Source organism: Phaseolus vulgaris, chromosome 7 (assembly GCF_000499845.2).
Source record: "Phaseolus vulgaris cultivar G19833 chromosome 7, P. vulgaris v2.0, whole genome shotgun sequence".
Classification (NCBI taxonomy): domain Eukaryota; kingdom Viridiplantae; phylum Streptophyta; class Magnoliopsida; order Fabales; family Fabaceae; genus Phaseolus; species Phaseolus vulgaris.
The window spans coordinates 16937424-17009512 of NC_023753.2; the positions used below are offsets into that span (position 1 = coordinate 16937424).

Sequence of the window (72089 nt, forward strand, 5' to 3'; positions counted from 1 at the left end):
CTTGTACTCCGTTGAACAAGTAATCGTTTCTGTGTTTGCTGAGATTGGTTGTGTGTTCTTGAGGGGATCAAGATCAGCAATCTTAGTGTTTGTGTGTTGACCAAGGAGAGTGTGTTTCTTGAGGTGTTCAAGGTCATTCTCTTGGTTGTTGTGTAAGTGATCAAGGTGTGATTGCTTAGTGGATTTCCTCAGCGTTTCTGAGAAGACTGGATGTAGCTCTGGATTTGGAGTGAACCAGTATAAACAACTGTGTACAATTTCTCTATCCTTATCTCTTTAAATTCAGTTTTGTTAATTGATAACTGGTATAAACAACCGATTGTTTCGGTAAAACAACCGATTGTTTTTCCAGTATTGTGCTTTTGCTTTATGTTTTGAAAAACTGAATTCTTAATCAAGGTTTTCTTGAAGTATTTTTCATTCTAAGCTTAAAAGTTTACGAAAATCTTTCTTAAACAATTCACCCCCCTCTCGTTTAAGGCCATATATTCTAACAATTAGATCAGAAGGAGGCCAAGCGAAGCTACGAGAATAGCCTCAAAACAAGGCGAGGGGTATCTATAGTCACTAATGGACCACCGTACATTGAGGGAAGTCCCTTGCCCAAGGTTAGTTGCTCCAAACCCGACGAGGTCGTAGTAGAAATCACCCGCAGGACCAAATTTGATCCGTTTGGCAACTCTGGGAAAAGAGAGATTGGAGAGAGAGTCTCCAACCTAAGCAACATTCCCAGCCAAACGGTGCAAACCCCGGTTGAGAAGACCGTAGAGTCCAGAACCGGGATAACCAGTGATGATCGACTAGGCGATCGGTTCGGCCCTCAAACAGAGACAGGGTCAGTTTCAAGGTCTTACACACAGGGGAAACAGAGTATGCTAAGTGCCTGGAGAGAAACACCAGGCACCAAGGAATGCAGCCCCGTTACTTTCACACCCGGTCTCTCCCATGTGGACCAATTCCCTCAGGAGAACAAAGATCTTTGGGACGAAGCATGCAGGCTTAAGGCGCTGAAGCAAGGCTCGGTTCCTTGCACATGGAATGCAGCTGACTTCAAGTCTTCTTTCAGTTAAGTAAGAATATTGTACATGTTTTTAGAGGACACTCTTTTTCCTTACAAGGGTTTTTTAATGAGGTCCCAGATAATTACGATTGAAATATTTTCTCGAGTTATGTACAATTCAGTTAAGAACTTGTTTTGCTTGTGTTAGAAGTCTCGTGGGCAGAGAGATAGGTTCGTAAAAGAACACCTGCCCTCTCGAGTGAGAGCGCCAAGGTTGAAACGAAATAGTTCGCCAGATAAATCCTCCTCGCGTTAGAAGTCTCATGGGCGGAGAGGTAGGTTCGTAGAGAACACCTCCCCTCTCGAGTGAAAGGCTAAGGTTAAATGTAATAGTTATCAAATAAATCCTCCTCGCCCTCGAGCGAAGCTGAGGTCAGCTAAGCATTTGTTTTCCTCGTGTTAGAAGTCTCGTGGGAGGAGAGGTAGGTTCGTAGAGAACACCTCCCCTCTCGAGTGAAAGCGCTAAGGTTAAACGTAATAGTTATCAGTTAAATCCTCCTCACCCTTGAGCGAAGCTGAGGTCAGTTAAGAATTAATTTCCCTTACGCTAGAAGCCTTGCGAGCAGAAAGGTAGGTTCGTGAGAGAACACCTCCCCTCGTGAGTGAAAGTGCCGAGGTAAAACGAAATAATTCGTCAGATAAATCCTCCGCGCCTTTGAGCGAAGCCGAGGACAGTTAAGAGTTTGTTTCCCTTGCGAAGAATGCCAAGGCGGAACAATCCAGTTCATAGTAAAAACCTCCCCTCACGACAAGGGGGGCATACAACAGAACGATAGAGGAAATGTCTTGGCGCCAGGCACCATGACAGAACAGTTACGATAGTAAAAAAAGCAGTTCGTAGTGTAGAAATAAAAACATATATGAGTTCGGGAAAGTAAAGGTTGCAGATAGATAAAAGAGTTTGTACAACAACCAAATACAAATCAAGGAAGGACCCTGGGGATGATCTTCCCATTTTCAACAAGGTTCGATGCGGTGAAAGGCGTAATATCCACCCCTGGGTGCACACAAGCAACTTGAGCAAGAGTGTCTCTAAATCCCTCATCGTAAGCGTCGAGAACGTCTCCGGTCAGTTCCGCCTCAGCTTATTCAAACCTTTTGGCTTGCTGATGAAATTCGGCCTTCGCTCGACCCAGCTGCGCCTCAAAACTAGTGGACCTTTGTTCAAGCCCCGTAATCTTGGCCTTAGACTCCTCATCGGCCTCTTCCAGCTCAAAGACCCGAATCCGCAGGGACAAAACTCTTGTCTCCAGTGCAGTAACCTCTTGGCGCTTGGCGTGAAGTAGTTTCGAGAGATGAACCAACTCCTCTCTCAGAGTAGCCTCACGGGCAGCAAACGAGCGAGCTAGTGAGGAGTCCCCCGATTCAGCCCTGGACAGTAAAACGTGGAACTGAGCGAGTAGGGCCCCAAAGTTGAAATCCAGCCTTTCCCTCGATACAGCCTCGTCTTAGTCTGCAGTCACCCCTTGTTGGAAGCCCTTAACGTCGTGCTGAAGGACGGGAGGCAACTCAGAGACAGGAGGGGTAGAAGTGCCAGCTCCACCAAGGTCAGGGAGAAGGGAAAGGCCAGTCGTACGATTACGGGGCGAAGCAGGCGACCGGTAGAGAAAGAATGTGAAACCATCACCGACATGGGCTTAGGCTTTTTGCAGGTTGGCCCCTCAGAAGAATCCTCGTCCGATTCAATCACCATTGCTTTGCCCTTGCAAGGGAGTGGGGTGGGTGACGATTGGACGGTGGCAAGAGGAGCCCCAGGGATGGGAAGTGTGGCCGAAGGCGCGGCAGTAGCAACGGCGCGGGCGCGCGGCGGTAACAACGGCGCGGGCGCGTGGCGGTAGCAACGGCGCGGGCGCGCTGGCGAGAAGCTTCCACGTCCCTAGAAATCCCATGAAGACGGGTGAAAATATCAGTTAACCTAGCCCGTTTTTCCTCGCTCAAAACCATACAAGTGTACAAATCAGAAAAAGTACAGAGATCAAACATGCGAATATACGAAAGAGAATTAACACCTCCCAGAGTTTAAGGTTTCTTGAGTTAAAGGAAACCCAGAAATAGAAGGCGATTGATGCAGAGATTGAGTAACACAGGCAGTTATCCAAAACTAGAATCAGTAAATAGGTGTGAATGGGAATCAGAGTTCATACCTACGGTCGATAGCGAGAGAATGCAAAATGCGTAAAGGAAGTGTGAGAATGCTTGAGGAAGAAGGTGAAACGATCAAAGGGTTTCAGAGAATGATGTAACAAGCGATTGAACGCGCGCATTTTCAAGAATTTAAAAGCAAACAAAGAAACATAAGCGACGTTAAACCCTAGCCGTTGATCAAAAACATGTGCGCACGGATAAGATAGGCCCAGAAAGACGTCATTTTGGCGCCGTATTTACGTCCTGTCGCACAGAGCCACGTAGGCCATCCGGGGCAAGGACTTAACCTCTTCGTTGAACGAGTTGCAGCTCGAGGCTGCGGGACTTGTGTACCGACCAGTCCCCGGGCGTTGACTAACCACTGGTAATGTTGGTGCCACGTATGCGGGACCCACGAGCAGCGCGAACCAATACCTCGTTAAGCATGTGCGCCAAGGAGCCAAGAGTGGTTAGGCATCGGTCATCAGGATGTACCGACTTGTCACTAGACAGTGTGGAGAGGTCGGACATCGGAAACCCAAACAATAGAGATGAGCCATGAGAAGTGGATCCTAGATCACACACCAATCATCGTAAAGGAGAAGCCTAGAGCACGAGTTCCCATGCATGTAGAATGGACGACGCGTTCAGGCGTGACACAAAGTATAAGAGCCACTGGAAGGATATGGCCTGCAAGGGTCACGTTCAGGGGCGAGCTGCATGCATGGTACGTGAACAACTAGGGCACTCCCAAAGGCGGGTGACCCCAAAGATCAGGTGCACGAGGAGACATCCAGGTGGTCATCCCGTCAGAGGTTGCACTCTAGTTAGGGACCCCATGCGCTAGGTTATCTTGAGAGTAAGGTAACAACAGTGTCGTGGCTCGCCCATTAGAAAGGCCCATTTCAGGTAAACAGGAAACCCTAGTTTCAGTCTATAAATAGTAAGTTAACAAACTTGACGAGAGAGAATTCTCTTGCGCCGTAAACACACACACAATGGCAAGATTATACAGTTTTCGGTGTTTCCTAGCCCTAGTACTGACTTGAGCGTCGGAGCGCAAAAGACCGCTAGGGAGCCCTTTGTCTTTGTGTTTTAGGTGTTCATCACAAGAAAGGCACACGCGAGCGCAAGGACTTTGGACGTAAGAGTGATGTAGGCGTACGAAGGCGTTTCGAGTCAACCAGCAGGAACAATCCCTTTCTTTCCAAAAAAAATATTGATAGTGAAGAGCATGATCAAAATCCTCCTTAAAAATCTTTTCTTGACAAAGAAGCCCATCAATATCAACAAACCAGTAGTCTCTAATTTTTGTTGAATACCAAGGAGGAGACCCTGCTTAAGAAGAACTGCATTGTGAATATTACCAAAAGATTTTTTTATTCCAGTTTCGGAGCTCAATTTTCAACATTTTTAACTTATGTTGCAAAATAAACATTGGACAACCAACAACCTTATTAGCCCAAGAATCATGAATATGCTTCAGACATGAAGTGTTCTGAAGCCACATAGAAAAGAAACGAAAATTGCTAATCTTCCTCAAAGAATTACTAGCAAGAATAGAGGAATGATCAGAACAAATTTTAACAAGAATCTCATTCATCCAGGCACACTCCATTACATAAAGCCCTATCTAGTCTTCTATAAATTCTATGCAACCCTTTCCTTCCATTACACAAAGTATAACAAGATCCAGTAAACGGAATACAAAAAAGATCATTAGTATTAATCCAATCAAGGAACTCATTACAAGAAACCTGATTAGAAGTCACCCCCCTTTACAATCATCCGCCAAGAGCACAACATTAAAATCTCCCAGAATACACCAAGGTCCTGTGAAAGAACTAAGATCCCTTCACAAAAGTCGTCTAGCCAAGTATGTGTTAACACCATAAACACCTGCAAAGCTAAAACATTTATCATGCAGAAGACAAGTTACAAAAATAAACTGATCATTGACCAAGAAATTTTGGACTAGATTATGAACCAACAAACACTAAAGCTTAGCAAGTTTATTAACAATAGGAGACGTAGCCACCAAATGCATATTAACAGATTTGAAAAGGACGTCGAAAGCATTAGTCTACGACATTATAGGTTCAACAAGAAAAAACAGGAAAGGTTTATGTAGTTTAAGTAAACTAATCAACATCTTTGCAGTTTTGTGGTTTCCCAGTCCTCTAACATTCCAGAAAAATGAAAAGACCTTCATTGCGAAGTTGTAGAGAGAGTTATCGTAGCAATTTTTGTGGAATTACCAGTCCCCTTAGGTGGTCTCCTTGACTTTCTTTTAGTACAAACTTTTTCCTTCCCAATATCACTGACATCCTCCTCCATCTTATTAGGGTCATCCCAAAATTTTGAAACAACATTTGTAGTTTCCAAACCATCAAGAGAGGAAAAGTGACTTTGCAAGACCTACGATAGTGCTTTAACATCCCCAAGAGGTTTAGCCTTCCTATGGGAGGTATGAGGCGGCGAAGAAGGTACAGTCACAATAGCAGAGACTTCCACATGATGACCATCAATTAGATTCTTAGTTGGTACGTTAGAACTTGCAAGAGATTTACCCTTCTGAGGACAGGTAGAACATACAACCACATGACCAGAGACCTCCACATGATGATCATCAATAGGAGTCATAACAATATAAGGATCACCTCCCACATATGTAGTTTCCAAACCCCTGAGAGAGGAAAAATTATTTTGCAAGACCAACAATGGGGATGGTACAATCACAATTGTAGAGTCCACATGATGACCATCAATTGTAGTATTGATTGGTGTTGTAGAATCTGCAGGTGATTTATCCCTCTGAGGCATGGGACGCAATAGAGATGGTACCGCCCCAGGAGCCCAGACCTCCACATGATGATCCTTAAAAGGCGCATGAGACTTTGAGCCCTTGGCTTGCATAGCAGCAGGTAGCATCCCCTGTTCTGGTGATACAACCCAAGTAGCTACGAAGATGACCAAGGAAGCAAAAGAAAAACCACATGGTGAACAGTCATTGCACTCTGATAGTCGTTGCACTCCAGTTAAGGGAAGTTTTATGTGCCAGATACACTAAGATTATGTAAATAGCGGCGCAAGGACGTTCCCCAATGAATCCTAGACAAGGGTAACAACACAAAGGTAAACCCTAGTTTCAACCTATATAAAGGGTGCCAAGAACCCTAGCAAGGTACACAGTTTCTAAGACTGAAACTACTTTATACACTTGGTGTTTCTTTGCCCTTATACTGACTTAGGCGTCAAAGTGCAAACGACCATCAAGGCGCCCCTTTGTCTTTATAGGTGAGAGATTCTTTGATCAAGAAAGTACGATTCTCAGGCGGAGATAGAAGGGCCAAAGGCTGCCGTTCGATTCAACCAGCGAAGCGAGTCAACCAACAGGAACATTTGGCGCCCACCGTGAGACCCGTTAAAACAAGGTCTGCTACTGGAGAGAAAGTATCAAGGTAGTCAATGCCTTCTATTTGTGTGTATCCTTTTGCCACTAACCTTGCTTTATACCTTTCAACTGTCCCATCAGCCTTATATTTTATTTTGAATACCCATTTGTAACCTATGGTAGCTTTGTCCTTAGGCAGAAGAGCAGTCTCCCAAGTTTGATTTGACTCTAAAGCAAATATCTCACATTGTATAGCTTTTCTCCAACAGTCATATTTCACAGCTTCAAAATAAGTGTTTGGCTCAACATGTGAAGAAAGAGACATAACAAAAGACTTGTAAGAAGGTGACAATTTGTTATAAGACAAAACAAAATTCAAAGGATATTTAACTCTTGAAGATGTATTGGAAACATTAAGATTACAATGATAATTCTTTAAATACTCAGGTGGTCTTTTTATTCTTATACTCATTCAGACAGATAGATCTGATTCAAAATTTTGTTCTATTTCATGATCTTCGTTGAGGTTTTGGTCTATATGGGAACAAACGTCTTCTAAAACCTCAATGTGTGACTCATAGTTATTACCATAAGGTGCATTATCACAAGGTGCAAGAATGGCTTGTGATGACTGACTCAAGACAGGTTGATCTTCAATAAACAAAATTTGATCATAAATGTCAGGATTGTTAGTGTCATTGCTAGTATCTTGAACCCTTTGATATGGAAAAACATGTTCATAAAAGACAACGTCCCTAGACACAAAAATTTCTCTTGATTGAATATTCAATAAAATATATCTTTTTGTCCCTTTTTTAAAACCAATAAAAACACATTTTAATGCCCTTGGATCAAATTTTCTTGTATTTGTTGACAAAGTGCCAACATAATATAAAGAACCAAACACCTTTAATCCATTAAAATTTGCATAAGTTTTGTAAAGCATTTCATGAGGAGAAGAATAGTTTAAAACAGGTGTGGTAAGCATGTTTATAATATGCGCAACATATATCACAAAATATGACCAATAAATTTTGGGTAAATGAGATTGTATCATAAGAGCTCTTGCTACATCTAATAAATGATCATGTTTCCTTTCAACTATATTATTTTGTTGTGGAGTATTGACACATGATGTTTTATGTACTATTTCTTTATTGACAAAAAAAATTAGTCATGAAAAATTCAGTCCCATTATCACTTATTATTTTTATTGCTGTCTCAAATTGTGTTTGAACAAAAACAACAAAATTTTCCAAAGCCTTGACAACTTCAGATTTGTGTTTAAAAAGAAAAATCCATGTGTACCTCGAATAGTCATCAACTACGGTCAAGAAATATTTATGGCCATGAATTGATGGTATTGAGTATGGTCCCCAAATATCTACATGAATTAAATCAAAACATTTTTTTTTATTTAGATGTACTAATAGGAAATGAAAGTCTTTATTGCTTTGCAAAATGATAAACATCACAAACAAAAGATTTGTTATATTTAACAAAAGGAAATTTATTCTTGATAACATCAATACATTTATTTGAAATATGACCTAATCGAAAATGCCAAAGGGTTTCTAGATCACTAGCACTAACATTAATAATATTGATGGTGTGTGTAGATTTGATGGGTTGGATTTGAAGTTTCTGGTAAGTAGGATCCTGAGTATATAAAGTCTATCTTGCATCTTAGTGGATCCAATCATCTCCATCGATATCTTGTCTTGAATGTGACAACCATTAGAGTCAAAGGTAAGAACACAAGATAGTTTATCAATCAATTTTGCTACTGAAAGAAGATCAAAATTGAAGCAAGGGATGTACAAAACATTGTCTATGACATGATTTTGATTGAGAAAAACATTTCCAGAATAATTGACAATGACTTGATTTTCATTTGGTAATTTGACATAAATAGGATTAATTTGATGATATGAAGTGAAATAAGTTAAGGATGAACAAATGTGATCGGTAGCATCACTATCAATAATCCAAGAACCGAAGGAAGAAATAAAATTATTACCAATTTGATTGGAAGGAATAATAGAGACTTGATTAGAAACATTGCCACTGGATTTGGTCTGTTGTAAAAGAGCTAACAATGTTTGATACTGCTCAGGAGTAAAACTAGTTTGTTGAGACTCCACTTCTGACTTTGAACCTTCATGATTCTGCTCATTATTATTAAAATTTGTATTATGAAAAACAACATTAGTATGACTCTAATCATGATTCTGATTTTTAAACTTGAAATGAGGTTGAAAGCCATGCTTTTTATAGCATGTATCAATGGTACGTCTTGTCTTTCCACAATGATTGCAAATTTTGGGAGTATATCCTCTTCCAAAGCTTCATCTTCCGTATCCAGCACCTCTGCCATAGGTTGTAGCATTGTTTTTATAACCTCCTTTGCTAGTAGCAATCATTACCTTGGATTGATAACCAAAAACTTGTCTTCTCACAGTCGAATAATTATCATTTAGCCCCCTTAAAAATTTGATAATTTGGTCTTGTGCTTTATATTTAGAAACATTCACAAGAGCATTGCAGGTGCATTTAGAGGCACATGAACAAGTAGATAGCGGACGGAAAAGATCAAGCTCATCCCAAATAATTTTTAATTGAGTGAAATAGTTTGTAACAGTCAACTCACCTTGTTTAAAAGAAGAAATCATCTCCTAGATATCAGAAATACGAATCATGTCTCCTTGTGAGAACCTTTCCTTTAAATCATTCAATATTTCAAAGGCATTGTCCATACAGATGATGCTTTGTGCGATGGATTGAGAAACATCCTTGAGAATCTAGGAAACAACCAGCATATTGGCTCTCTGCCATGTTGGAAACAATGAATTGGTACTATTGGGAGCTTCTATAGTTCCATCAATGAAACCTATTTTGTTCTTTGAAATTAGGCTCATTTGAAACGAACAAGACCAACGATGATAATTTGGTCCCTCAAGAGTAATAGGGACAATAAGAAAGGAAGGGTTATCTGATTAACTAACATGGTAAGGTGAACTAAGTTCTTGTGAGGGATCAACAACTTCACCCATGGATAAATGTAACAACCATAGCTCTGAGCTCTGATACATATTATAAAATAGAACAGATATGAACAAAAGAATAAAAGGAAGACAAAGGATATGAGAATGAATATCTCTTCAATTGTGTATTGAATCATAACAAATAGTCTGAATATATATATATATATATATATATATATATATATATATATATATATATATATATATATAAGTTGTACACTCATTCTAGGTTTAACAAAATAAAGAAATAATCAATCAATAAATACTAGAATAATAAGACAAAGATAGAATAAAGGTTATTCACATCTATAAAGAGAAATAACTAATAATTATAAAATACACAATTAATATTAGTATCATTTTATAACTCTGGTATCCATATCATTTAATAAAGAACTCAAGACTTAAAAAAAAGAACTTACTTTGTAAAAGTTTTAATTGGATAAATTTAATATATTTTCTAATATTATGAATAATATTAGAGTTTTAGAGAAATTATAGACAACCATCTTAGAGTTTTAGAGAAATTAAAAGATAGACAATTTTAGAATTTTTTCGGATAAAAAAAAAATAGTTTTTAGTTTTATAAGATATACAGTTTTCTAACTTAAAATAATACAATCTTCATTCTCAAATTATTTCAATTTTTTTTTATTTATACTTATTAAAAATCGATCCTTAAAAAGCATTATTATAGTTAAATTGAAGTTTTAATAATACATATCAATGTACAACAAGTTTTACACGGAGAAGAAAAAAAAGCAAATGACAACTATTTTAAGTTATTTTTTAAAATTCCAAATTAAATTTATTTTATCTGATATTTTACTGATTCTTAGTCAGTTGCTTAGATGATTTTGCACTGGTGGACCTGTGATTTAACTCACTTTCGTAACATAAAAAACAAAATAACTTTTTGCAAGTGAAAGAACTAAACTAAATACAACCTAAATGATAAAATAATAAGTTAGTAATTTAATGTATAGTTTTTTTTATCTTATTTATTGTTTTTCAATATATTATATTAAACCGATAAAAAATGATAATAAATAGAACAATCCAGGCAACAAATAATAGTTCTAAGACATTTTATCATGTCCTAGGATACACCCATATATTTTTTAATATTAAAAAAAGGCAGAAATAGTTTAATATTTTCATATTTTGTATACACGAGAAACATAATTAAATAAAAAAAACCAAATATGCGAATTTGGTAACGTGCATGTTTAAGACAGCAATATAAAGAAAGAGTAGCGCATATAATATTATATTTGTTGAAATCATTGGAACGAATCGATTAAAAATAAAATATGAAATATGGGAATTTGGATTTAATAATTAGCAGTAAAAAATGGAAAGAAAGAATAGGGTGGATCGTTGGAACAGACGTGATGTGTCTCAGCTGGAATTTGTTTGGTCCGTCCCTGAAATCCAACTTCCTTCTTAAATTTCTCTCTCATCCAATCCAGCTTCCAAGTCAAACACAAATCGCAATTAACATCGCACACCAAATTCTCTCACAAATTCACACATGGTAGAATTTCTCACACTGTTCACATCGTCCACCACGCGCAACTGATTCCAATTCAATGGATTCATCATCAACGCTCCGCCAAAGCGACGGCGATTCCTTCGACCACGAAACTTCATCACGATATTTGCACTCCTCCTCTTCCGACGACGACGTTTCGCCTTCCAACTCCATCCAATCCACCAACCGCCGCCTCGACTACATGCTCCAGTTTCTTGACCGCAAGCTCTCCGCCGAACACCGTCACTCCTCCGGCTCACGCGCTTCACCGCTGCCGGAGTTCGTCGCCAAGGGAGGCGGTGCCAGCATCTTCCGCCTCCCTGCGCGCGGGGCGGTGCATCCGGCGCGGCCGCCGAGCCTCGAACTACGGCCGCACCCGCTGCGGGAGACGCAGATTGGGCGTTTCCTGAGGAGCATTGTTTCCACTGAGTCGCAGCTGTGGGCGGCTTCCGAGTGCGGCGTGAGGTTCTGGAACTTCAAAGATCTGTACGCGTCGTGGTGCGGCGTTGGAGAAGAAGGCGAAGTTGCGAGGAGCGGAGACGAGGAGAGTGCGCCGTTTCGGGAATCGGTGTGGAGTTCGCCGACGCTGTGTTTGGTTGCGGATGAGGGGAACAGGTTGGTGTGGAGTGGACACAGGGATGGGAAGATTAGGTGTTGGAAGATGGATGATGAGAATTTGGAGGATAACAATAACTGCTGCGATTGGAGCAATCGGTTTAAGGAAAATTTGTCTTGGCAGGCTCACCGTGGCCCTGTTCTTTCCCTCACCTTCACCTCTTATGGTAATCCTTCGTTCTTCACTGTTAATTATACTGTTCAATCAATCTATTTGGTTGGATTAGGATAATATTTAGCTGATCTCCGGTACCCTATATGTTTTTTGTTGTTGCTTTTACAAGCTAATGCTTTAAAATATAATTAAAAAAATATATTTAAACATATATCTATTTCCTCAAGTATAGGGAAATGAATAATTTGAAATGGAAATAATCGTATATTAGAGGTATTTTATGATAAGAACTGCTGGTATTTTGTTTGTATTGCGAAGTGCAATCTCTAATGATATTCATGATGGAGATTTCTTTGATCAAATTATAAGACTAAAAAAAGCAATTTAAAATTTGGGGACAAAAATAATCCTAGGCCAAATTTGAAGAATTAAAAACATAAGTCTTAAAAATAATTTTAAAGAATCGAAACTAAAAATAATAGTTCAAATTTAATGTTAAGAGTTTGATAGACATGTATTTTCAGTTAGCCTGCGATGCAATTAGAAATCTTCTTTACATGAATTTTAAACTATTGTAATATTAATCAAATTTATCAAGTACAGTAAATTATGATTGAGCGGCAATGTAAATGCGTAGAAGACTTTTGTAGTGTTAGTCTATGGAATGTGCGCTTTAAAGTTAAAGTTGTTTAGTAACTCCTTCACTTTATTTAGTTGTTTACCTCTGAAAGAAGATAATGTTACCTACTATATTTTTCAATTTGTCCTTATTTTCACTTAATTTTTAAATACTTTACAAACTTCTCATCAATGAAAAAGAAATAATAACAGAGGTCATGTTATGAAGTGAAAAACAATTTTAACATAAATTAAGATATTAATTTCATCCCTTAATCTGTCTGTTATTCTCTTAAATGGACAGATAAAAGGAAATAGAGGGAGTGATTTTTAATCTTAAAATTTCCTGTGTAGTGTATTTTTGGATCTTCAGATTTAAAATAAAGGAGTAAAGGGAAAAGTAGAAGTCTAAAGCTTCTAAAACTAGTTATTTACTTATTTTTATTTATTTATTTAAAAGTTCATGAAGTTTTCTTTATTGAGAAAAACTACCTTTTTAAAAGTTTCTTTTAAGTGAAAGTTAAGTCCAAAATAGTTAGAGTCAAACAACAACTAAGATTTTGATTATAAGCTGTTTTGTTTGAGCATTTGGAAGAACTTTTGCCAAACTTCTTTGGACGTGTTTTATGGTGTAAGCACTTGAAAATAAAAGGTATTTGGTGAAGTTTACAAAACTAGTTTTTTTAGTTTTTTATTCTATTTCAGTAATTTTGCATTGAAGTTCTTCGAGTACTAATGGTATAAGCTCTCACGTGATAAGCTCTTTCTGAATAAGTGCTTAATTAAATTGTTTACTCAAAAATGTACTATAATACTAATCCAAGATTCCAAATTCTCCGTGGAACCTGATGTTTGTTGGTTGATTCACGTGCTTGTTGTGAATGTTATTCATTATTCTCTCTTTTTTCTTCTTCATTTTGTTATTCCAGGGGATCTGTGGTCGGGTTCAGAAGGAGGAGCTATAAAAATATGGCCTTGGGAGGCTGTTGAAAAATCTATTCATCTGACGAAGGAGGAAAGGCACAGCGCTGTTATATTTGTGGAGAGGTCCTATATTGACTTAAGGAGCCAACTATCTACAAATGGCTTCAGTAACATGCTGACTTCAGATGTAAAGTACTTAGTATCTGATAATTCGAGAGCAAAGGTGTGGAGTGCCGGTTATTTTTCATTTGCTTTGTGGTGAGATTTTCTCCTGAACTCTCGTGGTGCTTGTTTGTATTGAACATTAGTATGGGTAAATTCTTTTATGTTTAAGCATTCAAGTGTATTTGATTATTTTAGGATTTTTTCTATCTCTTGGTCACAACTTACTTTGGTAATAATAAGACATTGGTTCTATGATATAAATCCTTATAAAATAAGCAATATGTAAGAACTAGTCAGGTTATATATTTGCATGTTTATGGTAACTCATCCTGAATCCTGTATATCCTGTTTTGTTCCGACATGTTGTCTCTTGATGGTACTCTATGTGATCGGATGTATAAAGAAATCATAACTAGACTAAGACTTCCCACATGTTTGGTTTTGTGGCACGCTAACATAACATGCATCATTCGAAGCAACTTTTAGTTGCTTTTACATGAAAGTTAATGTGAATCATAGAGGAAATGGGATCCGTGATGTTACCAAACATGCACTTCATTGTCACATAATCCTTACTCTTTTCACTTTGCATTAGCTGTGCTTCTCTATCACTACGTATTAATATCTTTCAATTTAATGTAAGCTAGTGCTTGTTAATTTATAGGGATGCTCGCACTAGGGAGCTAATGAAAGTTTTCAATTCAGATGGACAAATTGAAAATCGGTTGGATTTGTCCTCAATTCAAGATTTTTCAGTGGAGCTTGTTTCAAGGAAAGACAAAACGCAAAGTTCCATTGGGTTCTTTCAGCGTTCACGTAATGCCATAATGGGGGCAGCTGATGCCGTTCGTCGAGTTGCAGCAAAGGGAGGCTTTGGGGATGATAATCGGAGAACTGAAGCACTAGTGATAACAATAGATGGAATGATTTGGACAGGGTGTACTAGTGGCTTACTGGTGCAATGGGATGGAAATGGTAATCGCATACAAGATTTTCTTTACCATTCTTCTGCCGTTCAGTGTTTTTGTACTTTTGGCATGCAAATTTGGGTAGGTTATGTGTCTGGAACTATCCAGGTATTGGACCTCAAGGGTAATCTGATTGGGGGATGGGTGGCTCATGGCAGTCCAATTGTAAATATGGCAGTTGGTGCTGGTTATATATTTGCATTGGCTAACCACGGTGGGGTACGGGGATGGAACATCACCTCCCCTGGGCCTGTTGATAGCATATTGCGTTCAGAATTAGGTGGCAAAGAATTTTTATATACTAAAATAGAAAATATAAAAATATTGAGTGGCACTTGGAATGTTGGGCAAGGAAAAGCATCTCAAGATTCCCTTAGTTCATGGCTAGGTTCAGTGGCCTCAGATGTTAGTCTTGTTGTTGTTGGGTTGCAAGAGGTTGAAATGGGTGCTGGATTTCTTGCAATGTCTGCTGCTAAAGAAACTGTAAGTCATCATTTTCTGTAACATTACTAGAAAATCAGTACTATAAAATATTATTATTTGAAAAATAGTAGTGTAAGCAAAGTAGTTGCTGTGTGATTTATGTTTAGTTGTTTTTTCTTTTTCTTTAGGCTTGACTTAAATACATTTGAATTTGCTAAAACACTTGTTATTAGGTTGGCATTTAAAGCCGATAACTTACATTTATGTATGCTGTTACTGCTTTGGCTAATTGACATGAATGGAATGTAATGCAATGGATTGCTTTGGAAACTATTTGAGCAAGTGAAATGACTGTAATTTAATGAGTTGCAAGTTTGAAATACGTTGATATTTCCTTTTTTAGTTTTTTGTATGGTTAGGAATGCAATAGTGATTTGTGTCATGCCTTTAATTGGTACTGCAGAATGAAGAACAAATGAAATGAAAGAATAATTTAATGACTGTAATACCACTGTTCTGTAAAAAAAATCGTTAAAGCTTTATAGTTTATAAAATTGTAGCTACTGCCATAATTGCAGTTTGAGAAAGACTTAACTTTATTTCATTACCTTTTCTTTAAACATTTTATGCCAATTGGCTTACCTCCATCATACAATCTTCATATTTTCAAGTTTGAGCACATCAATGGGTCCAACATGTCCTTTGAGACAACTCAAGTACAAGATTAAAAACATATTCATTATAAAAACTGGCCAAAAGAAACAGAGCTGTGGGAGGGAGGGCATTGGGTGTGAAAAAAATTAGTTGTACTTTCTTCCATAATTGCAGTTTGAGAAAGACTGACCTTTAAACATTTTATATCAATTGGCTTACCTTCGTTTACAATCTTCATATTTTCAAGTTTGAGCACACCAATAAGTCCAACATGTCCTTTGAGACATCTCAAGTACAAGATCAACATGTTCATTATAAAAACTGGCCAAGAGAAATAGAGCAATGGGAGGGAGGGAATCTGGTGTGAAAAAGAGTTGTAGCTACTGCCATAATTGCAGTTTGAGAAAGACTGACTTTTGTTTCATTACCTTTTCTTTAAAAAATTTATGTCAATGGGCTTACCTTTGTCACACAATCTTCATAATTTCAAGTTTGAGGACATCAATGAGTCCAACATGTCCTTTGAGACAACTCAAGTACAATATCAACGTGTTCATTATAAAAACTGGCCAACAGCTAGCCTAGAGAAACAGAACAATGGGAGGGAGGGAATCGGGTGTAGAAAAAAAGTTTCTGTAACATGCAGTGGTTTAGAAGGGAGGCAGAAAGCAACTCCCAGGGCATGGTATTATACTATAGTAGTAATTTGGAAATTATGATCAGGTGCTTTAGAAATTAAGAATATTTTTTATAATTCTTATTCTAGGGGGAAATTAATAGTCTATACTTGTTTATGTAGATTGCTGAGTCAACACTTGGTCAGAGTGTTAGCCAACTGTCATTCTGTTATGACAGTTGGAGTTAGTGGAGCTTAGATATAGCTTAAAGCCCAATCTGTTCTTCTGTATAAATAACTGAGCTCAATAGCTCTCTTTGTGTTATCAATTCATTTTTACAGTTTAATAAAATTACACATTCCTTTTTTCTCAGTCTCCTTGAATTCTTTAAAATAAGAATGAAGTGCTTGTGGGCCATTTATCTTCTGCTTAAAATTTCGTGAAACTATGCAATGATATCACTGCAGCCAAAATCTCCTTGGCCATGAACATCATTCATTGCTGCAAATGATTCTTCCCAATTAATAATCCTGTATCCATTCATCCAATTGTCTTTCTGTGCTACTTCATTCTATAGTTCATCCAGTTGATCTTGAATCCTTGATATTGCATAAGTGAATATAAAGTAGCTGGGGGATTTCTTGGATTGATCTATTGTAATAGAGCTCCACATCAAAATGACTAAGAATGTCTCAGTGCTGAGTCTTTGTTCCTATTAGCATATGGGTACTGAAAATCATTAAAAATTATGTTGATCAATGGATATTTTCTGGATGTGTGGATTATTCAAGTGTCATTGTCAGCATTCTGTTGTGACAATCGTCATGTATTTAAACACTTAAATATATTGTATAATTAATGGTTTTGCCTAATTTTTCTTCTTCATAACTCTCCTCTGCCCTCAATCTCTCACAAACATATAGGTAGGATTGGAGGGGAGTTCTGTTGGGCAGTGGTGGCTGGACATGATAGACAAAACATTAGATGAAGGTTCGACATTTGAACGTATTGGATCCAGACAACTTGCTGGCTTGGTCATTGCTGTGTGGTGAGTATCTTTTGAGTAAGAATACATGTGAGTTGTTGAAGCTTGAATATGCCAGAAATAATGACTGTTGTTTGTTTTGTTAGTCAATAGGATATGCGTTCAATTTTAGCAATTTGAATTTGTAATGGTCTGTTAAATTACTTGTTATGTCTGATTATTGTGGATTTTCCTTCCTACTTGTTATGGATATGTATCACTTAAGGTTGGGTTCCGAATTGTATTGTGAACCAAAATATCAATTATTTTCTTCAATTTGAATTCATGAGATGCCATTGTTATCTATCTAAATTCTTCCTTGCTGCTTTCTTCACCTATGGTACTGAAATTTTCTTCTTCAGGGTTAAAACCAACATTAGATTTCATGTTGGGGATGTTGATGTGGCAGCAGTTCCATGTGGTTTCGGACGTGCTATTGGCAATAAGGTGGGCCTGTGCCATCTACTCTGCTGTTTTTCTTTGCATATTATTTTTTTGCTAATAATGGGTGTATTAAGATGCGGCTGTTTGTCATGATCATGGATCTCATAATTGTCAGCTTTTGTTTCATTGAACAGACTAACATTGATACTTAAATGGCAGGTTGTTGCCTATATAACTAGATTGATTACTGGATTTTATGGTATGTTGCAATTATTTTTTTGCTAATAAAGGGTGTATTAAGATGCGGCTGTTGGTCAGGATCATGGATCTCATAATTTCAGCTTTTGTTTCATTCAACAGATTAACATTGATACATGTCTGACTATTTCCTATATCACTAGATTGCCTACTAGATTTTATGGTATGTTGCAATTCCAAGTAAAAGCAGACAGAGGCCAAGTTTCGGTTCTACAAGTTCTGTAATGCAAGCCAATGACATAATTTGCTTGTATGGTCTGCAAGTAACATATCATATATCCATTAAAACTTTATTGCTAATTGTGTCCACTTAAGCAATAACCAGTAAAGTGTAGTTGAAGTCTTTGGCTTGAATTTAGTCATTTAATTCAACACACGTACACACATATAAAGCAAATAGATCTGCAAGTCTTAAATGGTTTTATCAGGGTTGCGACCCCCAACAATGCCTTGCCATGGCTATGCAATTCACAAGACTATCACATTGTGTGATGTGTGGTGTGGAAAGATATATTTTTTCCAGCAAACAGTAGTTTTTTCAAAAGTATCTTCTTTTTGTTTCAGTTTTTGTTGTTCTGATCATTGACACAGGAGATTTTTGTTTCTTCAGGGAGCTGTTGGTTTGAGGATTAGAGTGTATGATCGGATAATGTGCTTTGTTAATTGTCACTTCGCAGCACATTTAGATGCAGTTGGTCGTCGTAATGCAGATTTTGATCATGTATATCGAACAATGACCTTCAGTCGACCAACAAATGTCTTAAATACTACAGCTGGTACTTTTCTGTGCCTATTCCTGATTTTCGCACTTGCCTTGTCCATGTATTTATTTTGGCCTGTTTATAGATCTGGCTTGCCATTGGTCCTTTCTGTTGCAGCTGGCACGTCATCTTCTGTTACGATGTTTCGTGGTGCAAATGTATGTACACGCTGTCCACTTTATTCATCTAAGTAATGCTTTATGATGCACTCATATAGTTGGATGAGGTATTGATTCTTGAGATTGGTTTCCAGTCCACAGAAGGGATGCCCGAGTTATCTGAGGCAGACATGGTTGTATTTCTTGGAGATTTTAATTATAGACTTGATGACATTTCATATGATGAAGCAAGAGATTTTGTTTCTCAAAGATGCTTTGACTGGCTTAGAGAAAGAGATCAACTTCGAGCTGAAATGGAAGCTGGGAATGTCTTCCAAGGAATGCGAGAAGCAATTATAACATTTCCTCCTACATACAAGTTTGAACGGCACCAAGCTGGCTTAGCAGGTTGGTCCCCTGCCCAAAAACACACACAATGGTCCAATGAACTTGGAAGTAAACTTTAGTGTTAAAAAATGAGATGGAAGTTAAGTGTAAGAGACGTGGGTTGGGCTGTTACATCTCTCTAATCATTTCTGCAAAATGCAATGGGTGTAAGAGGCATGTTCACTATAATATTAGTGTAATGGGAGTAAGGTAGGCAGGAGAAAATGATACGGTTGATTGGGTAAACTAAATGACAATCTTCCTTCGTATATATATTATTAGGATAAGGGTGAATGAAATATAGAGTACATCAGGATTCTCAGCAACCTAATGCTAATACTCGACACAATCAGTAACTCTTTAAGAATTAGATACTGAAAAATGAATAATTTCAAACTACAGTTTTTGTTTTTGCTGCTTATATTTATTATAACTGTCATCAGTGATGCTTACAAATTTTTTGAGGGTATGACTTCAGACTATATGACCTATTTTATTGAAGGGTATGATTCTGGTGAAAAGAAACGCATCCCTGCCTGGTGTGACAGAATTTTGTATCGTGATAGCTGCACATCTTTGGTGGCTGAATGCAGTTTAGAGTGCCCTGTTGTCACTTCTGTATTACAGTGAGTGCTCTAGCTTATGTTTTTTTTTTCCATTTGGGTATATAGATTAAAATACCCGGCCAGAAGGACTATGCAGTCTCTGATCCCTGTATAAAAAAGGGGACTTCTTTATTATGAGACATGGTGTGAGTCAATATTGAATTATAGATTTGAGAAAGGAAAATGCTAGATATCCAAAAGTAATTTTGTTAGAGTGAGTTGGCATCATTATTGACTTAAATAACTACAAACCTATATTTTGGTTGTATTTCATCATATTTTTCTTGTGACTAAAGCATATTTATGCTATATTCTTTTATAATTTGATCTGTAATCCATATCCCAAATAGGTTGTAATTTACCCCTATGTTTATAATTATTTTCAAGTTGGTCATAAGTTGTGTGGTTTTGTTCTAGAATTATTTGTTTTATAATACTCTAAATTGTAAGGAGCAATTATAAGTATCATCACGTGGGGAATGTAAATATTATATTTTTGTCCTTACACATAACAATCATTGTCTAGTTGGCCCGTGTACATCAAGATAACTCTATTGTGGATATAAATGGAAAAACCTACTGTAAGACCATACACAAATGCCAAAACAATAATAGAGAAAGGCTGCAAACAAATTGGTAGAAGGTAAACAAAGGAAGAACAAGACAGAATTGAATGCAAAAATAATGTTCAATTGAAGTGTTAACGAACTTCAATCTATGTTCACGATAGAATTCACTATGCACTAAGATTACAATTCAAAGTTTCTCTTGCTCAATTCTCACCATTATCAGTTTTATAGTTGAACTCAACTCTTAGTCTAACTATCGTTACATGATCTTATTTTTAGTACATAACTAGCATAACTAATGTCTGTGAAACACGTCTAAATATACAGAGATGATACGTGAACAATGCTTCTTGTTATTGAGCTTAATCGTCACTTAGTCGGATGATCTAGGGTCTCAATGGATGCTAAGAGACTAGACGCTCAACTGACACTATCCACCACAGATACCAGATACTAGAAGACTATCTCTTCTACTAGATGGTTCATTAGAGTTAAATTGTCTAGGAACCTTAACAAGATTTTATTGAACCAATCTTTACTAGTCTCCACCTTAGTTCAACACAAATCTTTTGAGCAAGACTCTCTTGCCACTAAGCCCATTACAAGCTTAATCACCAATCAACTAGATCAAATCCAAGCAAGGAAAAAACTTGTTGCCTCGTAGAACCTTCGTAATCATATAAGAGAAATTATGACCCATTGTGACCTTCATAACCCTTATAGATCTCTGAGTAATCCCCTTTCCTATGAAATGCAATTTGATGTTAGTGTGGTTTGTTATGTCATAGTAGAATTGGTTCTTCGATAACTATATAACATTGTTGTTGTCGTGGAAGACGGTGGCAATCTTGTCTTGCACTCTCAACTCTCTGGCCTTGCAGCCACAAGGCTTCCTTCACCAGTTTTTTCTTGGCAATGTACTTTACTTCAGTGGTTCATAAAACCACTACCTTTTGCAGATTGACCTTATGGCTGATTGCAGTACCATACGTAGTAAACACATGACTCGTGAGAGATTTTTTGGTCTCTAACCACCTAGCATAGTCCGAGTCAGTATAACCTTTTATAGGAGTTTCTTTAACATGTCATCTAGCTCCACCATAAATTATGACTTTTCCAAGCGACCCTTTTAAATATCAAAGCATCCACTTCAGAGCTTTTCAATGAGCTCATCCAAGATTAGATATGAAGTTTCTAGCAACACTCACTAGACTATGTCGAGGCGAGTGCAAACCATTGCATATATCACAGTACCAATGTTTGCATATGAAATACCATCTATATAACTTTGTTCCTGCCTCGTCATGGGAGATTGTTCATCACTCAACTTGTAGTGAGAAGCATATGTCTAGACCCAAATTTCAAGTTTGTCATCCCAAACTTATCCAGAATTTTTCTAAGGTAGGTTTTATGAGACCTCATATAGACTCTTCAATTCATGTCATCTAATGATCTTAATCCCTAAAATCTTTCTAACTGCTCTAAGCTCCTTCATATTGAATTTTCTATTCAGCTTAGCTTTAACCTTCTCAACCTTAGGCTTACTATATTTAGCTATCAAAATGTCATTGACATACAACAATAATACTATGAAATGATCTCTTATTAGAAACTTGAAGTAGATGCAAATATCATGCTTACTATGTTAAGCTGTTGGAGATCCCACATCGACTAAAAATAACATTTCATAGTATATAAGTGGGTGCAAACATCATCTTATGAGCCAGTTTTGTAAGGTTGAGTTAGACTTAATGTCCATTTCTTAATTTGGAGATCCTACATCGACCATAGATAAAAACATTTAATAGTATATAAGAGGGTGCAAACCTCATCTTATGAGCCGATTTTGTAAGGTTGAGTTAGATTGAAAGTCCACTTCTTAATATGGTATAAGAGTCATTTAGTGTCTATTCTAGTGAGAATTTGTTGGGCTTATTAGGTCACCCTCCATCGGATTGTTATCAAACCACCCACAGATATAAAACCCCACCAACAAGGTTGACAGGTCTCGGTGTGAGGGAGGGAGGTGTGTTGGTATCCCACATCAAATAAACATTTCATAGTACATAAATGGATGCAAACCTCACCTTATGAGCCCATTTTATAAGATTGAGTTAGACTTAAAAATCTACTTAATAGAGTCCTTTCGAGTCTATGCTAGCGAGAGTTTTTTGGGCTTATCAGGTCATCCACTATATATAGTCCCACGCACAAGTTCAGAGTGTTGAAGATCCCATATCGATTAAAGATAAGGACATTTTATAGTGTATAAGTGGGTGCAAACATTACCTTGTGAGCCGGTTTTGTAAGGTTAATTTAGACTTAAAGTTCACTTCTTAATATGGTATGAGAACCATTTGGAATCTATCCTAGCGAGAATGTGTTGAGCCTATCAGAACACCCGCTATCAAATCACCCATGGATATATAGTTTCCACCCACGAGTTGGCAGGTCTCGGTGCGAGACGGTGTGTTGGAGATTTCACATCGACTAGAGATAAGGACATTTCATAATATATAAGTGGGTGCAAACCTCGCTTTATGAGCCAAATTTATATAATTGAGTTAGACTTAAAAGTTCACTTAAGAAAAGCCAATACTCAATGAACCTGTCAAACCATTTGTTCCAACTTCAATTGATAAGGGGATTGTCTAAAAAAATACAAGGATTTGTTTAATTTACAAACATAATCCTCTCTTCTCCTTCTTCGTATCCTCCTGGTTGCTTCATATAGATGGTCTTTTTTAACTCTTCATATAAAAATGCAGTCATAACATTTTTATGTTCTAGCTCAAGATTAAGCTCAACTACCATGACTGACGACATTTGAATGGATTTGTGCTTTACTACAGGAGAGAAAACATCATTAAATCAACTCCTTCTCTCCGATTAAAGCCTCTAGCCACCAATCTCGCCTAATCTTTGTTCATCAGCTCTTGGACTTCCATTTTTATGTTTGAAAATCCATAGCACGACCTTGACTTCGACCTTCTTCTACCGCTTTTGTTATCAATGTCTTCCCCTTACTATAAAGTTGCACATGAGTTGGTAGAAAGTAATCGAAAGAAAAATAAGGAAAAATTACTCAAAAAAATAGTGTGGTTCAATTGAAGTGTTAATGAACTTCAATTTCCATCCACTACAAAATTCATTATGTACACAAATTACAACTTGAAGTTTCTCTCAGTGAACTTTTGCTCAACACTCACTGTTTTTTCAGCTTTATAGTTGAACTCACAACTCTCAATTAGTTTAAATGTTGTTACATGTTCTATTTATAGTACATATATACCATAACTAGCTTTTGTGAAATGCACCTAAACATATGGACAGGACATTCTTGTTACTGATCTGAATTGTTACTAGTCTTAGTAGATGCTAATAGACTAGACGTTGTACTAAGACTATCACCACAGATACTAGAAGACACATCTACTGGATGGTCTAGTGAAGTTAGATAGTCTAGGAACCTTAACAAGATTTTACTGTACCAATCTTCGCCTAACTACATGATAATCCAATGGTGTTATAACAATAACGAATGATTGGGATCACATTGAAAATGGTTATTTTGGAAGATACATAAATAATGTCTATTGTCTGGGCTAACCTTGTCCTAAAATTGAGGTACTTAGTCTATACACATCAAATGACCAATTGAAAGATTTTTTACTTAGTCTATGGAGTGGCCTCCAAATAAGTAATATATGTACCAAACTTGGGTGTATAGGACCTATATGCTCCAATTTAAGGGGAAGTGCAATAAGATATGTATAGAATGTAAATATACTAACCACATCTTGTACTTATGTAATAGAATAAAATATCTGTTTTTGTAAAACTGATATACAGCACATCAGCAAAGTGGTTATTTCTGATGAGTTTAGTCCCACATCGGAAAGTTTGCTTTATAAGCTTCATGATTGTATTATATAAATTGTATCTCTCACTCTGAGAAATCAGAAAAACAATAAAATTTAGTATTTTTCAGATTTACATTTTCTTTGTTTTTCTTAGTAGTTTTTATTATGGCAGGTAATTAGGATATTTATTGATTCTTAGTACTCTGTACATAATATAACCTCAGCATAGTAAACACATGGATTCGGGTCCTGTCTCTGATTTCCACCTTCATCAAAATTGTAACATAGAGACTAAAATTGAAATATATTTTTGCATTTGGGAGCCAATTGAAATATAAGACCAAATTATAACCTTTTCTTATTGTATAGTATCACTGTCTAAAATATTTTTAAAAAGCTTCAATGGAAATACTTTTTTTTGCTTCCAGATTTTCTTTTTAATCAATGCCATCTCACCTTCAATAGGTATGAAGCTTGCATGGATGTCACCGATAGTGACCACAAGCCTGTCCGCTGCATATTTTCTACTGATATTGCTCGAGTGGACGAATCAATCCGGAGACAGGAGTTTGGAGAGATTCTTGAATCAAATGAGAAAATTAAATTTCTTCTTAAAGAATTGTGCAAGATTCCTGAAACTATCATTAGTACAAACAACATAATTCTTCAAAACCAGGACACATTAATTTTGCGTATTACAAATAAATGTGGAGAAGGCAATGCTTTGTTTGAAATAATTTGTGAAGGTCAGTCTACTGTTACAGAGGATCAGAAGGGTACTGACCATCAGTTGAGGGGTTCATTTGGCTTCCCAAGGTGGCTTGAGGTGATATTCTTTATTTAAAATATTTTTTGTGTGCAATATTTATGGTTATAGAAGGAACTTGAAACTAGAGAGATTTGAAAGGAGGAAACTAGAAAATAATTTTACTTCTAGTTTGATGATGAAAGAATGGATGAAATTTCTCTTTTATATACTTTATTGCTTCTATAAAAGTTAAATAGGAATTAATTATAATAATTATACTATACAACATTCTCCCTCAAGAAAGCGGGTGAATGAATATCAATCATTCCTAGCTTGCAAGTAAGATCTTGAAACTGCTTTTAGGTAGTGGTAATGTTGATACATTAGCCAACTAGAGTTGGAAAGGGATGTGCATTATATCTATATTTTTTTTCTGTATATGCGCTGTCCTTTCATGTTGAACTGGTACTAGACCGTGCAATTTAATGAGACCAATTATCACAAAATAGTCTCATACACCCCTTGAGCCTAAATTCTATCTCTACACTTGCTTTTGCAACTAGTTTTTTCCTTTTACTCCTACAAGTCATCAAATGTCCACTTAAAAAGCATGCAATATCCTATGATCTCCTCTCAGCAATAAAGCCTGTATGGTTAGCATATGTATATATATTTCCATTCTCATTCTTAGTAAACCTAATTCAACCTCACAACCAACTTGTAAGGTAAGCTTTTACAACCACTTATATATTATGATGAGATTATATCTCTAATTGGTGTGAAATCTCCTGCACACTCCCTCACATCAAACTTATTATTGAGTGAGACTAAATACATGTGGATGGTTCAATGATAGATGGCATGAAAGATCCAACAAACGTTGCTATGTTAGATTCTAATACCATCTTAGAAAATAGGTTTTAAACCTAACTCAACTTCATTAAATCAGCTTATAAGGTGTGATTTATATTCACTTGTATACTATAATTTTTTCATCTCATTAATCGATTTATGATTTCCAACCATTCCTTTTTTAATAGAATTACTCTTTCCTCGACTGGCCTTCAGAATTTTTTTCAGAGCACATCATTACTTGCAATAAGCATATACATCTACATAGACTCAAAGCACTATAAGTACGCCTTCCAAGAATGTTTTATATAAAACGTATGATCACCTTGAATTTGCTTGTCCAACCAAAGATACTATAGCCCCAATAACCTTTCAAACTAAACATGGGAAGATTGCTTGCGTCCATTCGAGGCCTTTAATTTGCAAATCCCGTTCCCTCCACTAATGGTGCCATATACATTGTCTCTAATTTATGTACTCACAGTGCAACTATTGTGAACTAAGCCTGTGTTTGGATGAATTTATCCATAAGCACTTCTTGGAAAAAAGGAAAATAACTTTTTCATAAGTTAAAATTAGTTTATGGATAAGTTAACTAAGAATTTAGAGAAGTTTCACGTGACTATTCCTACAAGCTTTTGGGGAAGTTAATTTCAATTGTTTCTTATCTTTTTCTTCTAGAAATGCTTATGGAGAAACTAGTCCAAACATACCCTAATTTACTTTGCAATCATTGTGGTTTATAGGGGTCACCACAGCTGAGCTGTTGCATTGCAACTGCATCCTGTGATGTGGTCTGCTATTTAAATTCTTTAGAAAGAACCAAAATCTCCCCTAGGAAAAAAAATTTTACTCCTGGGACCAAATTCTTTATGTGGATAAATTACTTAAGCATTTCATGATTCAGGTGAGTCCTGCAACTGGTATAATAAAACCAGATCAAATTGTTGAAGTATCAGTGCATCATGAGGAATTTCAGACTCTGGAGGAGTTTGTTGATGGTGTTGTACAAAATTCTTGGTGTGAAGACTCCAGAGACAAGGAAGCTATTTTGGTTGTTAAGGTGTGTGGCAATTACACTATCCAGCCAAGAAAACACCGAGTCCGTGTTCACCACTGTTATTCATCCAAGAAAAAACCTATGATTGACTCTCAACCAGACGGCTCCGGGAATATCCAAGGAACTGTATTGCGCCGATCTGATTTCCAACCATTCAGCAGTTCCTATGATGTGGTTGACCAGCTACAGAAATTGCATGGCCCTTAAAGCAGCAGTTAATGTGAGTATTTCTGACTATTTTATTTTTTTAGTTTTTCGGCGGAAGAACAAAAAAAATGGATAGATGGTGTTGTTACGGACAATAAGTTTTTGTCCATGCATGTGCTATAATAAGCATCTCAATTATGCTTCATAACTCTTTTTTTTATCGTAGGGAGCTTTTGTGGTCCAACTTGTATTCATCCAGCTGATTGAACTGTACAGAAAGCAAATGCAAGCAAAAGTAGCAGGACAGCTTTTACTAGATCCATTATTTGATTTATTTGGAAACGATTCCAATTTATTGTGTAAATGATTATGTGTCATATCAACCGGCAAAAGCTGCAATTGGAAGGGAAAAAAATCCAGTGACCTGTTGTTACTGCAGCTGAAGCTGCTATATTGAGTGTGTCGTTTGGATGATGATTTCTCCCACCCACAGATATTCTAATACTTTTTACTTCTATCATCTCATTATTTTCCTGGAATTTTGTGTAATGTAAATCCATTTTGTTAATTGACTTCCTGTTGTATTTTACCTCGGTCTCTTTTTTTTCCTTAGTTTTTTTATATTTTGCAATATACAAGTTCAAATCTGAGCCGTCAAATAATTGAGCTACAAATAGTCGAAATAGCCCGCAAAAATACATTTAAAACAAATACTTCCGAAGTTATACACTGAAATAGTAGAGATAATAACTATCTAATAATTTAACGAGGTTTTTATGCGTAAAATTTCGAACATTTTAATGCTACTTGTTATCTGTTTTTTTTTTCTCATTTATGTAATTCTGAGAATTTCTACTCCAAAATCTCCCGGTAAACATTTAAAGATAAATCTTGAATATCTGAGTTACATTTTCAGGATTGGTTGAATAATTATAATAAAAACTCGGTTTTGGAGCCGATATCAAAACCTATGATCAACAACAACCTTTTGCTGGCTCGACATCTGTTGCTGCTGCTGCTTCTGCTTCTTGTTCAGCTTCCCCTTGTAGAACAACAGTCTTTCCATTTTCAATTCGGGCAACATCCTGTTTGTTGAGCTCTTGAGACATCATAACCTTCCGACTTAAGATGTTGTAGATCTCCTTTACAACGGTTTCAAAAGCAGCTGCTACATTTGATGAATCCAGAGCTGATGTCTCCATGAAGAACAAACCCTGTGCCTCAGCCAAGGACTTGCCTTCAGCTGTAGCCACTTCCCTTGCATCTTTAAGATCTGACTTGTTCCCGACAAGTATTGTAACAACGTTCATGTCAGAGTGAGCTGTTAAATAATAATAATCACTCCATTTAATCCTTGTTTATCACATGCACAATCAAAATATGTGAATGCAATGTTTCTGAAGCAAGAAAACAATAAAAACCAAGTGGCCTATCAATATATTCACAACTAAACTTATCCGTAAACACTTATTTCACTTAGCTTTTTCTTTCCAATTATGTACAAGTTAATTTTTATTTATGTTAAGGAACTTATTTTCATTTTCATTTTTTTTCAGTACTTTTGGAGAAGTTTTTTCCAAATATACCTAAAGCAAAATGACTTCACTAATTAATATTAAACCATGTTTATTACAAGGTGCAGATTTATAGCTATTGTCCCAAAACATACAACTGAAAGTGTAAGCAACATTTTTATCCCAAGACAAGGTGAAGTCAGTAAAAATAATCTATCCCAAAGACACTTAATCACATAACGTTTTCATATACTGTATCAGTGCCAAATTAAAGGACAAGTTAACAATTTCCTAAATTTGAAACCTCACAGAAAATAAGCATGAGAAAAACTTCATGGAGAAAGGGATCAAACAATTGCAGTTCTTACTATGGAGTTCATTAAGCCATCGGCCTATGCTATCAAATGTTTGGCGCCGGCTGATGTCATACACAAGAAGAGCTCCAACTGCACCCCTATAATATGCAGATGTAACAGCTCTGAACCTCTCCTGCCCAGCAGTGTCCCATATCTGTGCTTTAACTTCCTTTCCATTAATATCCATCTTTTGAGTTTGAAACTCTACTCCTATAGTTGATTTCGAATTAGGATAAAACTCATCCCTGGCAAATCGTGCAAGTAAATTTGATTTCCCAACAGCTGAATCACCAATTAAAACAATCTTGAAAAGGTAGTCCTCAGTCTTCTCTTCTTCATTAGGTAAAGCCATCTGTCAGACCTAAGGATTGCCAGTGTGTAGAAACAAATCAACAATATATAATCATCATGGAATCTGGTCCATTCCACTACTAGAATGTCACCTTCACCTAAGATGAGAACAAGGATCAGAAACAAAAGAGCAACTTCTAACAAACAATTACGGAAAGACAGGAAGGGAATATCTGTGACATATATTGCAGTTCCACAAGAATGTTGAATATATAATAGACTTACCTTATGAAGTGACTGTTTACAGTTTCTAGCAAATACAACTGTATCCACCATTGGCATCAAGGCCCCTCCAATTTAAACTACCAAAACTTTCTTGAGTACCTGAAAGCATCATTTGCAATACGCACTACTGTCAATGAAGTGTTATATTAATTTTAAGACTTCTTTCGAAAGTTAGGGAGTACTCCCAGAGGTAAATATTTCAAGTTCTTTTTCCACAACTGTTTCTTGAGAAACAAAATCCCAAAGTGAGAATCAAATCGAAATGAAAAACTTGCCCAAAGATTCTTGAAATTTGTTTCCATAAATGAAAACAATTGTCCATTAAACTAGAGATTAGGCAATACAACCAACAAGCAGGCAAGTCATTAGCAGGTTTAAAATATCAAAACTCATCGCTGAGTGCTAAGTAGTATATCACTTAACAATTCAACTGTAGCACATCAACACAAGTCAACAGAACCAGATAATTTTGTACCCTTTCAATTTCTTGACAAACTTTTCGGAAAGAAGCATAAAAAACTTCAAATTTTATTCATTAACTAATAAGAGAGCCTCTGTTTCAAATTATTTTACCCCAAAAAAAAAAGTTACTCAGGTATTTTTTTTAAAAAAAATAGTGACTAGATAAATCTATTTTCATCTTTTCTTAGAAGATGTTACAATCTCTGATCAATAAAACTTGGATGCTAAAGGCATACTTTTGGTAAAGTTTATCAAAAGGCTAAGTGTTGAAGAACCAATTGCTAACTATCATGCAGAGGTAGCATTATGCTTAGATCAGTTTGTTGGATTAATCATGTCATCTGTTAGTATTATGGTTTCTTGTGTTTGAATAGCACATCAATTTCCTAGTAAGAAACTTTATAATAATTATTTTTTTAACCATGTTGATTAGCTTGAAGGAAAAAAATATTGTGAAAAAATTTCAGGAAATTCATGAGAACTTTTTATTCTTGATGATTGTAGGTTCTCCCAAACATGTGCATACTTTGCCAACAAAATAGGATACAAAGAAATGTCAGGAATCTGGTCCTTTATAACCTTTCCTTATTATGAGAGGTCCTTTATTAACTAAATCTAATTGACTGGATCATAAAAATAGAGTGGTCTTTCAAAATAATCACAACCAATTATCCGGAGAAAAAAGAAGAGGGCAAGAAAGGGAGCAGTTTTTTACACAGAAATATCCTAAAATCTGACAGGAACATCTCTTAAAAATTAATTAGTTTTTATAATTGTAAAATAAAATGGCTTCTCCATTTAACATCTCTTAAAAAATTCAATTTTATACACAAACTTTAGACTAACAATCTAAAAGAACCATGTTCGCGAACGAGGAAAAGAACGTGTTTCCTTTCGGCAATATATTTTATTACTTGCCACATAGATAAGGCCAAAAAAATTAATAGTATGACTTCGCATAGCATCCATGGGTTTCTAGCTTGCCTTACCGAGTAGGGGTTAGCATACGGGAAGGAAAACTAGAGAAACATGAAAAGGAAGACCGACAGTATTAACTCTTTAGAAAAAAAAGTATTCATCAAAAGATTCAGAAAACTTCCAATTGAAGTCATTGAACTACCTTAGCAACATTGCGTTACTGTTTAGCTTCTCAGCTTGATTAAACCCTGATAAAAGGTTTCATATTATGCATATTATCTTTGATTCATAGCATGGTTAAAAACAAATTCACAGATTCCTAAATCTTGTCTTCCAAGCATAACAAAAATCAAGGTACGGGGTGATATATATTTTCAATTGATTCATGCAGGAACACCAGTAAAGAAGGTCAAATTGAGGTTAGTAGTAATTTTGGCTTGCAAACAGGCACTACACGGAGCCCAATTATGGTTGGAACTTAGATTGGTAAAATAGCAAGTTTGATGAAAGGGAAGTAAAAGAAAAAGATCCCCGAATAATTCAACCCATAATTTTTTGAGGGAAACTTATTTAATGCCAGAAAATAATTGTTGGCAAAGGACACCCCATGTGATAACAAGCTCAAAAAAATTCAAAGGTAAAAATCGAAATTATGGGTTCTATATCATTTGGGATTGTTATTTGCTTAGATATCCAGAAAGAAAATTCTGCAGAAGAAAAAGTCAAGAAATATATAAATACCTCAACCTCCTTCTCTCCTTGTTTTCCCCTCAACTCCTTCAACTTCAGCTTACCCTTCCACTAAGTCTTTACAATCTCAAACCCTGCTATTAAGTAAAAATCGATTAGATAATTCTTATCAAAGAGATAAGGTGATTTCCTTAAATGATATAAATTGTAAAACACGTAAACGTTAAAATAAGAAATATCAGGCAGATCCATGATTATAATAAAAAACAAGATGAATTTTCATGATCGATTAAAATCATTTTTATGGTGTTGAGTTTTCTACCTATGCAGAATATCATCTAGAGGGACAGGGGATGGTAGCTGTAGTTATACCGGGGAAAATAACCAATTCATATCCTCAAATATTGTCACTTCTCAAACAATAATGTCAGCATCTAAAGACTGGTAGCTTTATGGAGCATAAAGGATGTAACGACCTTTCACAACAAATATAGCCAAATTATTATCATTGTTTTTTAGGTGGAAGGACAAATGACATTATTAGAACAGAGAGTAAAAGATTACAGAACAAGCTAAACCATCACAAAATAGAGCCACAATGTACATAGAAAAGAAAAACAAAGTCATCAATAGTAAAATAGTATAGCTACCTTAGAAAAAGAGTGAACCAAACACCAAAGAAAGACCACAAAATGAAAAAAAGATCCTGCCCATTCCAGATCTAAGGACTGGGACAATTTCTTCAAAGTATTTTAATCAAGCCATGTACACCAACGTAGGACAAAACTTCCATGTAGTTCCATATGTGTTGTTGGTGTTGTTCTCCAATTAGAATGGAGTTTACCTCAATAATCAGTATAATAAATATTACATTAAATATCAGTATAGATTACCAAGGTAAAACTCCAATTCTATTGGACCAAATTCAATGTCTATATATCGAGGCAAAAACCTCAAGAATCAGTAAAATAATTGTTTTTTTATGGCTATAAGCATATAACAATAGTGTCCTCTAATTTCACAAAAATTTCCTTTGCATACAGCTCTTAAAATGGACCAGATCCAGTGCTGCATCTCTAGCAGGTTTCTCTCTCCCGAAAAATCTCAATCCTCAAACCACATTTTCTCTCTTCTCTAATTACTGTTACACTAACCAGTGAATGCTAGGACTTGGCAGAACAGAGTGGAAGGAGAGGATCCAGTTTCCTCTCAAAAACAGAAACGACAACCTTTTCCAAACAACTACTGATCTCAAAAATTTAAATTACCGGCTGATCTTCATTATTTCCATGTCCATAGACAATACGTACACTAAATGCAATCACCTAACAGGTTCGTAAATGAAGAAGACAAAGAACAACTCTTACAACTCATCATACAAACACATTAACTCTTTCAATCAGCACTATCTCTCTAAAATCTGTCTCCAAATCGCATCCACACATATTCCAGAGACATACTAACTGACCTTTCAATTAATAAGTGGTCCCAACAACTCCTCTTGAATCTAACTCACGCTAAAACTCCAGCTAATCGTATCTACTTCTTTATCACTCACTACGGGTTCACTTGAACCATTCGCAATCAACATTCTTATTTCAAATTTAAAACAAAACCAAGCAAGCAAAGGTGGCATGCGCACCAATTCCAAACCCTGTGATCGTGCTAATTGGAAAAGAAGACGATACCATGATATGGCTACACTCCATTAACCCAAACACACACAGATAACAAACGCGCAAACCAAGGGCACGAAAATCGAACTAACACATTACAAATGTGTTGTTCACAACAAGTTAGGCACAGAGTTTAAAACAAACAACAATTATAATAGCTGAATCCAGTTCAGAGAAGTTTGCAATGTAAACTGAAATTTCACCATATATGTTAATGAATCAAAATCCGCGGTGTGAAACACGTCAGAAGGAAAAAGAGGGGAAAACGGAAAGAGAAGGGAAAATTGCGAAGGAGAAGAAGGAAATTATTGTTACGCAAATGCGAAAAGCGTGATTGAGGAATTGGGAGAGAGAGAGATGAAGAATAAGAGAGATGTGAGAAGGAAGAAGGAAGAAGGAGAGAAGGGATCTACCGTTGTAATGTTGGGGCTCATGGATGCGCGTGTATGTGTTTTCAACTTTTGCGTCTGCGGGTTATTTCGGTGAAACTAAACTCTGCATCAATTCCTTTTTTCTTTTTCTTTTTCTTTTTTACTTCTTTTTTAAGTAACTTACACCTATATTTTTAGAAATCATTTTTTTTCTTTTTATTTTAGACCAAATTAACCGTATATGATTTTTAAAAATTAACTTAATTTTTACGTAAATAAGTTTAATATGTTTTTAAGTATATTTTATACCCTTCATAATACTCTATTATTATATACCACCGGGAAATGCATTCCTAATAGCCATCATAATAATCAATAAAAGAAATAGTTATCATAATATTATTCATAGCAGAAGAAAAATTGTACGAAAATTATGTACATCTAATCAATTATAAAAAAACATGGTATTTTCATCATATATTAATTAACTAGTAGAAACACATATATTTATACAGTATGTTTTTATGATTATAAACAACAATTAATATAATTAAAAAACGAATTATCATAATAATTAGCAAAATAAAAACTGTTACAAAACATAAAAGAATCATTACAAAATGGAATCATTTTTATTAATTGTTATAATGATATGATTACAGAATGAAAGTATGAAATCTTATAACTGCTTGTCATAGAAATAAAAGAGTTATTTGTTTTTGTAAGAGCAAAAATTATAAAAGAATATGCACAAAAAACGGTTACAAAAAATAATCCACATTATTAATTAAATTTAAAAAAAGATATTATGTATAGATGTAAATATTATAATTTATAACTATAAATTATTTTAAACTTATTTCAATAGTGTCTGTAGAATAATTTATGAGAACATGTTACAAAGTATGAGTGCATAGATGAGTTTAGGACATTTTGTTCTTATATCTCAACAAATCAACACTCCTCTTTCATTATGAAAGAAGTGAATCCAGAAGAATGTACCCTTTTAATAATGAAAATGAAAATGAAAATGGGGTGTTGGCTTGAGATTTTTGAAAGTTGCAGACTTTAGTTGGATTTAATTTTTTTCGTGGTCCATGCAGGACCAGTTCTTTAATTTCCCCATGCTAAAATGCACCAATGATCAGATGGAAAAGCAGGAGAAAAATAATGAAACAATTAAATGGCAACCACCTATTTAATGTCTGTTAAGAAGAACAGGCTATTTGAAGCATTATTCTGGCAATTTCCTACACCACTCCTCCTTTGCCATTTTCTTTCACTCATACTTCCATTATCCTAGATGAAACTATTATCCAGATTTGGTACCACAACCTATTTACATTCTTCTTTATGTAAAATGAACTTGCCAAAATGCACTGCAGTAATCAAATTGTCTGTATTGACCAACGCTGCAATGTGCTCATGTACTTGCAATTTTTATTTTTACATGGAACAACTCTTTGACTATGAAATCTAGATTCTTCAAAAATGGAAAAGTATCATAACGATAACGATACTTTCACATACGTATATGAAGATTATCTTATACTTTTTTATTTAATTTTAAGTTCTTCTGGCATACTTCTGGAAATTTTTAAATGCTTACTAATATTCAAAAAGTATCCAAACTTTTTTTTTTTTAATTTCTTCAACAGTCTTATTCTTCGTGCTATACGAGGCTTTCATTATTTTAAGAGAAACAACAGTATATCTAAAAGGGACATAATATTTAGTTTATGTACATAGAAAAGATAAAAGGCAATATTGTATAAAAAGGAAAGATAAGGTTGTGGACATATTTGGCCAAACATATTCAAATGACAATGGTGTTGAGTTTCTTGAATTAGTAAAATTCTCTCTTCTTGATCCAAATTTAGAAACTGTGTTTTCGTTCTAAATGTTGATAACATAGATGAGGGAACTGACACTTTGATATAATTATCCAAGACTTGATTTTATGGTTGGATAAAATGTCTATTTTTAAATTGTAACTATCATAATTATAAATTAATAAAAAATCAATATCTATTTTTAACAACAGAAGAAATTTATCTGAAATATTTTATAAACGTAAACATGGCGTGTTATAATACTAGATTTTTTTTTAAAATATCGGTTCTCGTATCCATGCCATATTGTACCCCATGTGGTACTAAATATGTGAGCTTATAGGATGAAAGCCAACAGTTAAGATAAATTAAATTAATTTAAAAGTTCAAATTTAACTGCATTAATTTATAACACGTCACAATCGGTGTAACCTGGAATAACTGAATACTGCACACAGGGTATATTACAATTTTCGAAATAAGGTGAGCTAGCCAAATCAGTAACTTCTCTCTTATATATTCTTTTTCCTTTCCCAATTGCATAAGGAAAACTGTTATATCATTGCAAAACTGATAAAATTGATGATCTAGTAATCCAAAAGCTTTAGCCACTGGGAAATATTCCTTGGTCCGGACTTACAGAGAACTGTTAATCTGGTGCAATGTTATTCGCTTACTCTCCTTGCCTCAGTCACCTTCAAGTTCTGCACCAAATTGCTCCAGTCGAATGGCATCTTCTTGCAGATCCCTGACTAATGCATGGTTTACTGAACCATCATCTTCACTAGCATGTACTTGTCTACCACCAAACCTGAAAATAAATGAGGAAAAGAATGACTAGAGTTGATATACACGGGAAAAGGTAAATGATGATAAAAATGAGAAATAAAGGAGAAAAGAAAAGGTAAAAGCAATTGCAAATCAAGCTATTCTTTAACACTTTCAGCATATTTAAAATCTGAATATTTATTTTAAAACTATAGTATGAAGAGTAAGAATTCAGACAATGTACCTAAACAAAATGATAATGTTTACCGACAATGATAATATTTCACTTAGGGTTTTAAATAGCATCGCTATAGCAATGCGGCCCTGCCCGCTATAAGGGTTGCTGTAGTGCCTGTAGCGGGTTGAAAATTGGTCGTAGCAGCGCTGTGTTGATTTTATAAAAATCCTTCTGATGAATATAGAAACTAGGACTTTTTCGGAGAGCTATTTTGGAATTTTAGTTTCCAAAATTGAAATTTATAGATGTAAGGATAGTGAAAATGATAAATTAAGACTTGGTTCTAGAAAATCATGCTTGATAATTTCTATTTAAGAAACCTGTAATTGACTTCTGTTAATATTTATTTATATTTTTGTTTAAGAATTAAGACACCTATGACTTTGTATTGTTAATTATAAATGTTATTAATTTCGACATCATTTTTGGGTATTTATACACATATACATTATATAAACAATAAAAAATTTCAAAATAGCATTTATCCCACTATACGTTATCTTGCTGTAGCGTTTTTGGCGCAGGCCGCCATGCACCACTGTTAACATTTGTTTCAGTACATCATCTTAAACAGTAATTAAAAAACTTCAACAGGAAACTCACGGTGGAAATTAACAATACATGAATAATTTCCCTCAAAAAAGATTGCAGGTCTTGCATATCTTGAGTAGGCCAGGGCTAATCAGGTTTCTTTTGAAGATCAATTATCTGTGTTGAGTTTAATCAATTTTGAATGTGTTAGAATAGAAGTCCAGATTTGTTAAAACATTTCAGATGTGAGGATATTAGTCACTTTATCACTGTAGTTGTCAATGAGATCTGTATTTAATACTTGATTGGCACAATCTCAAGTTTTAGGACTTTTACTGAGGTCTCAAGACAGAATGAAAAACATAAGATATATCAACATGAGATTTGAATCAAGTACGATCTCTTAAACAGATTACGATATCAAAGAGTACGGACAACTATTCTTATAAGACTTTCAATGACGGGCTTCTAATGCGGAAGATCTAAAAAGACAAAAAAAAGTTGACTTAGTATAGCAGAATTCAAGTTCGAGAGCCATTGAGAGGATGGAAAATAGTAAAGTTTTTTATCCTAATGGTATTCCTATTGTACTTTGGAAATGCTTGGGAGAACAAAGTATCATTTGGCTCACTAAACTATTTAATGACATTTTAAGATAAAAGTGACAAATGAATGAAAGAGTAACATTTTATATCCTATATATCAGAACGAGAGATATTTAAAATTGTGTAAATTACAGAGATAAAACGTACGAGACACATTACGAAATAATGGGAAAAGGTGCTTAAACATATATTAAGAGAGACTACTATTGTGGAGAATCAATCTGAATTTACGTCAAGAAGATCTACAGAAATCTATTTATCTTCTTTGGGAGTTGATGGAAAGGTACACCCAAGCAAAGAAAAATATTTACATATTTTTTAAAACATGGAAAAAAAAAATATGATGAAAAAAACGTGTTGTAGAAGAATTTGAAAAAAAAGAGTTAATTAGGCTTATATCTAGCCTATGCAAGACATATTTGTTGGATAGCTACTTCTAGTGTGAGAACTCTTGGATGAGTCTTCTATAAGGATATGTTTACATTAGGGCTCAATGCCTTTATTAATTTAATCTACACTCTTAAATGTACTTAGATGTATGCTTTTTGCTGAAGATATAGTTTTGATTGAAGAATTGACAGGAGAGGCTAACTCTAAACTTGAAATTTGGAGCCAAACACTGGAATCAAAGGGTTTTTTCTTTAGTGTGAGTAAAATGGAATATATCATTGGTCTTTGTGTTTGTGCTTCCATAGCAAGCTGAGTATAGTAATTTTCAACATAAAGAGAAGTATTGTACTATTCTACATTCGTTAGCATAGTAGTCTGGATTCATTATTACGTGTTTTATTTCTACTATAGTCATTAATTTGAATAATATATGCTAATGGTAGCTAGCTCTGTAATAAGTCCATCATTAGCTTTTGACCTTAATGCATCTTTAGCATAATAAAATTGATTGTGTACGCAAGGAAAACAATTCTCCCAACTACTCTTGTTTTCATTAAAATGCGATGAAGTATATAAGGTTTAATGGCTTTGAATGAGGAATTTGAGATAAAGCATGCAAAAATACAAATATATTATATCTTTCTGATCAGTAATTTTATTCAAGTAACTTGATGTAATATTTCAGTTGTTCAAATATTAAATATAAGGTACTATGGGCATCACAAGGATTCAACACAAAAACTAAAGGGGTGGAAGTCCATTGTTAAAACACCAAGATATAAAATCATTTCAGCTAACACTTAGCAGCTTAAAATTGACTCCTATTTTACTCGGTAAACTTTGAAATTTTGGTGAACTACCTTTTTCAATATTGAATCATATAATTAAACTAAAGTATATGGATTTTTTTTATAACCACCTATTAATATTTTTTTATAACCACCTCAGTTTCTGTCCTGATCTTTCAACAATATTTTTTTAATAGCCCTTTTGTTGTCGATGAGAGTATCTATAATCAGATTTGGAGATGGTCAACTACAGAAAGTCATCATATGCCTAGGTTGAGTATGTTGCCCCTGGTGGTTATACGGATTTTTTATAACCACCTATTAAATTATTTTTTTATAACCACCTCAGTTTCTGCTCCTGATGTTTCAACAACATTTTTAATAGAACCTTCTCTTGTCGATGAATGTCTAGAATCAGATTTGGAGATGGTCAACTACAGAAAGTCATCACGCGTAGGTTGAGTATGCTGCTTAAATGATGCAGTAAGTTGCTACAATACGAAGGTTATTGTTAGGACAGAAAAAAAAGGAAAAGACATGGAAGGTGTATTAGAGGAGAAATGTAAAAAATAAAGGTTAAGGGAGTGGTTAGTTAGTTGGTTAGGGTTGGTCTTTCGGTTTAGGGAAGGGGGATGATTTTTTTATTACAGTTTTGTTGACAGGAGAAGTCCTGGGTGAAAGGAATAATTGTTTCCTTTGTGAATGTTCTAATTGTACAATGGTGTAGAAATAAACAGAGGTTATTCAGTATTTCTCTGTGTTCTTGGCGTATCTTTGGTTGCTTGTTTTTGGGTTCGTAACAGTTATGCATATATTGCAAAGAAGAAAATGGATAAAATGCAGGTATAGTTACCATCTTCCATTCATCAATTCTATGCACTTTTGGGCATCCTTCCTATCCTTGAATTTTACCAAAACAACTCCCTGAGGATGATTCTCACATATCTACAGAAAAAAGACCAGCAGGTAACATGAAAAATGATATAAAATTAGAGAGCACAAATACAATAGTTGCATGAATATGATGGGTGTTTGAGTAGTAACACTACTACAATAAACACTAGGGATAGTGGATAGAACAAAATTTCTAAAACTAGGGTATAGATGTGGGGTGATATGTCACACATAATTATGGAAATATATAAATCAAGTAAATGAATTAGAAGAAATATACAATTTCCAAGTAAATTCCATCAACAGTTGTCATACCAGAATGTAACCAAGTCATAACTCAGTTGAAGCAGTGTTACGATAATACAGAAATACATACACTATAAGCTTAGGCCTCTCAAACTATAGAGGGATGGACAAGAATTAGTACAATACTTACAAAGCTGTATTCTAGAATCAAATTTTCCCCGGGCCTTCAGGTGGAACTAGGACTTTAAATGAAGATGCACCAATCAAACATATAGTTCAGTAATTACATTTTCTTAAAATGTATTTTATTAAAAATATCATTTAACAAAGAAAGATCTTAATTTTACCTACCCACCAGATACTTCAATCTGTATCCGATACTCAAGGATACTTTACCGACATCGTTAAAGTATCTAATCTATAAAGCACTAATATTTTTATGATGACAATAATTTATAATTTTTTATTTTGACAATGTCTGATAAATGTGATTTTAATTTGGATTTACACAATTGCAATTATATATTTCTTATATTTTAAGGAATTTTTATACATTTTTCAATAGGTATATATGTCACTTATCGTATCCTATTATTTTCAAAAATAAGTATCGAATACACATATTGTATCCATGCATCATAGGAGACAACCAGTCAGGTAATTTTGCCACCTTGAGACACTTTCAGTGACATGGGAATGTTTTTAGGGTAGCACGGAGAAGAATTTAAAAAAAAAATCGTATTAAATGGTCAAATATATGATCTTAAAACATGACATGTGGCTCAATGATAGTGCTAACAACTACTAAAAACGCTCTCATTTAAGAAAAGCTTCAAAAAACTCTCTCGTTGGGGAATAGCTTAAAAACATTCTTGTTCAAGATAAGTATTTCAATTCATGATAAAAGAAATAGATATGAGAAAAGTTTATATGTTCAGAAAATTTAATTATAGAGGCTTCAAGGGTTACATGATAGATTTATAATACATCTCATCTTTTATCCCTTCGTTTTAAAACACCTCCTAAACAATATTAAGTTTACACAAAGCCTTCACCGCCTAAATCCACCACCAAAAGATAGGCTTGGGCACACACCTATGGCATCATAGATTTAGTAAGGTCTAAATGGATTCTAGAAGAAAAGAAAAAAAAAGTAAACATAAATGTATTTTTCACTCAATTGATTTAATTGGTACAAAATATTTAATAGAAAACGAGAGAAAAAATAGAAAAAGGAAAGAGAAGCAACTTTGTTTAACTTTTAAGGCATATATAGACCAATTACCTTGACAGAATCTACAGGACCAAGCTTTGTACACTCCTCTTTAACGTCTTCTTCTAGTTCTAAACGCAGATTTTCATCAGCCTGCATACATTGGGTAATATCAGAAAATGTCCAACGTGTGAAATAGAAGCACCAAGTTATAATTAAATGTCCAATGAGAAAAGCAGGAAATCCTATTATAGTTATTAAAAAGGCACCTAGCATAACTCTACTTTAAAAGTTAATTCAAGGGGGAGTGATAGCATGAGCCCAAAAACAGCATTTTGGTCAAATTCCTAGCGAATGTGGGACATCTAAACACACACACACACACACTCGGGACTGCATATTTGGAATGTGAAGTTTACAAGACTACTGCACATCGAGACTTGCCTAAGCCTGGTAAGGAATATTTTGGTCATATTTCTTACTAATGTGTGATCATTACCATCTATCACCATCAAAATACAAAAAAAGAAAAAAGGTTAGTTGTGATCACAAAATGTACATATTCTAAATATGCATGCTATAATTTTTAAAGGCATAAAAAACTTCAGTAGCAATTTGTTTCGGTGATCTATATAACGATGTCCACAGGCAGAAGTAAGGACACTAGTAGAGCAAGTTTGTAGTGTGATAATTGTATCCAGAAAATAAGCAAAATTCAGTAGCACAACCCTCATTTCAGCTGGAGAAAACATAAAACGAAGGATCATAGTTGCTGGAATTGAAACTTTTGCATCATCACGACCACCTGAGCCATACAATTAGAAACACATTACTACAAGGGATGCATGCTAAATAAGAAAAATAACTCCCTGAAAATTAATCTAAAAATTTCAACCAAAACAGTCTAAATTTCTCATACTACTGATATTGAAAAAAGACTCTGCAGGTCATGTAAGCATAGCATGCTCTCTAGACCCATCATCATCAAAAGCAGACAAGAGAACAGACTACATTCTAGTTCAAAGTTTTATAAATGATGCTCAACATTTGCAACGGCTCCACTACTCATAAGAATAATATATTACAGAATTCAATAAGATATCAATTAGTTAACTTCACAAACTCAGATATATCTAATAATTTTGTTTTATTATATGACTTATGGTTAAGTTGTTTTATTTATTTCTAGTGCAAAATATTACATTGAACTATGATATATTTGGAGTAATTTTGTTGTCTTTAAATTAAATCTTACAATTTGATACAAATTAAGATTCACAATTCAAAAATCAGCTTGGTGGTGCACCGTTCGAATCTCAATTGATAACCAACCTAGCTCAGTACACAACCAAGGGATCTACTGTACAGGTAAAGACTTGACCCACTCACTGTCTAGAAATTTCTGGTAAAAATATTTACCGAAGGGTAAATCAATATTGTATTTTAATGAAAAAATAAAATAAATGGAAAGGGAAATTTAGGCTAAATTTAAGATTGGATTGGAAACCAGTCATAATCCAGAAACATCAACTTGAAAATTTTGGGAGACAAAGGCATACCCCATCCAAGCATTTTTTCTTCCACCCTTTTCAATTTCTTTTTCTTTTTATTGTCTACTTGCTTGGATACAAACCTGTCTCCTGCATTTTTAAAGAAAGCTTAATCAAGCAACAGCAGGCATAATAAATACTAAATTATTAGTTTAAGACATGGATTCCATATGACAAATATCTAACAATAATTATCAGAAGTTTGTCATAGGAAATATTAAGAATCTAATAACAGTTACCTTTCTGCTGAAATTTAGCCTGGCTGACAGACATAGGAATCTTGCCACCAGGGCGAAAAGGTGCTCCATCTAAAATTTGAATTGCCAAAGCCACCGAAGGTTCCTAGTAAATGCAACATAATTAAAATTTGAAACTCTGTTACAATCACAACTATGTGTCACAAGGGAGCACAACAAGGGACTTACCTTAAGATATGTAACCAGAGCATCTCCCTTATTCTTTCCTGTCTCTTTATCAACATAGAGCTTCACACGAGGTCTTTTGGTTTCTGGGTCCTATAACAACCATGACCGGAATTTTAAGACCCTTATGATCTAATCATGAGAAACTAATAATGACATGAATTAGATCTCAATTGTTTATAATTTTACAATTTAAAATAGATAATATAATGTAGAAATAGAAATATACCTCCTTTATAATTCCACATTTGGAAAATACCTCCACAATCTGCAATATATTACTCATAGTCATGTTAATTATTGCAACAAATTTTACACTCAGGAAATTGAGACAAAAGTTGATACTTACTTCATCGGTGGTAACATCCTCAGGCAACCCATTTACATAAACATGTGTATTGATCTTTAATTCAAACCAGCTATCCGGGGGTTTATTAGCTTCCTGAAACAGAATGAGATCAATGGAGGTAAACAGAATGAGATCAATGGAGGTGCCATTTGTCTCCAATAAGAGGTACTCGTTTCCAAGTCAAAGCAACAAAGATAAGAAAATGCATCGTGGGGATTGATACAGACAATATGGAAAGAAAAGGGGCACCTTCTTGTCAGTTTGTTGATCTGAAAGTTTCCTTTTTCCACCTGCTACCACACTGATATCATTTGCTTCGTTTGTTTTGTTTGCATTGTTCACTTCTTCCTTTAAGGAAGGATCAGAAACACCTAATTTTGAACTGTCTTCAAACTTTTCAGAGGCATCAGAATTAGTTATTGTTGGAAAAACTTCCTCTTCTTGCAAGAAGGTCATGTCCTCAACCCTATAAGGTTCAGTGCTTCCAGTTGGATACTCCTATGATATAATAACTTTATCAATCACACTAGACAAAATTAAAAAAAAAATACATTCAAGAAACAATCAACAACTTTGGCCCTACAAGGGCGTTACTGAGATTTATAAATTACTTCAAGGATACACAAACACAAAAAGTATAACAGGCCTCAAGGTTGTAAAGACAACATTCTGATTCGCGATATTATAATGAAAAGGAAAATGGAAACACTACATTATTCACACAAAACAAAATGTGACTGGCAGAAACCAAACCAAAAAGAGAAGTAATCAAATCCAAGTAAAAAAAAATGAGTATCCAGAACAGAAGCACTTCAGCTTTATTCAGTTTTTTTAGAATATTAGATTTAACACTTCATAAAGATTCTGACTTCTTGATGTATTAAAAAACATAAAAAAAAATACACTTGAGAAACACTTGTATAGTGTGGTGGTTCTCTTAAAGATTGATATGGATATCAATCTTTTCTCTCTTTCTCACCTAAACTCAAAAGGTCCGTGCACTCTGAATTGCTAACTCAGACACAGATCTCTCACTCGAGGAATTAAACATTTCCTCAAGAATTTATGAATCCACCTCCATTCCATACATCCTGGTCCTATATATAAAGCTTAAAAACACCACTAACTACCAATCCACAAACCTTGACAGCATAATACTTTCATGAAATTTTCTACTTATTATTACAGGTTCTGAAGAAGTTTAGAGAAAGAGAAAGTATTCCCTCCTGATGAATTAAAAGAATTCCCAGAACTTGTAATGTAATATCTAGTACCCAACAGTAGCCATGAAAATTTCATACTTAACATAAGCCACAATGCAGTGATGAGGCATTGAATAGATTCAAAGGAAAGATTAATAGTTAGTTAACATTTGTGTTAAACATAAAACATATACACAGTAAATCTTACAAAGTAACTGCAACTCTTCTGAATATGTAAATATTATGATATCCATTAAAACTTTAATTATAAAATTGATAGTGAAGTAGATTCATTCATATGGTTTGGGCATAAATTGCCTTACAGAGTGTTTCAGATTCCATTATAACCTTATAGCTAGTGTCGTTTGGTTTAAATTTGAGAATTGATTTTGTAAGTGTACACTTGTTTCAATAATCTTAAGCAATGTTGCTTGTGGAAGTAACAGATTACCAGAAACGCATATTCTATTTATTTTGGAAATGTATACAGTATCAAATTAATATTCAATTTTATCCATTTATCATGACACATAACATGTAAGCCCATCAGCATGGTAGAAGCTTCATTTGTTTTTCTTTTGCTTCTGCCCAAGGTGGATTGGGTATGCAGTATGAGGGATCAATTCCGCTAGATGCCAAACAAGAACTATTACAGCAACGTTTGATTCTAGGGATTCAAATGCTCATGTAGCTGGTGCAGAAGGCAAAATCTAAAACAAAAGACCCTATTGTTTCAATGCAATGTGTTATTGAGTCACCTATTTCAGGTGTGAATGTGGTTAGCATGCCATAATAATATGCTCAAAAATGGAAACAAGTGATCAGTTGACAACAAATGTAAAATCAGCCCAACAAAAACACGTAAGCCTCAAAAAACAGTTCAAACTTCAAAAGAGTGACAACTTGATTAAGGTTAATCTAAATTCCTGGGCATCAAAATTTAGTTAAGCTTGTAGCCTATCTTCATTTATTCATATAATATAACAAAGAACATCATTGGTCACACAAAGTATGATATTAAAAATTTATGATGATATCAGTGATACACATGTCATGCACCAACCTGGGGAACCCAAGCCCTAAGATTCCTGTCCCACTTATATACGGTTCCATCATCATCAGTAAATTCTTCTTCACCCTCAGGTGGCGTCGAAGGTCTCTCAGAATCTTCTCCTGCCGCAGTACCACCAACATTGCCTGCAAAGGATCCAAAATCTGAACCTTCCACCTGTGCCTCTGCCTCTTGAATCTCCTTTTCCCACCTTTCAAACTCGTCAACATCGTGAGCAGACACTACATACAGGTCACACTCTAAAGCTCCCCAAATAAAAATAATAATATTGGGAAATCCTAAGCAAAAGAGAAGAAAAGTCATACCTGCAGCTGAGGAATCGAGCCCCTGCCGGTTAATTTGAGTCCACAGGTCAGAAACTGAGGACAAGGGCTGCCACTCACTCCTTCCTTCAGACCACACAAACGTATTTTCGGAGAGATATCCATTCAAGAAATGTTCTGTCCAAGTCAATTTCCATTTAAATATCACAAATAGAGGTTTCAATTTCAACATAAAATCACAGGTGCGCTCAAAGTCGACACAGTGCTGCCTCAGCTTTCACTTAGTTGGAGAGAACAAACAGAAAAAATCAAAATATACAATACCTAACCCTAGCTCCACTCCACTTTGTTCATTTCAAACACAAAAAACATTCAAAGAAAAAGAAATTAATATTGAAAAAACTCACCGCGCAACTCTGAGAAGGCGTAAGGACCAACCTGTTGCTGATCCTCACCAAGAACATACCATCCCACTTCAGTAACCTTTTCGCCTACGGAACCAAAACGTAATCGAATAAGGAACTTACCCAAATAAGAGAAACTAATTTGTTTTTATTTTCTTCTTCTGCGAATAAGAGTTGAGAAACGAAAAGGATGAACGAAAACAAGTGTGCATCCATCAGTACCTTGCGGTTGCGGCGGAGGTTGGTGGCTCTCGCCACCATTTTGCGAATTCATCGATTTTGGGCAAAATTTCGCGGTTTCTGCGTTTGTGCTGTCTAAGGCCAAGATTACGATACAAAATGACACTCTCTAGAGGGAACAGAGAAACTGGTTTATTTCGGAAATAAGAGAAACAAATTGGGAAACCAATTTAATTGTTAAGAAATAAAATGACAACAGTTCAAGATTTGTCCTTCTGATTGAAAATTAAAAAAAAAATCATATATATATATAGATAAATAATAGGCCCTAAAAATAACGAAAACAAATAATGAGATTATATTTTTACAGTGGGAACACATGCCCTCTTGTCCGTATATGAAAAAAAAAAGTGTTAGTTGGAAAAATAAAAGTTATCTTAATTAAAGAAATATAATATTATTTTAAATAAATTTTGTCATAATTATAAAAACTTTCAAAATGGATAAATTACTTTTTGAGGAATAAAATAAAGTAAAATGTTGTTTTCATTTTTTAATATTTTATATTTTGATGTTGTGAGAGTACATTAAGTTTGAGCATCTTAATATTTTTATTTATAATCAATTGCATCATCTCTTTCTTTTCCATTAAAGAATCACAAAGGAAAAATAAATAAATAAACACATTTTGTTTTCATCTCTATGTGTTCCCTTCTCTACGGTTTCATTATCCTCTAGATTAATAGTTTCTACACGTTCGTATCCAAAAAGTCTTGGAACAAAACATAAACATGTAAATAAGCTTAAATTCCTCTCAAAATGGTTGCAAATCTGAAACGCAAAGAACAAAAATATGGTTGGCTTTATCGTTGTAGTGTCTTATGAAAAAAAAAGTTGAGAAACTTACCTATTTGAGAGTGGAGAAACAAAATTAAGGGATTTGGAGAAGAGAAAGCGTTGGAGAAAGAGTCACATGTCCCAATTCAACCAAGAGACCAAACTTCATACACTTGATGACCGCAATTGTGGATTAATCCAATACAATTATGTATTTTATGTTAAATTGGTAGAAAAAAAAAAAAAAAGGAAGAGTTTTGTCATCATTCTGGACACTTGTGCTTACTCTAGAATTTTACATTTCACTTTCTCCTTACTTTGGAATTTTAGATTCCCAATACCCACTTATTGGTTGGGTGTTGCAATGTAGTGAGTTTTGAGTTCTCCTATTATTGTCATAGTCGTGACTCAATTTTGAACCTTATATTCAACTAGCATCTTTTCCATTTTATTTCCCCAACTAGCACTCTTTTTTTGGCATCATTTTCTATTTTTCCAAAAAAAATCCCTCTTACAATTTGGTTTTCGGGAAATCAAATTCTAAGAGTGTTTTTTTCTATGATAATAAACACGGGCAGAAAATAGTCGTTTGGAGGATGATCGAAATCTAGTTTGTGAAAAATATAATTTCAACTTTGGCGTATGAATGTTCATCTAAAATTAATTATACGATAACTAAATGTTCTTGAGAATTGGTTACTGATGGGCCAAATTTTAGGACAATTTTTTATTTTTATATTTTATTTCTGTTATTGGAGTGAAAAGAATTTTGATTTTGGCATGCACTCTTATCATTTGCTTTGAAATAGTGGAATAACATCAATCTGTCAAAGTTTGGTTGCAATTTGGTCTATTTCAAGAGGTCCCAACCTCGCTTAACAATTTGGATAAACTACACAAAATTGATATGTATGGACGATCTGACGGAAAATGGCAGACTAAACATGAAAGGTGGATCAACATGTTAAACAAACGCTGCGAACTAACGTTAATTGGTCTTCAATGCATGGACTTTTGTTCCATAGTAAAGAATACATGGAATGGTACATGGCCAATATATTACTTATCAGTGCCCACAATTACTAAATGATTCACGCACACAACAAAAATCACCATCGGAACCCACATTCCTAGCTGCACTAATTACAACAATGAACAACATGATCCTTATCAACATTCATTTACAGTTGCAACATATTATTATCAGCCACAACAAGAACCTTACCGACATTTGTTCGTAATTGAAGAATCAATACACCTCAACCACAACCTGTAATGGACGATAGAAGACAATCAATTGTGTTTGATTCAACCTGGGATTCAAACCTGTAATGGACAACATTCATATTATGCACTTGTACAATGAAACACCACAAGTTGTTCACGTGCCATGCATGTAGCTCGCCCCTGGAACGTGGACCTCGAAGGTCGTTCCTTTTCCAGTGGCTCTATACTCATGTTACGCCTGAATGCGTCATCCACCCCACACGCATGGACTCTCGTGATCTAGGCTATTCCCATACTGATAACTTGTGTGTGGTCTGGGATCCACCTCTCGTGGCCCAACTCTGTTGTTCGGGTCCCGATGTCCAACCTCTCCACACTGACTAGTGGCACGTCGGTACATCCAAGTGACCGATGTCTGACCACCCTTTGGTCCCTCAGCGCACGTGCCTCGCGAGATACTGGCCCACGCTGCTCGTGGGACCCTGCTTACGTGGCCCTGACATTACTAGCGATCAACGACACCCGAGGGTTGGTCGGTACAATCCTACACAAAGCTTGATCAAACAGTTTTAAAAGAAACAAAATGTTTTTCCAAGCAAAGGGAAATCAACTTGTTGATTTATCGAAATAATCGGTTGTTTGTCACTTAGGTGGCTTAAGGTTTTTGAAACTGCTTTTTGAATTAGTTATGCAGCTGCCTGACTCATTCAACCGGTAAGAACATTTGGCGCCCACTGTAGGGGCTGTTAAAACAAAGTCTCACTCACAGTCACGTTAAGAGTCTTTACCGACAAAATGAGGAGCACGAGGCAAGCAGCTGCTGGATCCGCAGGAAGGGTACCCTCCGTGGGGGACAATATTACCACGCAGCAAATCTTGGATACGACGCGCGCTCTCCAAGTAGAAGTAGCGGCTTCCCGAGCAAACAACGCATAATTGCGCAAAGCCAATGAGAAACTGCGTAGGGATCTACAACAGATGGGGGAGCGCGCAACGGACGTACGTGCACCACCAATACCACTTAGGGCACGTCACATGTCGTTCTCGTGAGCGATCATGAACGCGGCTTTACCAACAACGTCTCTAGGCCCTAAAGTCTCCTTCACAGGAGTAGAGGACCCAGAGGCCCATCTCACGACGTTCCACACCCAGATGACGCTCACCGGAGGATCTGACGTCGTGTACTGCAAGATGCTTATGAGCACACTATCAGGCGCAGCGCTGGAATGGTTCTCTAGCCTTCCTGACGGGCACATCACTAACTTCGACCAGTTTGCTACACTGTTCAAGGAACAGTACCTTGTGAACAAGGCCCCCGCCCGACTTTCTTATGATGTTTTTTATGTCAAGCAGTACCATGGGGAGTCCATGAAGGACTACCTGAACAGGTTCGGGATTCAAGTGGTTAGATTGAAGCCCGCTGATGAGGCCATGATAGTACATGCCTTTGTCAAAGGAATGCTACCTGAGCCTTTCAGTGAATCACTGTTAAGGGTCTACCCAAAGACATTCACGGAGATTAGACGTCGAGCGTTAACACATATTGCCGCACACGATTGAGTAACACAGAAGCAAGGTCTCGTCGGCTCTGTCCAACCACGAGCTGTCACACGGCCTCAGCCTATGAGGGTCCACGAATCGATCACGAAGAAGAAAGGGGCGGAAAAACCATATGAACGGGCCCAAGTCGGGGGACGCACGCGAAGGGATCCTCCCCCGAAACATAATTTCCGAGTGGAGCTCAAGGAGTTGATTGCTATCCCAAACATAGCAGCAAGACTGAAGGTACTGACGAAGACCGATAGGAAGATGGGGCCCAACAAGAACGCTTGGTGTGAATTTCACCAGGCAAATGCCCACTACATACGAAATTGTCTGGCCTTGGCGCATCAACTGGATGAATTAGTAAAGAGCGGTTTCTTGAAGGACTATCTTCAAGAGGCACCAGACGACCAAACGTTGGTGGCTGTGGGAGCGGATCAGGGGCACGAGATGCCTATCCACGGAGAGGTAAACGCTATCTCGGAAGGATTCTTAGGAGGAGGATGCACTACCTCCCAGCGAAAGAAGTACGCACGAGAGGTGATGGCGGCAGAAGTACTATAGACGGGCTTGATCCCCAACATCGACCTCACCTTCAAGAAAGTCGACCTCCAGGATGTCATACCTCACGATAATGATCTGGTGGTAATCTCGCTGGTCACAGCCGGGAGGAGGGTGCGTCGCGTCCTTGTAGACCAAGGAAGTTTGACAGATGTTATGTTCCTAACAACTTTCAACCGATTGCAGCTGTCCACGGACCAACTAAAACCCTACACCGGATGTTTGTATAGTTTTGCAGGGAACAAGGTAGAGGTTCGCGAGCACATTGAGTTAAGGACAACATTCATAGATGGCACGTCTTCACGCACCACAAGCATTAGATACCTCATCGTTAACGCTCCCTCGGCCTATAACATACTGTTGGGGAGACCGGCCTTGAACAGGCTGGGAGCAGTTCCCTCCACGAGGCATATGGGGATGAAATTGCCTTCCCTCGAGGGGGGAGTAATCACCATCAAGTTTGACCAAAGGGAGGCTAAGAAGTGCTACGAGAACAACCTCAGAATGAAGATAGGAGTGTTTTCTGTCACAACTAGACCACTGAGGGAAGATGGAGTGACCCGTGAAGAGATCGTTCGAGAAAACCGACCCGAGCCAGCTGGAGGAGTGGTGGAGAAGGTGATCGCAGGAAAGATGTTTAAACTTGGCCAGTCCCTGAGTAAAGAGTTGCAGGATCAAGTCGTTGGGGTCATAGCGCGGCACCTCGACGCATTCGCATGGACTGTTGCCGACATGCCCGATATTGACCCTGATTTCCTGTGTCATCACCTCACTAGTCCGCCAAAGAAGGTGAAAGTTCAACGGAGAAAAGCGTCAGGTCATACGGGAAGAAATAGAGAAGCTGCTAAAGGTTGGCAACATCAAGGAAATCCAGTACCCCGAATGGCTAGCCAACGTGGTATTAGTGAAGAAAGCCAATGGGAAATGGAGGATGTGCTTTGATTTCACGGATCTCAACAAGGCCTGCCCAAAAGATTCTTACCCACTGCCCAATATCGATGCCTTGGTGGACAATGCTTCAGGGTGTAGGTTACTCACCTTCCTGGATGCCTTCTCTGGCTACAACCAGATTATGATGCACCCCATGGATGAGTGTAAGACTGTGTTCATGACAGAGCTGTCTTGTTATTGCTACAAGGCCATGCCCTTTGGGCTGAAAAATGCAGGGGCCACCTACCAATGACTAATGGACAGAGTACTAGCGCCCATGTTGGGGCGGAATGTCCAAGCATACGTAGATGACATGGTGGTCACCTCCCAGCAGAGAGAGCAGCACATAGCTGACCTGGAAGAGCTATTCACTACGATAGAAAAGTACAGGCTAAATTTGAACCCGGAGAAGTGCGTGTTCGGAGTGGAGGCAGGAAAGTTCTTGGGTTTCCTACTCACTGAACGAGGAATCGAGGAAAACCCCGAGAAGTGTGTTGCCATAATAGCTATGAGAAGCCCAATCTCAGTAAAATAAGTGCAGCAGTTGACGGGGCGCATGGCCGCTTTGTCCAGATTCGTATCGACAGGAGGGGACAAGGGACACCCTTATTTCCAGTGCCTGAAGAGGAACAACAGGTTCGTCTGGACCCGTGAATGTGAGGAGACGTTTGTAAAATTGAAAGAGTACCTGGCCAGCCCCCTGGTGTGTTGTTAACCAGAGTTAGGTATCCCACTCCATTTATACTTCGCAGTAACAGAAAAGGCGATCAGCTCAGTCCTATTGCAGGAGCAATACCAGGTACAGAGGCCAATCTATTTTGTCAGCAAGGTATTGCAGGGGCCAGAGGTGAGATACCAGGCCTTAGAAAAAGCAGCCTTAGCGGTGGTATTCTCAACAAGAAGACTCCGCCACTCCTTCCAGAGCTTCACCGTGATAGTGATGACGGACCTTCCAATCCGCAAGGTTTTGCAAAAACCGGATGTGGCGGGAAGAATGGCGCAATGGGCGGTGGAACTATCTGAATTTGACATACATTACGAGCCTAGAGGCCCCATCAAGGGCCAGATCTATGCTGATTTCGTAGTGGAACTCTCCTCGACGGCCACACACCAGGAAAGGGCAGATTTCATATGGGTACTCTCCATAGATGGTTCCTCAAACCAGCAAGGTAGTGGAGCAGGTGTTATCTTGGAGGGACCAGAGGGATTGCTGATTGAGCAAGCCCTACGGTTCGCCTTCAAGGCCAGCAACAACCAGGCGGAGTATGAGGCCCTGATCGCGGGAATGTTGTTGGCTAAGGAGATGGGAGCAAATGGGCTATTAGCAAAGAGCGATTCCTTGTTAGTCACATGCCAGGTCACGGGGGAATACCAAGCTAAAGACCCTCAGATGGCCACATATCTAGCATACGTCCAGGTCCAGAAGGAGTCATTCGAAGTGTTCGAGTTAGTCCACATACCCAGAGAACAAAATGCCCGAGCTGACTTGCTTGCAAAACTTGTCAGTTCGGGCAAGGGGGGCAGACAGAGGACGGTGATTCAGGAGACCCTGAAGACACCCCGAACCACCACGGGCGATACGACAGAAATCCACCAGATTAGTACATTGGAAGGGACGAGAAGGAGTCATCGTTCGTTGATACAAGAGACAGTGAAAATACCCAGAATAAGCAGGTACCCAGTTGTTGGAGAAATGGTGTCGCAGGTTTGCCAGGTTGAGTTAGGAGAAACCTGGATGACGGCCTACCAGCGCTACTTAGCCGATGAGATACTCCTGTTAGAGCCCGCAGAAGCTCGTAAAATTAAGAAAAATTCTAGCAAGTACACCCTGATCGATGGGAAGTTATTCAGGCACGGATTCACCCATCCTATACTGGTATGCGTGAACGGTGAGCAATGCACGCGCATCATGGCAGAACTACACGAAGGGATATGCAGTAGCCACATCGGTGGCCGATCTCTCTCATCAAAGACCATTCGTGCAGGATATTACTGGCCAACCATGAGGGAGGATTGCACGAGATACGCCTAAACGGTGCAAGCAGTGCCAACAACACGCTGATTGGCACAAAGCGCCCCCAGAGAAATTGAGATTGATATACAGCCCGTGGCCATTTCATACCTGGGGGATCGATATTCTGGGGCCTTTCCCTTTTGGCGGTACGACAAATGAAGTACCTCGTGGTTGCCATAGAATATTTCACGAAGTGGATCGAGGCTGAACCAGTGGCTCAAATCACGGCCCATAAAATCCAGCACTTCGGGTGGAAAAATATAGTGTGCCGCTTCGGAATCCCAAAGAGGTTGGTATCCGATAATGGTACCCAGTTTGCAAGTCAGCAATTGGGCAAGCTATGTACGAAGCTGGGATAAAGCAAGTATTTGCATTAGTAGAACACCCTCGACGAACGGACAGGTTGAGTCGGCAAACCGAGTTCTGCTCAGAGGTCTGAAAAGAAGGCTGGACAAAGCCAAAGGGACCTGGACAGAAGAAGTTCCCAGAATCGGGTGGGCATACCACACTACCCCTCAGTCCACGACCAAGGAAAGGCCATTCAGCTTGGTGTATGGTTCGGACGCCATCATCCTAGTAGAAATCCATGAGAACTCACCACATTTCCAGAACTTCTTGGTCGAGGAGTCGAATGAGGAAAGAAAGGTGAACTTGGACCTACTGGACGAAGTGAGGGAGGAAGCAAGGATTAAAGCTGAAGCCTTGAAAAGAAGGGTGGAGTACCAATACAGCTCCAAGCTGAGACCTCGGCAGTTCCAAGTCGTCGACCTGGTGATGCGGAAGGCCCACCCGTACCAGTTGGAAAACAAGTTATCCCCCAAGTGGACCGACCCTTTCAGAGTAACGGAGGCCCTTGGGAATAGAGCATACAGGCTCGAAACGTTAGAAGGAGGCACGATCCCTCGAACTTGGAACGCGACCAATCTTAAGTTTTATTTTAGTTAATTTTGCATTGTACATGTTTAAGGGGGCACTCTTTTTCCCTGATGAGGGTTTTTTAACGAGGCCACCCGAATAAAAATTTTATTCAGTTAAGAAATGCGCATCGCAGTAAAATGAACCTCTCCCTTGTAGTGATAGTCTAAGAGCGGAAGTAGTATGGTCCCCCAAATGGACCTCCATCTTGCGTAAGTTCACTAAGCATGGGGATAGTATGGTTCGACTGTTAAATGAACCTTTTTCCTTGAAGTGATACACGAAGAGCAGAGGTAGTTTGGTCTTCCCAATAGGCCCTTCTCGTGTAAGTTCACCAAGGCAAAGAAATAGTATGGTTCGCAATTAAACGAACCTTTTTCCTTAAAGTGATACACGGAGAGCAGAGGTAGTTTGGTCTTCCTAATAAGCCCCTCTCGTATAAAGTTCACCAAGGCAAATAAAAGTATGGTTCGAACATCCAAGACTCGCCCCTTGATTTTCATAGCAAGGTCGAGATCGGTTACTCAGGTCCGTCCCTTGACTTTTTACAGCAAGGATAAAGCCATGAAAGAACTGTTCGCTCGGGTTAGGAACACCAAGAGGGAAGAAATGTGATTCCTTAGGGAACCTCCCTCTTGCGGTCGAACAAGCATATGAAGCGAATGAGGGCAACAGTTAAAAGGAATAAAATACTTATAAAGTATACATACAAGAAAGTTTGATGGTCAACAAAAGCAGAATTACAAAGGGGAGTCATTCTCGTGGCACGATCTGGTCGTCCACAACGCATTTGGACTCACCAAAGAGGGTAAGATCCACCTCAGGATGCGCACAGGCAAACTGAGCAACGACGTCTTGAAACCCCTCACCGTAAGCCTCAACGACATCATTAGTGAGCTCCTCCTCTGTCCTTCTGAAAGATTCAATCGTCCCAGCCAAGGACTCAGTTTTCTCGGCCAACTTGCCTTCAACCTGCCCCAGAAGGACTTCACGCTGCGTGGCCCTCTCTTCCAGATTGGCCACTTTTCCTTTCAGTTCGACCACCAGATCTTCAAGCTCGACCCCACGAGTATGAAGAGGCAAGATCTTCGTTTCTACTTCGACCGCCTCTAGGCCCTTGTCATGGAGGGCCTTTTTGGCATCCTTCTCAGATTGGCGAAGGCTTTCCAGCTCCAAGTACAGGGTAGTTTCGCGATTGGTAAAGATTTTGGTCCTGGCGGTCAGGTCCTCCTCGAGCTTTGCCACCCTAACCTTGAGGTCCTCGGAATCTTGGATCCTGTTAAGCGCAAGGTTGGAGGCAAACAGGAGGTCCCCAAGAACCAGAAGGAGATTGTTGCCTAAGCCCTCTACCTCTTGGCTTTGGAAACGACTGAGTGCTTTTTGGAGCAGCCAGGGAAGCGGCAAGGAGGAAGGCGTCTCTTGGCCTCCGGGGGCACTCTCTCCCCCGCCCTCGAGAGCAACAACTTGGAGCAGGGAGGAGGCGCTAGGGGGATGATCCATGAAGGTCGGGGTACCGGCAGAGGCAGAGGCAGAAGGCGCCACGGTCACGCCTACCGTCGGACGTTTGAAGACAAGACCGCCACTCCACCTCTTAGCTCATCAACGGCATGGGGTCGGATTGGTGGGTTGGAAAGCAGCCGCAACCAAAGTTGAAGGGGTTAGGGGCGTTGAAAGGCTCGTCCCAGTACCAGCCGCCCTTCGCTTGGCCAAGAGGTCGACCAACTTCTTCTTTTTGTCATTGTTGAAACCCATATTTGTGTAAGTGAACAAGACAAGTATGCAAGAAAGAATGGGGTAAAGTAAGAGGCATAAGAACAAGGGAGTACCAATATAGGTTTTGAGATCTTCGGGGCTAAACTCACGCTTGAGTAACTCCAGAGTGTTCAAAGGGGCAGAGAGCCCGAAGAGAAGCTCGCATACACCTCGCTCCTGAGGGGAAAGATCCTCAAGACTCCGGGCTCTCTGAAGGTTTGGATTCTCCGTCCAATATAAGGGAAACCCATCTAGAAGATAGGGTTCCCTCCGATTTCTGTGAACTTTGAAGAAGTTCTTCTTGAACCCCTTGTATGATTGTTGAAAGAGTGTTAAGAGCACCCTCCTAGCCACGCCATTGAAGTTGACCCACAACTTTTTCCCTAGGTCTTTGACCTCGAAGAAATAAAGGAAGACGTATACAGACGGTGTGAGGCCGAGGTTGCAGCAAAGGATGACAAAGGCTCTCACAAACGCCCAACTGTTAGGGTGTAGTTGGGCGGGAGCAACATTCACCTCGGTTAGCAGCGTGCGCTCGAAAGGGGTGAAGGGTAACCGAAACCTCAGTCTTCGGAAGAGGGTGGAATAAATGAAGCAGAAAGGGCCTTCGGGGTTAGAAGCTTCGTCGGAACATACTGGCTCACCCTCGCGACAAGCCACCATCCGCACATACTTATCATGGACTTTGCCAAAGACACGCGATGGATGGCAGGATTGCTTCTTCCTATAGGTTGCTATGCTCTTAAGGGTAGTAAAGGTGGACGTTTCCTCTAAACCGGTATAGGGACTTATAGAACGAGGCAGGAGGGGGGGGGGGACTGGCGAAGAAGGAGGAACAGGGGACGAGGAGGAGGTCGAAGTGGAATTAGAGTTTGAGGGAGAAGCCGGTTCGGGAACTCATTTGGCTCGTTTGGCCATCTCGGATAGGAAAGCTAAAAAGAAGAAGAAAAAGAAAAGCTTTAGAAGGTCGAAAATGGCTCAGCTCGACAGAACCAGAGAAGCCCAGGAAACAGGGACTCGAAGCATGAATAGTAAAAATGAATATGCAGAGAAATGAGGAAATCATAAATAGTCCTAGGCAGATATGAGCATGTTACAAGCAGTGAAATCATAAATGGCGAAAATGATCGGGAACAAAAATCGTACCTTTCGAGCGATGAGGTGCGAGGGTTTTGAATTTTGAAGAGAGAGAAGAGAACGTGTTTCTGCAAATATCAAGTGAGGGTTCGTAAAAGCGAGAGTGATGAAACAGTGGTGAAAGCGTAAGGGTTAAAGTGTTTAAACAGTGCACGAAGAAGTTCGAGCGCCAACAAGCCTCAGCCATCGATCCCGACACGTGTACATTGATTAACGAAGAAATGATGAGATGTCACTTCGGTCTACTGTTCACACCCGTCACCCAGCACCACGTAGGTCGCTTAGCGTGATCACTTAGTCTCTTCACTAAAACAAGTTACAGATCGAGACTGGGGGGCTTATGTCCCGACCGGTCCTCAGTCATTGACTCAGAGGCTGACCTTAGACCACGCGCACTAATGCTTGGTAACGGAAGGGGGCCACATGAGGTGGGCCCTGATGGCAAATTCATGAAGCTCTCCTTAGAATCATGTGAAAAATGGTGCGGAAGCCATGGATGTAGATGTGCAAGATCCTCCTAGGAGCTATGGTGATCTTGAAGGTGCATGATATGTATGGAAGTAGGGAGGTTCGGCCAGTCCCATGGTAAGTGAGGAATATGAAGATTAGAGTCTAGAAACTAGGTAGAAGCAAAGCATGGCACAAAGTTGGCAGCATAACTTTACTCTCATTAATCTTGCCAATACAAGGTGTAGGCTCCTTTTTTTATAGGCTAAAGAGGACCAGATTTGATGACCTAAATGCTACACAAATGTAAGCCAAATGAAATGGAAAATGTGAAGCACATGGGTGCACATGGCACATGGGTGCACATGGTCCTTTATTAGTAAAGGCTTCTAGAAACCTTTAGCTAATCAAGGTTAATGCTTCCTTAATTCTAATGTGCAGAAAAATAAACATTTGTCCACATGGCTATGCTATTTACACCCCAATTAAAGCTAAACTACACTTGTTGGGCCTTCACGGAATATGTGCTATTAGGCCTTTTCCCATTCATAGCTTGATCCAGGTCTTCTTGTTCTAGACGCTCTTGGCTTGGTCTTAGACGCTCCTAGCTTGTTCTTAGACGCTCCTAGCTTGATCTTTAGACGCTCCTAGCTTGATCTTCACGGAATATTCAGTTGTTATTTAAAACATATCACTTTTACATTAAGATTATTTTCTAAATCCTTACAATAAAGATGATAAAATTATTTTAAAAGATTTTTATTAAAACTATAATGTTAATTTATTACTTCAATCAAATTAGTTACAAATCTTTTTCTTAATTCAAACAATATTATTTCTTCTTCACAAAACTTTCATAAAACAGTAGTGTGAATAATAACCTTTGTTTGGTCTCAGCAAATGTTTAAGACATTCCTTAACTTAAAATATTCGGATGTCTTTAAATTTGGCAGTGGACTTGAAGGAATAAAAAAAAAGGAAAAATAGTGGAAAGAAAGAGCTACGTAGAGAGGTGGAAAAGAAATATGGGAAAACTAAACATTATTTGAAGTTTTTTTAATGTCTTTTGGTTTTTTAATTATAAAAATGGAATATTTGGTAGGAATGTTCTAGTTGAATATTGTCTTATTAACAGATGTAGATAGATGTATAGAAATAGATTATAAGATTTCTGATTAATATAATATGAATCAAATTCTTTTTTTTTTCAAATAAAAAGGTAAACAGTATGAAAAATCATTATGTAATACCTCAAGTATGAAATACAAGGATTTAAAAAAACCTTTTACTTGTATTATTATGACTCTGTATTTTTAATGCGATATCATGACAATGTATAGAAATCAACTCGCACAGAATTATTTTAATTTAATGTGATTTAAATATTAAAGATCTAGCTATACTAAATTATATTTTATCACTCCAAAAAATCTTAAAGTTATCTAATTCAATTTTACTAAAATTTCCCCTTTTTATTTTAATCTATATTTTTATTGATAATTTTTTTTCAAATACATTACTAGTTAAAAAAAACAAACCATCTTTCGTATTAAATAGGTTTTTTATTATTAAAATAAATAAATTTAATATATTATTATTTTTAAAATTCATAATTGTTATAAAATTTCAAATATAAATCTAAAATAATTTCCATGAATTGTAACTTTTGATTTGTATAAAAAACCTACCAGGATCAATTAACTGCCAAAGAGAATGGTGATGTAATTTACAAGAGGTTTTAAATTAAATCACATTTTCACCCATTTCCAGTTAATTATGAATGAACCAAGAATTAGTTATGCGGTGTGCGGCCACCGAATGTTCATGAAAATTATTTATTAATAGATTCAAATTTGGGAATGATTTTCAATTTTTATTTTTTATTTTTAGTGTGGTAGTAAAAGAAATGTGAGTGATCATATCATAACTTGGATTTTTGGTATACGCATTATCCTGAATGAACTCTCTTGTGAATGCATTATTCAAATTTATAAAATTGTTAATTTATTATATTTTTTAAAATTAAAGTTATCATTATTATTTGGTTGAAAATAAAAAGAAAATAATAAATTAAAAATAATTGATAGTTTTAATTTTGGATGTATTAAAAAATAAAAATATTGGTTGTAAAAAAATAGAAATATTTGTAATGTTTAAAAAACTTAAAAATATAATTATTGAAGAAACAAATGAGTTTTTACAAAATAAAATTAAAAATGTTTAGTTTAAAATTTAAATTTTTTTAAGAATGAAAAAAATAAAAAATATTAATGTTATTATTGAAAAATAAATAATAATATTATTATTATTGATGACAGAAAATTAACATAGAATTTTAAAACCTACAACAACATAAAAGTTGAATTTATAAACATAAATTAATATTTATTTTTATTATTATTGATGATCTAATCATGTTAATTTCAAGTAAAAAATACGATGCATAGTTATAAAAAAAATCAAAGTCAATTAGTATTAATTAGTAATGGACATATAGATAATATTGAAATGAGAAGTTGAAGTTGTTTATTAATAACTTAATTTTTTGTAAACAACAACTTTGTTGACATGAGAGTATATTAGTTTCCATAATGGTGACGAGTTTCAAAGTGACGACGATGTCTGTTACGTGGTGGGTTGCGTCGTGGTGATTGTCGTTGTTGTAGTTGTGGTTGGTCATTGGATTCAAATTGAGGGGGAGTTGTATTCATTTCGAATGCATTGGAAGAACTTCTTGTTTCATTGTACAAGTGTGTTGGATGCATATATTGCATGTAATCATTAGCAGAAGGGTGTGTATTTAGGTTCACTCCAAACAAATTAGATAAGAAATCAGTTGAATCAAACACAATTGATTGTCTTCTATCGTCCATTACAGGTTGTGGTTGAGGTGTATTGATTCTTCAATTACGAACGAATGTCGGTAAGGTTCTTGTTGTGGCTGATAATAATATGTTGCAACTGCAAATGAATGTTGATAAGGATCATGTTGTTCATTGTTGTAATTAGTGCAGCTAGGAATGTGGGTTCCGATGGTGGTTTTTGTTGTGTGCGTGAATCATTTAGTAATTGTGGGCACTGATAAGTAATATATTGGCCATGTACCATTCCATGTATTCTTTACTATGGAACAAAAGTCCATGCATTGAAGACCAATTAACGTTAGTTCGCAGCGTTTGTTTAACATGTTGATCCACCTTTCATGTTTAGTCTGCCATTTTCCGTCAGATCATCCATACATATCAATTTTGTGTAGTTTATCCAAATTGTTAAGCGAGGTTGGGACCTCTTGAAATAGACCAAATTGCAACCAAACTTTGACAGATTGATGTTATTCCACTATTTCAAAGCAAATGATAAGAGTGCATGCCAAAATCAAAATTCTTTTCACTCCAATAACAGAAATAAAATATAAAAATAAAAAATTGTCCTAAAATTTGGCCCATCAGTAACCAATTCTCAAGAACATTTAGTTATCGTATAATTAATTTTAGATGAACATTCATACGCCAAAGTTGAAATTATATTTTTCACAAACTAGATTTCGATTATACAAGGGCACTCCCAAGGCGGGTGATCCCAGAGATCAGGTGCACGAGGAGGCATCCAGGTGGTCACCCCGTCAGAGGTTGCACTGCATAAAGGAAAGCAACAAACTTGGCAAGGTATGCTATTCATTTGTGCCGCTTAACACGCATACAGTTACAGTCACGTTAAACAGTTTTGGTGTTTCCTAGCCCTAATACTAACTTGAGCATCGGAGTGCAAATGGCCTCTAGGGTGCCCTTTGTCTTTGTGTTTTCAGGCATTCATCACAGGAAAGGCACATGCAAACACAGGGATTCTGGACGTGAGAGTGACGTAGTCGCACGAAGACGTTTTAGGTCAACCGGCAGGAACAAGGATTAAGAATTGATCTTAACAAAAATTCTAAACAATCTAAACCCAAACCAAAGAGCAACATATCTTTAAGCTCCATGTGGATTTGAAACATCATTGCTCCCATTTTCAACAATCTCCCCCTATTTGATGGAGACAAATTTTTTAGATGCTTTTAGGAATGGTCTTTGTTTAGAATCTATTCAACCTGCATTAATGAGAAAACACAGAAACACAGGGTAATCTATTCCAAATCTAATAAGCACCAGAAACCAGTTCTCTCTTGGTGATTTTAAAAAAGGAACATCAACCAAATTAGATGAGAAACCAACAAACATACACAGGTGCAAAAACAAATGAATAATCGGTTATTTCGCAGGAATAAGTGATTGAAATTTTGTATATAAGAGTTTAACAGTTTAACAAAATTCAAATTTAAACCAGTTAAAGCAATGTTTTAAGCAATGTTCAAAAGCAGTAAAAGCACAATTTAAGAACATTACAAATCCCAACATATTTACCCCCTATTTGTCTTCTCAAATAGACAAAAGGCAGGATTAAAAACAATATAAAGAAAAAAAAAACTTTAAACTAGAAACTTAAAAAGAAGGGTTGTCCTCCCTTTCAAATTGGAGCTCTATAATCTGCTTTTGGACTTTTTCAATTTGTTCATCCAGAGTTGAGAAACGTGTATCCATGTGATTGAACCTTGACTCACAGAAGTCATGGAGATTCCTTTGATTCTCAATAAAGGTGTCCATGCGGTTGATCATCAATCTTTCAAAAGGTGACATTGTGGTCATCCTTTCTGATGGCAAATTCATGAAGTTCTTCTTAGAATCATGTGAAAGATGGTGCGAAAGCCATGGATGTAGATGTGCAAGATCCTCCTAGGAGCTATGGTGATCTTGAAGGTGCATGATATGTATGGAAGTAGGGAGGTTCGGCCAGCCCTATGGTAAGTGAGGAATATGAAGATTAGAGTCTAGAAACTAGGTAGAAGCAAAGCATGGCACAAAGTTGGCAGCATAACTTTACTCTCATTAATCTTGCCAATACAAGGTGTAGGCTCCTCTTTTTATAGGCTAAAGAGGACCAGATTTGATGACCTAAATGCTACACAAATGTAAGCCAAATGAAATGGAAAATGTGAAGCACATGGGTGCACATGGCACATGGGTGCACATGGTCCTTTATTAGTAAAGGCTTCTAGAAACCTTTAGCTAATCAAGGTTAATGCTTCCTTAATTCTAATGTGCAGAAAATTAAACAATTGTCCACATGGTTATGCTATTTACACCTCATTTAAAGCTAAACTACACTTGATGGGCCTTCGCGGAATATGTGCTATTAGGCCTTTTTCCATTCATAGCTTGATCCAAGTCTCCTTGTTCTAGACGCTCTTGGTTTGGTCTTAGACGCTCCTAGCTTGATCTTTAGATGCTCCTAGCTTGGTCTTAGACGCTCCTAGCTTGGTCTTGGACGCTCCTAGCTTGGTCTTGGATGGTCTAGATGCTCTTGCCTTGGGGTCTAGACGTTCTTGACTTGGCTCTTGCCTTTCATGGAAGGGTGTGCTTGGCCCTCTTCCATCATCCCCTCCCTCTTGAAAAGGATTTGTCCTCAAATCCAATGCTTTTGCTTCCTAAGGGAATGGTTTTGGCTGGATGGTGTCCATCATCTCCTCTTTCTTGAGAAGACCTATCCTTAGATCTTCAGACTTGATCTCGGATAGCAGCTTCTTGCTTCGCCAAAGCTTGTCCTCCTGGATCAAACGTCCACCTATAGAAATAATCAAATAAAGCATAGGTGTTAGTTTGCAATTTAATTTTACTAGGTTGCCATTTTTGTTTTTCTTTTGGTTTTGGCAACCTTGGACAAAATTTCTCTTTTAATGGTTGTGTGTGGTCTCTAATCGTCGTATGCATTTTAAAATATTCATTTGTGGTTACTTTCTCTTTAGGCATAAATCCTATAGGAGATGGTAACAACCTATAAGGAGAAAGATGATTTAGGCCACACATAACTTTAAAAGTAGAAAAATAAGTAGTTTTGTGAACTACTTTATGGTATGTTTGCTCATCTCTAGAGTTGTGTGTGCACTTGATGATTATGCTAGGCATAGTAGAAAGAGCTAGGTTTTCAAATGTATTTTGACCATGTGTTTGAGGATGATAAGAATGTAAAGGGTGCAACTTAGTTGCAAGTTTTCCAAAGGAAATCCTCAAATCATGGTTTGCGAAATTTGGAGCTCTATTCAACACTATGCTTGAGGATAAACCATGAAGATGTATCACTTCTCTAGAGAAGAGTTTATCCATAACCATGAAGATTGAATCAAAACCTTTTGTTGTCCTAGGGAGTTTTAATATGAAATTTGTATCTTCCCAAGGATCATTTGCAAAAGGTGAAAGAGTATAGAGTTCATGAGACATTGCCTTGGGTGTTGTTTGAAAACAAGAATTGTACATAAGGTAATGTCTTTGAACCTCTTTTCTCATGGGGGACAAAAGTTTTCCTTTTAAAAGCTCTAGAGTTTTATCAACTCCAATTTAACCCATGAGTTCTCCTTCTTGAAGACTTTTTCTCTTATGTGTCAAGATAGTCTTGTTGTTACAACCATTGTTTATGAGAATTTGTACACTTTGCAATGGTTGTCTCAATAAGACATGACAAGTTTCTTTAGGCACTACTTCACATAAAAATTTGTTTTTGTAGATGCTTATAGAAAACTTGACATTCACTTGGTGATATCCTAGCACATATGAGAAATAATCTATTTCATTTTTATCTATGCAAGCTTCTTTTAAAGACTCTTCTTTTTTGCTTAGGCTTGCAAGTGTTCCTTTACAAAAGGTAAGGCTTTGAGGTTGTTCAACAAGACACATATTTTCAAAGGTATTTTTAGATCTTTTTTCTTGTTGAATGACCTTGTGGGAAGGAACACTCTTCTCCCACACCTTTTGTTCCTCAAGGATCTTCTCATGCTTTTCTTTTTCTTTTTCTTTAGCTTCCCTTTCGACTTCCTCTCTTTTCTTTTGTATTTTTCTTTCCTTTCTTTCTTTATGGGAAGCAAACAATTTTTCTACCCTCATTTCCCAATCTAGGCAAGCTTCTATATTTTCTTTTCCATGGGAATGGGGTTGGTCTACCCTAACCTCTCTTGGGTTTTGTTTTTCTTTTCTATCTCTTCTATGTCTTCTAGGGGGTGCTTGATAATAATCATTTATTCTAAGGCTTCCCTCCCCAAAAGAATCATGATCTTTAGAGATAGATGCATGAGAAGATAATTTTTTTAAAATGTGAGACTTCTCATCCTTTGCTTTAGTCAATACATTAAGTTTAGTCTCACTCTCCAATTGTCTATATGCAATTGATTGCACAGTTTGTGAAACTTCTTTCAAAAGAGTTTTTAAAGATTTTATTTCACTTCCAATAGACTTTGTAGAATGAGAAGAAGAAGACATGACTAAAACTTTGTGTATACAAGTATTTTACCTTGAGAAAATTTAGGGAAGTCAAAGAAGGTAGTCTTCCAGGTAAGGGAGGTGAGTCACAGTGGACTACTTAAGTACCAAGCCTTGCCTTAGCCAAAGACTATCCCTTAATGCTTCACACAAAACTTTCTCTTAGTAAATCACTTAAAACACAATTAAGTTGGAGAAATCAAAATTTTGATGCAAGAAAGCAATGCAACTAGCTAATTAACCAAGCAAGACAAATTAACAAAGCTTATACAAGGCAACACAAATGAAAAGCGTAGCTAATTAAGCAAGGAAAGCAATTAAAGACAATTAACAATTACTAATTAGAAAACTCTACACTAGTCGGCCCTAGGTAAGGCTTCTTGGACACTTGGAGCCCTTGAAGACACACTCACCGTCTAATCACGTGATTAAAGAAGTAATTAACACAAGTTAAGTAGCAAAGACAAAAATTAAGAAAACTCCCTTTGTTGATCTTTTTTTGTTTTTTGCTATTGGCACTTCCTTGGTTGTCTTTCCTTGTTGGGCCCTCCAAGTGTTTGTGGTGTTTTGAGAAGTGTTTTGATTCTGCCTTTGCCTTTGTTCTCCTTAGAATTAAGGACTTAATTCTCCAATTCCAGCACCTATCAAGAAGACTAGACCTTACCCAAGTCAAATTTCTACTCAATTAAGCACCAAAAGAGAATAAATTCCAGCACCAAATTTAGAGGCCAAAGAATAAAAGCAAGAAACAATTTAATTGGAAAACAGTACCACACAAATGGAGTTAGATTGTGACAACTAGAAAGAATTCCAAGAAATATTGACAAGCAAATAAAGGTACTCAAATAAAGGTAGGCACACAAAATTGATCCTAGGAAAAGCACTAGATTAGATTTCAAAAATAAAAAACAGCACCACTGGAAAATTGTTGTGGGCCAGAGAACGTGTTTTTCCCCAATTTATGCTGAGCTTCCCTTTTGGAATTTGCCTCTGAAAATTGATATGCAAGATATTCAAGATCTTAACTAAAATCTGGCTTTGGAATCACTCAAAACACATGAACCATTGTTTTTTAATAAATTTTTCAATTTCAGTGTTCAGTTACGCCAGCTGTAGCTCCTCAGATTTGCACACTGATTTTAAAATATTTATCATTTTTTTTCTGTTGACTCTTTTGAACTAATTCTTTTTTTGTATTTTCTGTAACACTCTAATCTTGCATATTCCAGAGAATCAAAATTTTCCTATGAGTGAAAATATTTTTCTGGAACAAAACAGCCAGCACAGAGAATGTGAAACAGGGGATTCTGGAAAAACTGAAAAAAAACAGTAAGATACCAAAATTTAAACACAATGGAATTGAGAAAAGGAATTTGTGTAAGATCTAAACACAAATATGAACTCAAACTAAAATTAAAAAGGCACCAAAAGATCAAATGAACAGCAGATTCAAAGCAAAAGTAGATACCCAAAATCAAGAAACAATCAAGCCAAACAAAGGACTACTATGAATTGATGACATTGTGGATGAACATGACTTGACAAAACATATATGGATTTAGAAATTAAAAACTCAAAGAGCATAATATGAACCAAATTAAAAGTGCAATAAAGACTCAAAAACCTAAAAGAAAACAACAACTCAAAGGTGTATGGAATCCTATCACAATTTGCACAAGAATTGTTCAAGATCAATTGAACAAAGTGCACCGGTTGGATCTTCCAAATAGCACACCAAAACAAATTAAAATGTAAAAAATAGAAAGACAATTATGGAAACAAGATGAACAACATGAAATAAAGAAGAACTAAAATTGAAAAGACCAAGAACAACTCATCTTTGAAGAACCTATGCTCTGATACCAAATGATGGCAAATTCATGAAGTTCTTCTTAGAATCATGTGAAAGATGGAACGGAAGCCATGGATGTGTATGAGCAAGATCCTCCTAAGAGCTATGGTGATCTTGAAGGTGCATGGTGTGTATGGAAGTTGGGAGGTTCGGCCAGCCCAATGAGAGGTGAAGGATGTGAAGATTAGAGCCTAGAAACTAGGTAGAAGCAAAGCTTGACACGAAGTTGGCAGCATAACTTTACTATCAATAATCTTGCAATACATGAGGTTGGCTCCTCCTTTTATAGGCTAAGGAGGACCAGATTTGATGACCTAAATGCTACACAAATGTAAGCCAAATGAAATGTAAATGTGAAGCACATGGGTGCACATGGCACATGGGTGCACATGGTCCTTTATTAGTAAAGGCTTCTAGAAACCTTTAGCTAATCAAGGTTAATTCTTCCTTAATTCTAATGTGCAGAAAATTAAACAATTGTCCACATGGTTATGCTATTTACAGCTCATTTAAAGCTAAACTACACTTGATGGGCCTTCACGGAATATGTGCTATTAGGCCTTTTTCCATTCATAGCTTGATCCAAGTCTCCTTGTTCTAGACGCTCTTGGTTTGGTCTTAGACGCTCCTAGCTTGATCTTTAGATGCTCCTAGCTTGGTCTTAGATGCTCCTAGCTTGGTCTTAGACGCTCCTAGCTTGGTCTTAGACGCTCCTAGCTTGATCTTTAGACGCTCCTAGCTTGGTCTTGGACGCTCCTAGCTTGGTCTTGGATGGTCTAGATGCTCTTGCCTTAGGGTCTAGACGTTCTTGACTTGGCTCTTACCTTTCATGGAAGGGTGTGCTTGGCCCTCTTCCATCACTTTCTCCCATGTAAGCATCATTATGATCACCCTCTTGAGTCTCAGCAGCATGCTCATCTTGTGTTGTTGCATCCTCAGGCTCATCACCCTCATTTATTCCACTTGGGTCAGCTTGATCACCTCCTTGCTCACCTATCTTCCATCAATTTTAGTAAATCCCATTTTACTTAGGGATCCACTATTAATCTCACTAGAGGGTTGATAACTTCAACCAAATCCCCTTCTATATCCACTTCAAAATGGTGAAGCAACTTGGAGATTAAAATAGCATAGGGGTTGATGGAAGAAGTGCCTTCATGTTGATGAAACTTGAATTGATGGTGGCGGAAGCATATGAAAGTGGAATGCAAGGATCTCCTAAGAGGTGTGGTATCCTTGAAGGTGCATGAGATGTATGGTGAGTGATAGGTGAGGCCTAATCACTTGGAGGGTGAAAAATGAAGATCAAACACCTATCCTAGAGAGAGTAGGAGGCAAAAGTGAGATTGACTCAAATTTGACAACAATTCACTTATATGATTAATCTTGCCAATACATGAGCCAAGCCCTCTTATTTATAGTGTGTATAGGGTTGGAAATTCAAAACAAAGTGGAGGGAAATTCAAATGAATTCCCTCCCAAAAGTAGCGCCTAAATGAGCACATGAGGAGGGGTGTGTCTAGTTTGTATGCTCACCCCCTCCATGGGCTTTCTAGACCGACCTTGGTAAATTTAGAGGTTTTTAGGAACTCTAAGTTTACCTAGGTTGGTGTTTTAGGTGCCAACATTTAATTCCAAGAAAATTACAAATAAAGTTCCTATGCTAATTTTGACAAGATTTTAAAGTCTACTCTACACTAGAGTTTATGGCATCTTGAACATGTATAAGAAGGTTTCTCTGCCATCAATAGCCATATCCCAATCTTCTTGGATCTTCTTGACCATAACTCGAGGGGTTGGCCCGAATCTTCTCTTTGTTGGCCTTGCATTTGAACTTGTCCTTGGGCCTCTTCCATCAGGGGTAGTGGAAATCACATAAACTCATGGATTTTTGCATATGTTATTTGATTGTGTGGATCCAATTGATCTTCACTTTGTTCATGATGCAATAGATCAACAAAAAATATTCTTCAGAAAGAGTGGAGTGGTTGCTCCCCCTTGGTGTGATAATCCATGATACTATGAAGGCTATGAGCTTTTCATCAAGCTTTAATCCTCCAACATACAAGTTTCTCACTTTGGAGAGGGGATTCTTGAGACAACCTTTGCAGAACTGCATTTTGTTGAATTCTTCAACAGTTCCAAGGTTCCCTCTATTGATCCTCAACCCAGAGTACTTTAATCCGGTCACAGCAGACAACACATCATTGGTAATCTCCATGTCTACACCTTTCACATGAGAAATAAGCGAGTTACCATCAAACTTGAGGTTAGTTGATGTGAGTTGATTTTAGGTGGATTCATTAGGTGACACTTTTTAGAATAAGGATCTGAATTCTTAAGCAATTATAGGTGATGAATGTTTGACAATTAGTGGTGCGGATTCAAAAATACAACACAATTAATATGAACTGATTACAAACACAATTAAAGGACAATGAACCGATTGAAATCATCAAACAACACAAATCAACCAATTAGATTCAAGAAAAAACACAATTTTGCCGATTGAAAACAAGAACCAATGAACAAGACATGTTTAGAGTTTGATATGGAATGGAAATGGAATTAAAAGATGAATGATAGGAAAACTTATGTAGTTGAAGCAAGGGAAGAGATTCAAGCCACTTGAAGGTGAATAGACTTCAAGATAAGTGAGGTTGCCACCACTTGAGAGCTCCCAAAGTACTCACAAGATAAAACTACGTTAGGAGAACAATTCTCACTACTCTCACACAAATTGTGTATAGTAACTTTACTTCAAATTCAATGTGATTTTACATGAACCAAGCACCCCTATTTATACTAGTCTCACACAAATTGTGTATGGTAACTTTACTTCAAATTCAATGTGATTTTACATGAACCAAGCACCCCTATTTATACTAGTAGAGGTCCGGTTTTATGGTGGGAAAAATCAAAAGAAAAGCATTTAAAAATGCTGCCCAAACAAGTCACATGGTGGGTGTGACTTCACATGGAAAGTGTGACTTTGCTACTTCTTCTTAAGCCCTAAACTCCTAATCACACCTCCCTTTTATGTTCTATTTTAAATCTACTCTAAAGAAATTACAAAAAGAGACATCAATTGATGCTCATCTCCTAATTCTTGTGCCTTGCTTCTAGTAATTCTCTGAGGCATGGTGGAAGATGTAATCATGGGTTGGGCTTGGGCTTGGGCCTCAAACGCCTCTCTCCTTGGTCTTCATCATTAGTGCAGAATACCTTTATTAAATCTGAATATATGTTTCCAGTTAGCTCCAGAAATCTCTTCAATCATTGCTCCTTGAGAAGGCTTCTCACTTTGGACTAATTCTGTTGGTTCATCCAAGTGAAGGACACAAGCTTTGGTATATTCACATTTTTCCTACTTGTTTCATGTAGGTATTTGTTGATGAGTTCAACATCTCCTGAGAACCATCCTTCAAGTTTTCCACCACTTCTAACAGCTCTAGACTTCATCCTTTTAGCAAATGGAGGTGTTCTAGCCATAGCTCAACTCAGAAAGTATTTTTGGCACACTACAGAAAAGCTTAGAACAGAGGAAAAGAAAGAACAACAGGTTGTTTTGTGTAAAAGCAACAGTTAATAACATTGTTTATATTACTATAATTATTGGTCAAAGATGGAATTATGTGGATTGTTTTCCAAATTGAAAAACGAATCAAATCTGAACCATAAAGTTGTTTCTTGTCAGAAGGTACAAATTTTCACATGTTGAATTGACCAAACATTAAAAGCATTTTAAATTTTCAAGATAAGAGAAGTTTGATTATAAGAGCAGTTATAGCAGAGGCATATTGTGTTCAACCATGTAGTTAATGCAATATTGGCCACAGATATTACTGGGTTTAAAAAAAAATACAAATCAAAACTTTAGAAATTAAAAACAGTTTTGCCAGTGCTGACAGAGAGTAAACAATCGGTTGTTTGGAAGAAACAATCGGTTGAAATTTTGCAATTATGAAAAGTTTTGAGAAAAACAGATTTTCTTGAACAACCATGCACCATTAAACATCAAGGATTATAATTCACACAAATGTGTATAAAGCATAGAAGAAATGTCAGCTAACTATATAATCCAGGCACAAAGAACAACATTAAATTGGATTTAAGAATTAATTGTTCAACAAGGAGAATAACAAGAGAATTATCCTCATATTGTAGTTATACCAATATAAGTAGTTCATGAAGTTAGAGCAAGACTTTGACATGTACAATGATCTTCTTGAGGTCCTGATGTTTCTGAACCTTCAAGCGAAGTCAAAAATATTTACTTGAGGATGATGAACTCATGCTACTTGTTACTGAAGCTTTAAGGCACAAATTTGCTTCCTCATCATCAGAAGAGCTTGAGGATGATACTTCATTGTCATCCCATGTTGCATATGCCTTCTTGGCTTTTCCCTTTTTCTCTTTCTTGAAGTCTGCCTTCTCTTTGACTTCATTATTGGGGCATTCTCCCTTGATATGACCCTGTTCACCACATCCATAGCAAGTTTATTTGTTAATATTAAAATCACTAGGTTTTTTAGAACCATACCTCTTTGAAGCTTGTCTTTTCTTCAAGAACTTGCTGAATTTTCTTGATAGAAGACTCATGGTGTCTTCATCACTCCGACTTGAGTCTGGTTCCTGTTTGTGATTGCAAGCTTTGAGTGTTATGCCCTTGTTGTGCTTGTCCTCACTTTCTTGCACAACAAGCCTATTCATTTCAAGCTCATGTTCCCTAAGCTTACCAAACAATCATAGATGTTAAATCTTTGGATTCTGAGATGGCAGTGACCTTTTGCTGCCATGTTTTATCAAGACACTTTAGTATCTTGATGCTTATCCATAGGTGCAACACCAAAAAAACAATCAGTTATTTCACAGAAATAACCGGTTAAAATATGTATAAGAGTTTATAACAAGTCAAAAAACCAGTTAGAGTAATGTTCAATCAAATGTGCAAAGCAAAACAGATGCAAATATAGGAACAATACAACTGATAACTTTTTACGGCAAGTGC

The 72089-nt window shown here is 36.8% G+C and overlaps 5 protein-coding genes across 19 annotated transcripts; 3 read left to right on the top strand and 2 right to left on the bottom strand.

Moving 5' to 3' along the window:
* The first annotated feature begins 10952 nt into the window (after positions 1 to 10952).
* Positions 10953 to 27600, top strand: LOC137827754 (type II inositol polyphosphate 5-phosphatase 15-like). The gene is made up of 12 exons (XM_068634045.1): positions 10953 to 11938; positions 13434 to 13686; positions 14258 to 15044; positions 17179 to 17303; positions 17642 to 17726; positions 18532 to 18697; positions 18800 to 18840; positions 18936 to 19188; positions 19670 to 19793; positions 24670 to 25030; positions 26712 to 27084; positions 27238 to 27600. Exons 1-11 carry the CDS (start codon positions 11215 to 11217, stop codon positions 27069 to 27071), a joined length of 3279 nt encoding a protein of 1092 aa, XP_068490146.1. The 5' UTR covers positions 10953 to 11214; the 3' UTR covers positions 27072 to 27084; positions 27238 to 27600.
* A 260-nt stretch (positions 27601 to 27860) lies between these two features.
* On the bottom strand, positions 27861 to 33718 carry LOC137827756 (ras-related protein RABA5a). 15 transcript variants are annotated; one of them, XM_068634050.1, is made up of 6 exons: positions 33407 to 33625; positions 31850 to 32003; positions 31579 to 31661; positions 29458 to 29556; positions 28894 to 29330; positions 27861 to 28332 (listed from the first exon to the last, which is right to left on the bottom strand). In XM_068634050.1, exons 5-6 carry the CDS (start codon positions 29231 to 29233, stop codon positions 27986 to 27988), a joined length of 687 nt encoding a protein of 228 aa, XP_068490151.1. In that variant the 5' UTR covers positions 29234 to 29330; positions 29458 to 29556; positions 31579 to 31661; positions 31850 to 32003; positions 33407 to 33625; the 3' UTR covers positions 27861 to 27985. The 15 variants fall into 15 exon arrangements, with proteins under 15 accessions (XP_068490151.1, XP_068490152.1, XP_068490158.1 ...); XM_068634051.1 differs by lacking the exon at positions 33407 to 33625 and adding an exon at positions 32178 to 32774; XM_068634057.1 differs by lacking the exon at positions 31850 to 32003 and having other exon boundaries at positions 28894 to 29242; positions 33617 to 33718.
* Positions 33719 to 35783: 2065 nt separating this feature from the next.
* LOC137827755 (splicing factor U2AF-associated protein 2) lies at positions 35784 to 46798 on the bottom strand. Its single transcript, XM_068634047.1, has 14 exons — positions 46564 to 46798; positions 46345 to 46428; positions 45980 to 46114; positions 45666 to 45895; positions 43650 to 43898; positions 43401 to 43493; positions 43281 to 43319; positions 43055 to 43144; positions 42869 to 42971; positions 42639 to 42719; positions 41808 to 41884; positions 41152 to 41232; positions 39580 to 39671; positions 35784 to 36217 (listed from the first exon to the last, which is right to left on the bottom strand). Exons 1-14 carry the CDS (start codon positions 46613 to 46615, stop codon positions 36094 to 36096), a joined length of 1530 nt encoding a protein of 509 aa, XP_068490148.1. The 5' UTR covers positions 46616 to 46798; the 3' UTR covers positions 35784 to 36093.
* Positions 46799 to 49641: 2843 nt separating this feature from the next.
* On the top strand, positions 49642 to 50145 carry LOC137829154 (uncharacterized). Its single transcript, XM_068635950.1, has one exon. It carries the CDS (start codon positions 49642 to 49644, stop codon positions 50143 to 50145), a length of 504 nt encoding a protein of 167 aa, XP_068492051.1.
* Positions 50146 to 53935: 3790 nt separating this feature from the next.
* Positions 53936 to 54577, top strand: LOC137829155 (uncharacterized). The gene has a single exon (XM_068635951.1). The coding sequence runs from the start codon at positions 53936 to 53938 to the stop codon at positions 54575 to 54577; it is 642 nt and encodes a 213-aa protein (XP_068492052.1).
* Positions 54578 to 72089: the final 17512 nt, after the last annotated feature.

Excerpts from the sequence above, each read along its gene's own strand:
- LOC137827754 (XM_068634045.1), top strand. The coding sequence starts at position 11,215 with ATGGATTCATCATCAACGCTCCGCCAAAGCGACGGCGATTCCTTCGAC. Across the intron at positions 17,727-18,531 it reads GACGTGCTATTGGCAATAAG|GGAGCTGTTGGTTTGAGGAT; the intron begins GTGGGCCTGTGC and ends TTGTTTCTTCAG. Across the intron at positions 19,189-19,669 it reads GCACCAAGCTGGCTTAGCAG|GGTATGATTCTGGTGAAAAG; the intron begins GTTGGTCCCCTG and ends ATTTTATTGAAG.
- LOC137827756 (XM_068634057.1), bottom strand. The coding sequence starts at position 29,233 with ATGGCTTTACCTAATGAAGAAGAGAAGACTGAGGACTACCTTTTCAAG. Across the intron at positions 28,333-28,893 it reads ATGGCTTAATGAACTCCATA|CTCACTCTGACATGAACGTT; the intron begins GTAAGAACTGCA and ends ATTATTTAACAG.
- LOC137827755 (XM_068634047.1), bottom strand. The coding sequence starts at position 46,615 with ATGAATTCGCAAAATGGTGGCGAGAGCCACCAACCTCCGCCGCAACCG. Across the intron at positions 41,233-41,807 it reads TTTCTCCAGCTGAAATGAGG|GCTGATGAAAATCTGCGTTT; the intron begins GTTGTGCTACTG and ends CAATGTATGCAG. Across the intron at positions 36,218-39,579 it reads GAATTGATGAATGGAAGATG|GTTTGGTGGTAGACAAGTAC; the intron begins GTAACTATACCT and ends ATTTATTTTCAG.
- LOC137829154 (XM_068635950.1), top strand. The coding sequence starts at position 49,642 with ATGAACGCGGCTTTACCAACAACGTCTCTAGGCCCTAAAGTCTCCTTC.
- LOC137829155 (XM_068635951.1), top strand. The coding sequence starts at position 53,936 with ATGGTACCCAGTTTGCAAGTCAGCAATTGGGCAAGCTATGTACGAAGC.